Source organism: Papaver somniferum, chromosome 1 (assembly GCF_003573695.1).
Source record: "Papaver somniferum cultivar HN1 chromosome 1, ASM357369v1, whole genome shotgun sequence".
NCBI lineage: Eukaryota > Viridiplantae > Streptophyta > Magnoliopsida > Ranunculales > Papaveraceae > Papaver > Papaver somniferum.
Genome location: NC_039358.1, coordinates 164,170,454 through 164,242,542, shown reverse-complemented (window position 1 = coordinate 164,242,542; position 72,089 = coordinate 164,170,454). Strand labels below are relative to the sequence as shown.

The 72,089-nt window shown below is 37.3% G+C and overlaps 4 protein-coding genes and 1 pseudogene across 4 annotated transcripts; 4 read left to right on the top strand and 1 right to left on the bottom strand.

The window, feature by feature from the left end:
* The first annotated feature begins 25,918 nt into the window (after positions 1 to 25,918).
* On the top strand, positions 25,919 to 34,475 carry LOC113353317. Its single transcript, XM_026596963.1, has 5 exons — positions 25,919 to 25,944; positions 26,078 to 26,199; positions 32,412 to 32,471; positions 32,625 to 33,518; positions 34,036 to 34,475. Exons 1-5 carry the CDS (start codon positions 25,919 to 25,921, stop codon positions 34,473 to 34,475), a joined length of 1,542 nt encoding a protein of 513 aa, XP_026452748.1.
* Positions 34,476 to 55,270: 20,795 nt separating this feature from the next.
* Positions 55,271 to 58,075, top strand: LOC113306562 (expansin-B3-like). The gene is made up of 4 exons (XM_026555493.1): positions 55,271 to 55,597; positions 55,771 to 56,071; positions 56,963 to 57,092; positions 57,198 to 58,075. Exons 1-4 carry the CDS (start codon positions 55,435 to 55,437, stop codon positions 57,408 to 57,410), a joined length of 807 nt encoding a protein of 268 aa, XP_026411278.1. The 5' UTR covers positions 55,271 to 55,434; the 3' UTR covers positions 57,411 to 58,075.
* A 2,075-nt stretch (positions 58,076 to 60,150) lies between these two features.
* LOC113306536 lies at positions 60,151 to 63,260 on the top strand. Its single transcript, XM_026555465.1, has 3 exons — positions 60,151 to 62,349; positions 62,499 to 62,589; positions 62,815 to 63,260. The coding sequence occupies exons 1-3, from the start codon at positions 60,268 to 60,270 to the stop codon at positions 63,003 to 63,005; spliced, it is 2,364 nt and encodes a 787-aa protein (XP_026411250.1). The 5' UTR covers positions 60,151 to 60,267; the 3' UTR covers positions 63,006 to 63,260.
* Positions 63,261 to 63,480: 220 nt separating this feature from the next.
* On the top strand, positions 63,481 to 67,836 carry LOC113306547 (annotated as a pseudogene).
* Positions 67,837 to 69,063, bottom strand: LOC113306554 (general transcription factor 3C polypeptide 6-like). Its single transcript, XM_026555480.1, has 5 exons — positions 68,925 to 69,063; positions 68,520 to 68,642; positions 68,366 to 68,416; positions 68,205 to 68,256; positions 67,837 to 68,139 (listed from the first exon to the last, which is right to left on the bottom strand). Exons 2-5 carry the CDS (start codon positions 68,637 to 68,639, stop codon positions 67,958 to 67,960), a joined length of 405 nt encoding a protein of 134 aa, XP_026411265.1. The 5' UTR covers positions 68,640 to 68,642; positions 68,925 to 69,063; the 3' UTR covers positions 67,837 to 67,957.
* Between the last annotated feature and the right edge of the window lie 3,026 nt (positions 69,064 to 72,089).

Here is a 72,089-nt window from a genome sequence, read left to right as displayed (position 1 = left end):
TACTCTCACGTTATAGTCAGGTTTACAGAATCATTTCTGTTCAATCTAGAGAAATAGATAAAATAATTTAATATTGTTCATTGATTGAGTCTCATTAAGTTGTAACTTTCGGAATATTTTTAATGCTTAGTCCATACAGGTTTCCGAACGAAAAACTTGGCGTGGTTGTTGTACCTCCGGTTTTTCAGTAATCTTTCTTTCAATATATCAATTCTCAAAAACAAATTTTGTGGGTTCCATACAATCTTTTAAGCTCAAAACTGTTTAATTTATTTAACGTACTACTAATGATATTTTTATTATAAAGACAAATAACATAATGCACAAAATAAATAGCACAAGACATCATAAATTTTGTTAATGAGGAAAACTGCAATGTGCAGAAAAATATCGGGACCTAGTCCAGAACTTAAACACCGAATTGTATTAAGTAGATACAGTCACCAGATTACTATCAAACTTCATCCTACAATGTAGTTGAGACCGAAACGACCATACGAGTAATTCCGCTTCAGTTGTGCTCCTTTATGTCCTTTGGATCTCACAAGATCCCGCGTACACGATTCCTCTAGCTGACGTTCTTTACAGGCCTCGGAGTTGCTTCAACCTACGCGAAGAATTTTTGACTATATTGCCTCTTACAAAAATCCATTTGATTTCCTTTCTGAAAGATATTCAATCAAGGTATAAAATTATATGCTTATGAGGGATCTTCAAGAGAAGAAAATATCAAGCAACCCAACGATTATGATGGCTTACTTTATTCAATAGAGATGCCTGATCAATTATACCTCACAAGAGCAATCTATTTCCATCTTGTGAAATTACAAAATCTGAGACGAAGAGTACTTTGTGATTTCTATCTATCTTATTCCTGATCTACATTTAGGAAACTGTAATGATCAATAAGAACAAGATCCGGATAACAAGAATTCTCAAGTAAAAGATAGTCTAACCGAGCTTCATGAATCCCTTAGTGGAGTCTTTCAAAGTCATAACCTAATACAATTTCACTATAGGGAACTTAGGTTTTTAAAGGACGACTCAAGCCGCTACTAGGACACATAAGCGCCAATGTGCATGGAGTTCTCTATTTATATTGATGAATAAAGCTTGGTAACTTGCAAACAAATACATGTTCATGAATTAGTTTCCATGTTTACTAATTGCTTTTTCACCAAGAAGGCTAAACTTCTCCAAATAGATTGTGCATGTGAGAAGTTTGCTTTGAATCCAAAAGAAGATATGTGCAATCGAAAGTATACGTTATGCACCAAGTGGTTTTCTAAGAAAAATGATTAAGTAGTTTTGAAACCTACAAGCTTAAATTAGAGTTTAGTCATCAAGACCAAATCAGTTAGTGAACTGTCAAAGCAGTTTGTGAACTAAAAGTCATCTCGTAATTCAGGATCCTTTTGAAATTGACAAGCTTCGCGAACTTTCCATTACAATTTGTGTACTTTAAAACAGAAGTTTTACATGAAATATTCAAAAATAACCAGTTCGTGACCTGCATAAATCATTTCGTATCCAGGATTATCTCAAAATCGATTAGTTTGCGAACTGAGAAAATCAGTTCGTGTACGCGAGTTAATTGAGATTTGTTAATCAAGTCTTTACTTTTATAAGTTCAAGTTCGTGAACTGAGTGAACAATTTGTGATCTTTAAGATCTAACTTGATGAGTTCTTATTGATTGAATGATTCTTTGCAATGTTCATCATAATATTAAAGTCATACGACATGTCTCAGTAGATAGAATGGTAGATAATATGAGTAAATAGGATAGTCAACCTTCACATACCTTTGTTGATGAAGTTTCTGTTGATTTCGTCGTTCTTCAGTCTTCAATCTTCAAGGTCGATTAGTGAACTCTGATACTCAGCTACCATGCTATATTCCTAGTCTGACCTCAGTGGACTATAAATCAAGACATGTTTCTGACAATAAAAAGCTTGACATACAAATTAAACTTGTGAGTTTGACTGGCGATGCTCTAACACATTGCATTTTTCAAACTGGACTAAGTCCCGGAGGTTTTCTACAATATTGCATGTAACACTTGGTGTTTTTAGCATGGCACATGCTCAAAGATGCGCCATGGCCTGAGATAAAGCTTCATCCAAAGCTTTTGTTGCGTAATAAGATGCATATTGGCCAAAGGCTAATATCGCGCCAAAGTAGCACATTATGTTGGGCATATTGGTCAAGGACAATATGGAACCAACAGGGTATAAGATGCAAGCTACACTGTCCTAGATCCAACCATGGTGCATTAGAGTAAGCTATATTGTCCAAAGACTAATCTCGCATCAAATGGTGCATTAGGCCAGTTGGGTAGATGACCTTGAGCAAAGTTAATGCTAATATAACACATTAACATGCCATTGGCCTAAGGCCAATATCGCATCACTGCGTTGCATCGGGATATATCAGGTTGACTTAGGAAATGTTCAGCCATTACAGACGAACATTGGAATTGGTTTATGATCCAGAACTGAATGTAAAACCATCATGGTCGGTTATTCAGAAATATATGGTAACATCCATGAATAGTGAAACAATCACCTCAAAAGTAGGACTTGGTGAACATCACTTTCCTCCCCAACTTTAAGTTATCAAAATGTCTTTAAAACATATATAGGGAGGGTAGTTGGTTGAAGGTGCATATGCGGACCATGCACCAAGTAAGCTTCATAACTTAGCCGAAAGAGCATAAACTGTGCTTATGCCTCATTTATAGCTGTGTAGCCTTGCCATTAGAGCATATTATGCACGGGCATTACTATGCCATGCTGCGTAATATTTGTGCATTTTGATGGAATGGCCTATACGGACTAGGCCATTATTATTTGTGCATTTTGACGGAACGACCTATACGGACTAGGCCATTAATATTATTGCTTGGTCATGGCCTTACAACGCGAGTTGGCTTAAGTTTCTGTCCCTTCGTGGATGAACTACGGTCAGTTCGTGATCCATTTACAGAAGGGAAGGGTGCGTAGATAACTGCAATGAGTTGCAGCATTTTCGGTCCAGCACATTGTCGTTGATATCATCTAATTACAAGATGATTGCGGCATATTGGCCTCTCATATCATATGGCTCGGTATTGGATGTAAGAGATGATTGTGGCCAAACTTGATGAGGCATGTTACATTCTATTCCTTGGATGCTCATACTTCCTATCAAGGCGTTCGACGTAGGCATGCACCAATGGTGCAATGGGCATGGCCAGGAAAGTAAGCACTAGATCAATATGCAAGTTAGTGGAGCTTGCATAAACTTAAAGAAAATACTACATGATCCTGATTGATGCACCCTTGGCACGAGAAAGACTAGTGCATGATTTCAACGATGCCTAATCTAAGTAAAGGGATGGAATTAGGCCTCCAATGGCCTATTCGTAAGTTCAAGGCATGCTCTATGCCTAGAATGGATTCGAAATCCAGTTATGCATGATAATGCATCGACACTAGCCCTAATGGCTTTGAACCCTTCGCATAACAAGGGTAAGTTGGAACGGTGTGGAAGCTAAGTTACTTGCATCATGCTCGTTGAGCATGCATGTAAGGGCAAATAAACATGCATTTTCCTAGTTTAAAGGCGCGGTTAGTAGCATTTGAGTGTCGAATAGATCGGGGAAGTTATGGCCTGCGCACCCTAGTACGCTAGGCGTAATTTTCAGATCCGTCACATTGCAGTTTCCTCGTTAATAAAATTTCATATGCCGTGCGTTATTTTATTGTATAACACAAGTAGTATGTTAATCATCTTAGAAATTTTTTAAACTTAATCATAAAACAACCTACAGGCTTGTTCTTATGAATTCATGTCTTGAAAATATATATTTTAAGACTTGTGCTTGTTGGAATTCGGTTCGTACACAGTTAGGGTACATACTATGTTGTTCTTTGATATTAAGTTTTGAGATCGTCCAAGCAACTTGTTTTACAATCAGGTACAAGGATATTTTTTTTTAATCTTTACTTATTCAACAAAAAAAAATGTACTTGGCACCCTCTGTTTTTCACAATCATGTTATTTTCAATGAATAAGACTATGAAGTTGATTGACAGGCAACATCCGTTCAATAATTAGTTATTAACCTCGGTTGAAGTATGATGTCTTCGCTTATTATTCAATATGTATTCAAGTCTTCAGGGCGTAAGTAGAGTTTTGTCTCAACATTTCTATAACCTGAGTATAAATTAAGGAAGTTGATTTTAGTAAACAATTCAAGCAGTCAGCTTTGTGACTAAACTAGTTAACCAAACGTGACATACCAATGCTTGGTAGGTTCAACCGAACAGTGCTTTAGCGCTGGTATTTAGAAAGGTCTAAATGAGTTGGGATTTCAAACATAAAAGTTAAGACTTTATTAGCAATGGGGTTTATGGTTTCTAGGTTACCAAGAGCAACTACAATAATTGGAGAAAATCTTAATTTTAATATCCAAATAAGATTTAGAACCCAATATGTTAGAGCATTACTCAGTTGAACCCGCCAAGCATTGGTATGTCAAGGTTGGTTGTCATATTTTAATATCAAAACTCAAAAGTCGCATGATTAGATTACTAGAGTCAACTTTGTTAGGTTAGACTAGGAAGTCTAGAAATATTGAGACATACAAATATTACTCTGAAGACCTGAAGAATACGAAGACGTATCGACATCAACGAAGACACCATCCTTACACTTGAGGTTAGTAATAAAATACTTGACTTGTTTCCATTTCTATTACATTACTTTCAAGTCTGAAAACACTGAGGGTACCAAAATACACCACCAACTTTTTTCGTCGGCAATCTGTATGGACAAAGTTAACACAATTCCGAGAGTTAAAACTCAATCAAGGAAAGTGTCTAGAGTTATATCCCTATCTCTCTTGCGATTAGAACGTTTACAGAATTGAATCCGTGAACTAATCACAAAGAGAGTTCTTGGACGGTACCAAAGACCAATGTCCAAGGATCAATCAAGTCGTATCCAACAAAATAGGTCGGACGTATCTACTTTGATTGATCAATGCACAACCTGTGATATTTCAACTATAAAGATAAACAATATAATGCCGAAAAAGAAATAACACAGACAATAAAAATTTTGTTAACGAGGAACCCGCAAATGCAGAAAAACCCCGGGACCTAGTCCAGATTGAACACCAAACTGTATTAAGCCGCTACAGACACTAGCCTACTACCATTTAACTTTGGTGTGGAATGTTGTTGAGCCCGAACTCGGTCTCCCACTGATTCAGGTACAGTCACGCTCCTTACGCCTCTTGAATCCCAGCAAGACTCCGTCCAATTGATTCCCTTAGATGACATCACACCAACTAAGAGTTGCTTCAACTCAATTGAAGACTTTAAACCAAATTTTCCTCCCACAGATTAAGCCTATATAATTGATTTCCTGATTACGATCGAAATGGATGATCAAATCAAACATAGGATCAAGGTGATGGAAATCGATAACAATTTGACAGAAGTCTAGCTATCCTCAAAATCCGGACTTGTGCAACCCGAAGTACAGGCTAGATTATTATTCACCTCACAGGTATAAAACTTTAGGAATCACAAAGTTGAGACGAAGAGAAATTTGTGATTTTTATCTACCTTGTTTAAGTGATAAATCAACAATGGAACAAGATTAGGATACTCAAGTTATCAAGATAAAAAAATAACTGGACCTGGCTTCACGAATCCCAATGAAGTCTTTGATAGTCGCTAAACCCTAAAAGGGTTTCTGGAGAGGACGACTCTAGATACAACTAGGACACACCAAAAAGTATTATCAAAATTCAAATATCCTAGTTGCCAAGAGTTCCCCTTATATAGACTTCAAAGCATAAGTTGCTTTAGGTTTAAGCTAAGATAGCTTTCGAACCAAGAAAACAATATTCACCGTTAGATGAAAGTTTTGAATCTTATTCACATAGACAAGATATACACTCTGGTTAGGTAAACCGTAACCGAACCTTGTACAAAGACTATGTTCGACATGGTTAGCCGAAACTATCCGGTTTGAACTTAAAAGCTTAACATTCATTTTCATGAACACAAAGACATTGATCTTGAGTCACAATCATGTGATCAAATAAGTCTAATGTTAATTAGAGAATTGAGCAAATGCAAATCATCTCGTGGAAATAATTTAATCGCATTTGAACACAATCGACATAGTTTGTAAATGCACAAAGTACAAATGCATGAGTCTTTCGTGAACTGGCTAACTCATGGTATACGGACCGGTTTGCAAACTTATGAGCAAAACCGAAGTTCACGTACCGGTTTGCAACCTTAAGTGCAAAACTGAGTTCCGTAGTTCACAGAACTTTTTCAGTTTGCGACCCGGTTTGGAAACCTTAAGGCTTTACCGGTTTCAGAGTTCACATAACCTTTTCAGTTTGCGCACCGGTTTGGGTACTAACATAGTTCAGGAACATAGAATTATATTGGTTCGCATACCGGTTTGGATACTTAAACCTGGTTCCCTTACCACAGTTCCAAAATGATTTGCATACAAATATGCATACCTATCCAGACACGAAACAAACAGATTTTTCCATAATGTGCATACGAATATGCGTATCGCACAAATATGTAAGTCGATATATACCCACTCCGCTACGTGTACGAGTACATATAATACGACTTCAGACATATAAGAGTTATATCAGTTTGTAAGACAGATAACACTGTCTTGTATTCCAAATATAATAGTTTTATATTTTTCTTTAAATCAATTTGAAACATTTCCGAATAACATCAATGACACATATCACTGTTCCAGGCTATTTTTGAATGATAAACTTGAATCATGATTTTGGTTCCGAACAATGAATTATTCTCCACCGAAATTGATCAAGTACGAACAAATGTTCATTAAGCTTAGTCATTATATTTCGAGTAATTCGTAAAATAAATAATTAGTTCTCGACTCAAAATTCTTGTATATGCAAGCTAGTCTAATTAGTTATGCGACAATCGTCTCAAGGATAGAAAAATGAATATAACTTGAGAAATAGGTGGTTCAGTCTTCACTTACCTTTTGTTGATGAAGTTCTCCAAAAGCTTCGGTTGATCTTCACCTTCAAACGGTAAAACGAAAATGATGACTGGTTCATTTCTCAACTACCTATATCCTAGACCAGGACTTAACTCATTATAGACTAGAAATTAAGATATAGTTTTGACGACTAAATCTGACAACAAGCTTGAGATAACAACACTTGTGAGTTCGACCGAGCAATGCTCTAACAAAGTCATTTAGATTGAAAATATAACATGCGAAGTTATATACATGAAACTCTAGGATTAGAGACTTGATCATCTTATTATGATCAAAGTACCAGGGAAGAATATATAATTTGTTTTACAATCTTGGTATATTGAATTACGAAGTATAACGCTTATCTTTTGAACCTCGTAATTGCGACATAGACATAATCTTTGTAACTTGTTACTAGATTGCTTAATGAACTTAGGATTTATTTTATGCATAGAAAACTATATTTGATTACATGAGTTTAAGGAAATAGACTTACGAACCCGTTTCATAGTTGAAAGAAATCAATAGGATTAGTGATCTGGTTTTTATTGCAGATCTAAGGCAGGACCGATCCCTTATGTTGGGAACCATGATAGTACCGATCCTTACCTATGTTGGGAATCAATGTAGTACCGATCCTTACCTATGTTAGAAGTCATGGTACTATCGATCCTTACTTATATCATGGACTAAGGTAGAACCGATTCATATCTACATTAGGAGTCATGGTAGAACCGATCCCCATATGCAAAATTGATTTCTATTATCACGCACAATTTAGGGTTTGTGTGATTTTGGAAATTGCATTTGCAAAATATGAAAGTTCAATATGTCGACATAGTGAGTAATTTGAACATGTGCACGAATCTCATATTTTATTGTTCAAAGATATTCCATGATACTCAAGATAAGATCCTAAATCGATATGTTTGAGAATATTTTTATTAAGATTTTTGAATATATATGTTTTGTTTTTCCAGTAAGCGAAGCATATCTTTGGAAGACATATTAGTTAAGTGTTAGCTAATATTGAGTTCTCCAAGAGAGATTTTAGTATTACAGTTGGATATTGGTTGGAATTAGACAAAAACGAATTTAGGTGCTTATTGCATATCTTGAGAATATTTTCGTTTATGGAAATACCTTGGTGTCCAATCCACCTTGGTCTATAAATAATGAAGTTTGTTCTTCTTAAAAACTTATTCTGAGGTAGGCACTTCATTTTTTAGTCAGTGATGTAACCGACTAATAGTATTATTCGTAACACTATCTTGAAAAGGAGAGTAACCTAATTAGGCGAAATATCTTACGCCCGCTAGTTTAAAGACTTCTTTGGGATCAATAGTGTCTACTAGTACCGTTAGTGGGAAACTAGAATTAGCATTGTTATTTTAGTTTTCCAATATGTATTTGATTGACTAACAGTTGTTAACTCTCGATTGCACCTAGTTTGATTATTTTTGAGAGCCTTCTCTTCCGACATAAGGTCACTCAAACTAGATCAAGTGATTAACAGTAGTTTAGATCTGATGTTGACTTGTGATCATCCATTGTTAATAGATTCCTTTTTGTGCGTGATCGATCATAAATTGGAATCAACTTTTGTTGTGCAGGTACAGAAGAAGACATTGAAGATTTTGAAGACAAGAAGATTTCTAATTGGTTTCTTATCTTTGTGATTTAACTTCTTGCACAAAATTGATCGACCGGGGTCTAACTATAACTCATTTATGTTTGATAGGCGATTGATCGAATAGTCGTATTAGATCAGCAAGTTATCATTTGGTGATATTCTTCAGTATCCGAATTTGATAGTTTGTAAATCAAGATTTGATTATTTCGGTAATCTAGATCTTGATTGATCTTATCGGACAGAGGATTTTATTGAATTAAACATAAGAACCTTTGTCATAGTCAACATATTCTTTGATTTACTTCTTGAGGTTTAAGAGCGGTCACCGGATAGACCGGTCTTTTACTGCTTCAGAAGACGATCCAAATGAGTTGAGTGCTTGAAGTCTCCATAACGGTTGAAGCAACTTAAGATAGTGGACTCTATCTTAGGGTTCACGTGTTTTGGCCAGATTTCTTGTAAACGCAGGTATACTGAGGAAACTGGGTAACTAGGGGTAGTTTACTTGGTCTCAACTATACGAAGTTGGTAGTTATCTTTTATAGCGGCTTAATTCTAAGAGTATTCAAAACTGGATTAAGTCCTGGGGTTTTCTCATGCATTCGCGGTTGCCTCGTTCACAAAATCTTATTGTGTGCTTTTACTTTACTTTGTGCACTATAATTGTTTAAGCTATAATTAAAGTAATTGCATTTGTACATTAATCCAAAAAACACTTGGTGGATCCCAATACTTAGGTTCTGTTACGGACTTACATTATATACCAAGTGTATACTTTGTGGTTGCAATCTTCTTGACAGTTCCTGTCTATATTAGACCACCCCAAGTATCAAATTTATAGGTGGATATCGAAAATATTGGGGTGTACTTGATACCCTCGTCATTTTACAATATTCTTACAATTTCATCTCCAATAACATGGATTAAAAAACTTCTTAGTGAAGGTCTCGGACCTCCAATAAATTTCAAATCCTCCTCATTATATACCAACTTAAATGATAAATATTTGTTAGCTACCAAAGTTAACACCGGATCCAACTAAATATCACATTACCACCATTCAAAATTAAAGACTTACCTATTTCCTAATAAGAATTTTGTATGGTTTAGGAGCCGGTCTTGGAAAATCCATCATAAAATTTAAAGGAGTATCAAAGAACGGAAACCACTGTAAAATAAGAGTTTATATTAATAATACTTTTGTTTACTTCCCATTAACATAAAAACTACCGTTATATAGGTTTCAGAGTATTCTCCAAAAATTCTACGTGGATGTCTTCATAATACCTACATTTGTCAAGGTGTTAATATATGGAAATAATATGACATTTTGACATGAAATTCATCTCCAATAGTTGGAGTGTTAAATTGTTTAAGATTTTATACAATGCAGAATTAATGGCATAAGACATCCATTGAAAAGAAGAAAAAAAATCTTGATAAATTGTAAAATACACGGCCAAAAAACCACGATTGGTAAAGGAGTATCAGTTTTGCTCGGATTAGTACCACCAATCCATATACAACAATACAAACCTAATCATTAGATTTCTGGATTGATATCTACCATAACGATATTGATACCTGCATTTAGCAATTATGCATACCCGCTTTCAACAATCGAGCGAAATACCGAGAAATATAAAAAAAAATTGTTAACTAAGCCAAGATATACTTTTTTTTTTGTAGTTTTATGTGGTGTCTTTTAAAAGGACAAAAGAAAACGCTTATGATGTATTGCTATCCCGCTAGAAGTAAAACTCCGTAGCCCCATCAGGAAAAAAAATTGTTTTAAAATGGAGCACGCACCCTGATTTCTCTCGAGATTATCGATAATAATCCCACGATAAATCTATCATTTATAAGAAAAAATAATGAGTCTACAAACAAGTGGGATTATCAAAAACCAAATACATATTGAGCGGATCCTACTCCATCTAAGCTAAAGGTGGGGTGGAACCTGCTCCATGTATGTGTGCAGTTTTGGATAATCTCGTCCCAAGGTGGCTAAATTGGGGCCTATACCACTTAATTGGGGCCTATCAAATTTTTCTTCCCACACCACCAAATTACTATAGGCACCCAAACTTCTAAAAAATACTAATTTACCCCCACATTAATTCCTAAAATTCTCTCGTATAAATTCTAATCTTTCTATTTTCAGTAAATCCAAAAACAAAAAAAAACTAAACCTAAAAAAACTTTCTATTTCCATCCTAATCTTTCCAAATTCTCAAAACCCTAATTTTCATATTCTTCTCCAACGAATCTTCGATCCACACTAGAAAAAGGTAAATCTCCATCAACCTAATCTATGATTCTTCATATCTTGTTGATTTACATGTTTAAATCTTCGTTTTTGACAAATCAAAATTCTGATTACACCCAGAATCGGTTTTTATTGACCTATCGAATAAACTGATTCTGGGTTTTGTTTTCTGCCATCAAGAGCATGCACAGTAATCGGTTTACATGATGATTAACATAACCCGATTCTGGGATAGAAATGAAATATGAAAATACATCACCAGAATCGGTTTATATATGCAATATGTATAATCCGATTAGTGTAGTCTCTTCATCTTCCTTTCCACAATCGGGTTTTATACATGTACCACATAAACCGATTCTTTTAGTCTCTTCAGAATCGGATTACTTATGTTTCTATATGTACAGATTTCTTACTTGTTTTTTTGTTTTTGTTTTTTTGTGTAAAATGGACTTCACACACCTAGCATTTTACAATCGAGAGCTAACCTTGGAGGATGTTCTGAGAAAACCACAAAGAGTGCCAGAGAGAAGCCTATATAAGTTTGCTTTCGGAGCTGAGACCCGTCTTGAACAAGCCCTCGCATTGATTGATATGGTTGCACTGGAAGAGCTTGTTGAGGTCATGAGGTTCGCTAGGATTAGGAGAAACATTATTTCAGCTGAGAGGGATCGCCACCATGAGTTGGAAGGTATGTTTGAAGAAATGGCTGAATGTATAGCCATGGATGATGCAGGAGCTGCTGCTCTTGATGATGCTGCTGGTGGTGGTGATGCTGCTCTTGATGTTGTTGCTGCTGCAAATGCTCCTGATGCTCCTTAAATTTTTAAGTTTAACTTTTAAATACTACAACTTTAAGTTTACAAGACTTGTGGTTGTTTTAAGTCTTTTGGGATGGTTGATGTTTGTATTTTGGATGATATTTGTGTGGTTGATGTTTTTATTTTGGATGATCTTGTGTTGAACTTAATGCACTTAATGTTTAAACTGATTCTAGCTTGACATACCAACAATCGGTTTACTCGATATGTCAACATAAACCGATTGTGCAAGCCATTCTTCCTGGATGTTTTTACGCCAAGCTAGAATCGGTTCACATATGAATATATATAAACCGATTAGTGTAGGTGAATTAAAATGTTTTTAACCGGTTTACGTTGGTCGCAAGAAAGTCTGATTCCTTGTGGCATACAAACACAATCGGGGTTTACAGTTCTTCTAAAAGACCGATTATTTCAAATTATTTCACGTTTTTTGAAGAAAAAAATATCCGTTTGGGACTTTCTCTATAAATAGAGACCTCACCCTTGGACCCCATTTGCCACAAGATTGATCATTTTATTCCCCCTCACTCCATATACTCCACAACTACTCATTTCATACATATACATACAAGAAATGGCATCATTTGACTCCGCGGAAGATTTGGCAATCACCAAACCTTGGTATGCGGAAAAACGACTTAGACGTCAATCCTCCGAAAGGGTGGATTCCACAACCTTTTGGGCTAGGGTACACAACAAATTTAGCCAAGATTTTGGGAATCCTAATGCAAGAAGTGTTCAACAAGTCCATGAGAGGCACCTAGTTATCGAAAACGCGATACTTGCTTTTTTAGCTCTCCAACCTCGGATTTTTAACACTCACCCCTTCACCTTGTCCATTGCACAATTTGTAAGTAATTTTGTGGTCATTTTACGTAACCCATGTTGTTTTATCTTCCAATGAAACATCACTAACAAATGTAAGTTTGTTTTTGTGTTTTTGTAGCATGAAGTCGTGAAAGCGCGCTACTTGGAGGAAAAATGGGAAGCATTCGCATTCGATGCAAGCTATCACTTCTTGGCAGAAAGAATCCCGGAGGATAACCCGGACTACTTGGATGTTGTATCGTCTTCCTCGGAGGAAGATTGATGGCTTTAGAAGTTTTTGTATAGGTTTTGTGGGTAGACCTCTATGTAAACCCTCACGAGACTATAACTCATCCACTAGGGTCGCCTAGGAGTTTAAAGGCTCGATGCATGTGCTAAATGCATCCTACAATAATAATGCAATGAATGAAAATTGGTAATGAAAGGAAACAATCGGTTTATATGTGTCATAAGTAAAATCCGATTTCCAGAATCGGGTTATAAACATGTCAAAGTTATCCGATTATAGATGTCCTCTGTTAATTCGTAAACACCAATCCAGAATCGGTTTACAAGTGAATGAACGTAAGCCGATTTTGGGTATTGCTTACGAAAAAAATCAAAATGTTTGATGTTTTGATGAACTCTCCAACATTAGTTAATCTCACATCCAAAACAAAATTAACCCGTAATACGATTAATTAGTGCTAATTAATCAGGGGTAAAATAGGTAGTTAGGTAATTATTTTGATAAGGGGCGGTGTGTAGGTGATTTCTAATGACTTTTTTTTGTCATCTAGCTATAGACCCCAATTAAGTGGTATAGGCTCCGATTTAGCCAGGTTTGTAAATTGTAAATAATTTTTGTTAAAATGAAAAACACTGATGACGGGCGCAAATTTGTCCAGCTAGGAATATAGGATACTTACTTACAGTCTTTGGCAGGAAATAGCTTATTATTGTATATAAATTATTGTCTCCGTTGACCCATAAATCTCGGCCCTATATTTGGCAGGAAATAGCTTCACATGCTATAAACTACAGTCTTTTGCATAATGTAGCCAATGTAGTCATCTAATCCCAAAAAAACGAAAACTAGGGTTTCACGAGAAGGAGCTCCGGTTTTCTCTCCTTCCCTTTCTTTCTTTGCGATCTTTAACTCCTTATGATTTTGCGCTTCAATGGCGCAAAATCAAGACAATAATCCGCCTGTTTTAGGCAATCATCAAGATAATCAACCTAAAAGGATATGGAATCAATCTCGAACAAAGAGCATCTATATCCCAAGGAATAACGCTGCAAACCCTAATGCTATGAACCCTAATTCGACCGAGTTTGGAAAGCAGCACGAAGATGGCAATCCTAACGCGTTTAGGAATCTGCATGAAAATGGCAATCCTAACGCGTTTAGGAATATGCATGAAGATGAAAATCAAGGCGCACATAAGGAAGGATCTTATGCGGCTATATTAAAGAAGAGAACACATGTTTTGTCAAGGATTGATGCTAAAACGCTCTCTCACCCTCCAATTCGTTCTACAACAAACAATGATGTTTTGATTAAAATTCCGCGAGAGACTCATGCTAGAATTAAGGTTGTGTGGAGATTTAGTTTGGTTGGGCGTTTGATATTTTTCAAAACCCTAAAATTCGAGGATGTCAAAAAAGATTTATTGAATCAATGGAAGCTATCAGGTTCGGTTCAATTTATTCCATGGAAAAAGGGATATTTTGTTATTAAGCTAGACAATGAAGATGATCGAAAACGAGTAAGCTATGATGGTCCGTGGAGGATTAAATCTGAAACAGGATTCCAACAGCTTAAAATTCATCCATGGACGCCTATGTTTGATCCTGGGAAGGATAAGATTACTAGAGATGCAGTTTGGGTTCGTTTCACGGCTTTGCCATCTTGGTAAACCGGTTTCTGTTGATCCGCGTACTCTGCGTCATGAATATGGTTACTTTGCTGCTGCTTTGATCGACATAGATTTCTCTCAACCTTTAGGAAGGATTTTGATTGATGGTGAAGAGAAAGAAGAAATTTTTGTTCAAGATTATGAAATTTTAACTAGGCCAAGTTTTTGTGATTATTGCAAATCTATTGGCCATAAAAAATCTGATTGTAGAACAAAAAAGTATGATGATTTGAAAGACAAGGCTGATGAAGAAACTGATCCTGTGATCAAAAAATCAGTTGAAGCTGATATGGATGATCTTAAGAATTTCTGGCAAAAAGAAAGAATTCCCTAAAGGTAAGAAGAACGTGCCAGAAGATCTTCCAATCATGGAGAACGATCAAACTAACACGCCTGGAGATGATCCAAAAACAATGAAGAATTCAATTCTTGAGATGGCTACTGGAAAACATACAATTTTCCCCGAGCATAGTGCTAGTTCTGGTGAAAAATTGGGTGAAGATGGTAATGAATCAGAGATGCACAATGTGGTGAGCCATTGTCCGTGCCGCACAATGATGGTGCGTCATTATCTGGGGTTCGCAATGAAGGTGTTGTCCACTCTGTGCAGCACAATGATGGTGTTGTTCATTCCGTACAACGCAGAGATGATGACAACGATGGTGGTGGGACTCAGCCTGTGATGCACATTGATGGTGAAGAATATGTTTTGCGCAATGATGGTGCTGAATCAGTTTTGGGCAATGATGGTGCAGAACTTGCGTAAACTGTGCAAGATAATTTGTGCAAGGAGGATGATACTAATATGGAGATGCAAGAGATGGAAGCTTATAAGACTTATGAGGCCATGAAAGAGACAGCCCGACAACGTGAGGTTGATGCTGAAGTTGCTAGAATTCAACAAGAGGTGGCTAAGACAAGGCTAGAGAATTTGAGGAAGAAGGTTTTAGATTTGCAACATGCCGCAACCCAGCCAAGTTTGGTTAATGTTATTGACAATGAACATGATGATACTATGGTAGAAGCTTGTTCCCCAGCTGCTAGTCAGACTCCTATGGATTATCATGATGAAGCTAGTTTTAGTGACGCCACTAAAACTTCAAGAAGATCTACTCCGGCTAAATCTTTATAGAACTTAACGCTTTCTAATAGATTTGAAACTGGGACCGAAGAAATTGATGAGGTAGTTATTGAAACTGATGACGAAGTTGCAGATGCGGTGGACACGGTAGCAACAAATACTTCCAAGGTAGTTGAAGAGGATGCAAGAAATTTGGAGTTACTTGCTAACAAAGAACTGGATGAGCGTGAGAAGAAGGAATTGGTTGACAAAAAGAAAAAACCAAAAGTTACTAAAAAGAAGACTATTACTGTGGCAAATGTTAGTCAAGTTCAAACACGAGGCGGTAAATCTTCCAGACAGGGTTCGGCAAGGCCTTCGAAGAACAGAGTTAATTAATGCGTGTCTTTTATTGGAATGCTCAAGGCTTGGATAAAGATGGTGCAAGGGCCAACTTGAGTGAGCTTTATCGCTTGCACAATCCTGATGTTATTTGTATTGCGGAGCCGCAGGTTCGTTGCACTACACGTTTTGTTAGGAATTTAAATTTGCTTGATTTTTTTGAAGATGTTATCACTAATGAGGTGAATGGTGAGAGAGGTAACATTTGGGTCTTTTGGAGGAATTCTCTGGGAAGGCCGAATGTTCTATCTTCTTCAAAATAAGCTATCACTTTGGATTTCTCTGGTAATTATATCAAGACTGTGCATGCTTCTTCTGATGCGGTGGCAAGGAGGTCTCTTTGGCGTCAACTGGGGTTGGGATTTATTTCTATTCCGTGGTTGGTGTTGGGTGATTTTAATTGTGTTTTGCATTTAGATGAAAAGAAGGGTGGAAGGACGATCAAAGAAATATATATGAATGAATTTCGAAGTTGGATCTCTGACAATGGTTTGGTGGAAGCAGATGATATTGGGAAGAAATATACTTGGTCTAATTGTCGGAGTGGCATTCATAGAATCGTTTCTAAACATGATAGGGTTGTTATTAATGATGCTTGGAATGATAAGTATGCTAATTGGAGGTGCAAAGCGATGCCAAGAATTTACTCTGATCATTACCCTCTTTTTGGTTTTGCTTTTGATAGTCCAAGGCCAAATAGGGCTCCTTTTAGAATTCAGAAAATGTGGCTTTCTCACCCATCTTTTTTGGATTTTGTAAAGGAAAATTGGAGTGTCAGTCTGGATGGTGCGCCTCCTTTTGTTTTCACGTCTAAGTTGAAGAGACTGAAGGATGCATTGAAGATTTGGAATAGAACTGTGTTTGGGGATGTTCAGTTTCGCTTAAAACAAGCGGAATTGAATCTTGATAAGGAGAATGATATTCTGGATCAAAATGTTAGGTGTGAGCTGCAATTTTTGAAGGTTGCCGATGCCAGGAAAGCTGTTGATGAGGTGCAAACTGAATTGGCAGTTATGCTTAAGCAAAAATCGAGAACTAGTTGGTTAGAAGATGGTGATCAAAATACTCGATTTTTCCACAACACCATTCGAATGAGGAGAAGCCAAAACACAATCTCTGAATTGAAGATTTCTACTAACTCTACTTTGTTTTTGCAAGATGAAATAAAAGATTACATTGATCACTACCGTGCAAAATTCAATGGTGGAGATGTGCATATTGATCCAAAGTTGTTTGAATATGAGCATGAAAGCATCTCAGCTGCTGAAAGTGCTTTTATGGATGCTATTCCGTCTTTGGATGAAGTTAAGGAAGTTGTTTTTGATCTGGGCGCGGATTCTGCACCTGGCCCTGATGGATTTACAGGTTCTTTCTTTAGAGTCTGTTGGAACATTATTTCTAGAGATATTTTTAATGCTATTGCAAACTGTTGGGCGATGCGGAAAATTCCTAATGGAATTAACTCTAGTTTTATTGTTCTAATCCCAAAAAATAATAAATCTGATGCTATTAAGGACTATAGGCCAATTGGTTTAAGCAACTTCTTCTTCAAAATCATTACAAAGATTATGGCTACCAGACTTGGTACAGTGCTGAATAAATTGATTTTTGAGGAGCAGGTGGCGTTTATGAAGTGAAGAAACATTCATGAAAACATAGCTTTGGCGTCGGAACTGATCAATGAGATTAGTGTGGAAAGGAAGCATGGTAATGTTGGCCTCAAACTGGATATAGCCCAAGCTTTTGACACGGTTAGTTGGGAATTTGTTGTTGAGGTTTTTCGTCAATATGTTTTTTCTGATGCATGGTGTTCATGGCTGCTTGATATTTTTAACTCTGCTCGTATTTCTATTTTGATTAATGGTAGCCCTGAAGGTTTTTTCAGTATCACTAGAGGTCTGCGTCAAGGTGATCCTCTTTCACCTTTGATTTTTGTTCTTATTGAAGATGTCTTGAGCCACAATCTCTCAAATTTGTTTGCAGCGAAAAGTATGCACTATATGGTGAGCAAGAAAGGTGTGGCGCCAACTCATTTACTCTTTGTGGATGATATTCTTATTTTCTGTAAAGGTAATCTTCACAGTTTGCAGCATTTGAAGGATATGCTTGGTATGTATCAACTTGCTTCTGGTCAATACGTTAGTTATGCCAAAAGCAAGTTCTATTATGGTGGCGACAGACATTCTCGTGTTGTTGCTATTGCAAATTTTATGGGCATGGAAAGGGCGTTATTCCCAGATAAATATTTGGGAATCCAATTAATACCTGGTATTGTGCATCATATTCATGTTCGACAAGTAATGGAGAAGATTATGGATAAATTGGCAGGTTGGAAGGGTAAGCTCTTGTCTTTTCAGGATCGGCTAATTTTGATTAAATCAGTGATTTCTAGTTATTTGCTTCACTCCATGGTTGTGTATAAATGGCCATGCACGGCTATCAAGTCAGTTGAAAGGGCCATTCGAAATTTCTTGTGGTATGGAGATGCTGAGAAGCGTAAATACTTTACGGTTCTTTATGATGATTTATGTCGTTCTAGGCGTGAAGGTGGGTTTGGACTTAAGAAATTGATTGATGTTAATAGGGCCATGCTTATGAAGTTGTGGGTTTCGATCCGTGACTCTGATAAGACTTGGGCCAGATTCTTGAAGGCGAAGTATTTCAAGATAAATGACAACTTGATCGATTATAAGTTAGGTTCTTCGGTTTTTCCAGGAATCAGATTGGTGCATAATTTTGTGCAAAGGCATACGCGCTAAATTATAGGTAATGGTGCTAATACTTCCTTATTTTTTGATAATTGGTGTGTTGATCTTTCAATTGCACAAATACTTGGCATCACTAAAAAGGGTCCTAATGATTTTAAGGCCAAAGTTAGTGATATTATTGTTGATGGTTCTTGGGTTATTCCTCCAAAGACTAAGGAATTGATGTTACGATGCAATATTGATGTTGAAAAATTTGCCTCTTATTGGTGGTGGAGATGATTACAAAATTTGGGACTTGGACAACAAGGGCGTGTTCTCTGTCAAGTCGGATAAGGCTGCCATCAGGGCACCTATAGAAATTTCACAAACTGCAGCTCTATTCTCGAGAAGTGTTGTGCATCCTACTTTAAGTGTTCAGTACTGAAAGTTATTTAATAAGCAATGTTGCGCTACTGATGATAATATCATAAAGAAGACAGGTAGGGAGATGCCTTCTATGTGCCGCTTGTGCAGGGAGGATTGTATAGATGTCAGCCATATTACTTGGCATTGCAAAATTGCTAAGAAGATTTGGAATTGGGCAGCTGATATTTTTAATCTGAAACCGAATGAAGATCTTGTGGCCTCTTACAAGGTTGCAAAAGGACGGAGTAGGATGATAAAGGATCTGTGGCTTGTTGCAAATCTTGCAATAGTTACGGAATTATGGAAGTTGTGCAATAAGGCTTATTATGAGAACATGCGAGTTCGATGGCTTGAATTTAAGGGACGGGTTCATCAGGTAATTCGTGATAACTCAATTAGAATGAAGGGCCACATGTATAATGCCTTAGATGATTTGCGAATTTTGAATTTCTTTAGAGTGAAGCATAGATCTTGCAAACACTCTGTTCCAATTGAAGTTACTTGGACGCCGCCTAATCCAGGTGAGCTTATGATCTGTTGTGATGGTGCATCACTTGGCAACCCGGGCCAAGCTGGTTCTGGTGTAGTTTTTCGTGATTCTAACTCGACAGTTTTGGGAGTTTTGTGCGTTGGACAGGGCTGGCAGACCAACTTCTATGCTGAAGTTTGTGCGGTTATATATGGTGCAGTTGTTGCTCAAAGATGGAATGTCAAAAATCTATGCGTCAGATCGGATTCGATGAGTTGCATTTTTGCTCTCCAAAAAGGAGAGTTGTCGTGGCAGCTAATGCAGAAGTGGAGAATGGCGAAGAGTTTTTACAACAATATTAGTTATGTTCATAGCTACAGAGAGGCTAATTTTTCAGCTGATGCCTCGGCTAAACAAGCTTGTTTGTTCGCTGAGGAAAATTATGAGTTTTATGAGGGTAGGCCAGGTTTTATTCATTCTGTTGAATGGTCTGGAGAGGTTTATTTTCGTTTTAAATAGGTTTTATTGGCGTGCAGCCTTTTGGCTTAGCGCTAATATAGCCTAGTCCCTGTACAATTTCGCTTTTTTATTCTATTTTTGTTGACCGAGTAAAAAAAAAAGTAGTCATCTAATCTCATGGCTGTAAACAGAGCTGGCAAACAAGCTAAAACCCGCGAGTTAACCCGTGCCCGGCCCGTGAAAACTCGAACCCGGCTCGGCTGGTTCCAAAACAAGCCGGGTTCGGGTTGGAGAAATGTCGGCTTGTGAGTAAACGGGTTAACCCGTCCCGGCCCGTGAACCCGCGGGTACAACCCGTAAACCCGTCTATATTGCTTATAATAAGTTATATTTAATCATAACCGTCGGATTATCTAGGGCTAATCATATCCTTACGTTTAAGGTATAAAAAGGAAAGGCTAAACCTAAAACATCATTCTCTTTTTTTCTTCTGCCTCTTCTGCTCGTTCTCTTCTTCTGTGTTCTTCGGCTGGTGGAGAATTAGAAATGATAGTGAGAGATTGAGACCGAGAGTTGAGGGGAAAGGTTTCGTTGGTGTTAATAATAGTGTTACTGATGTTAATTAAGTAAAAAGAAGATGATGAAGAAGTTGTGAATTAAAAAGGAAAAAAGTTGGGTTTTCTCCGTGGTTAAGATTGAGTTTGAAATTGAGGAAATATAGATCGAAGTATGGTTGTTGGTAGTGTTGTTGAGTCGAGAAATTGATTCCAACTCAAAAGGGGGAAGTAATTTAGAGAAGATAAATTAGGGTTATGTGAGTTGAGGATTGATTATCAAATTCCAGATGGGATTTAAGATCGTGAGATGTAGAAGAAAATAATTATTCTTATTTGAAGATTGATTTACAGAAAAAGAAAAAAAGAAGATAATTATTGTAAACTCAGTATGAATTTAGAGTTAGGGTTTTATTATAAGAATCATTATGAATCTTTTCTTTGATTGCATGTTGTTCAACTGTGGTTGTTTTATCTAGTAGATTTATTAATAGTTTCTTATGCATTGAGATTGAGTTGAAATTCTTTACATACTTCTGCAGGCCAAAGAAGGTGATGGATCCGCAACACTTTCAATGGTCAGTAGATCATCCTTCCCGTTTGCATTCCTTTTTTATTTAATTTTTTCCGCCTTAATTATGACCTACGACAAATTGCAAAAATATGAGTTACTGGTGTGATCGAATTACTAGTAGTATTGTTGAATGAGGTATGCCTTTGTTTGTTGATAATTCTAATTGAAGTATATATGGTCCTGTGGATGTAATTGCAGTTGTTGATGATAATTCTAATTGAAGTATATATTCTAATTGAAATTGATTTTCATCTCTGTTTTTATTTCTTTAAAGAGTGGAAGATGATTTGGTTAAATGGGATTGTTCTTGTTTGGAAAAAGGAGAGAAATAGAGAGCTATTGATGGCAGTAAGAGTTGGTGACTAAAATGGCAAGGTTCGTGCTTGGAGGGTGGTTGAAAAATTGTCTCAACAAAATCCCTTGTGATTTGAAGGAGCTAATGCACAGATTCTTCTGCAACATTTTTGTAGTATGTTTTAACTGGCAGTACTCAGTTCTAGCCATCACGGGGGTTGAACATCTAAAATGGTATTGCACTCTGAATTTTATTATCTAGCTTTGTGACTAAATGGTGTCATTTCTTGTAAAGTTATCTACTAATTCTAAAAGGGGTTGGTGACTGATTCTTTTATGTTTCCCGACTAACTAATTTTTTTTATTTTGTATACAAGTTGGCTCAACTGAGGGAAGAGTTGGTGTCCATCATTTGGATTTGGATGATTCTCAGCAAGAGAAAAACTTCACCTTCAAATGTATAGAATTCTTGCTACGATTGAAGCAACGATGGGTTGAGCTGAAAATGGACTGATTAGATGTATGTTAGGTGTTATAGGGAAGGATTTGGAAGGATTTGTGTTTGCTTATTGTAATACTTGTGTTTGATCTTTGTAATTTGTCCTAAATTAACTTAATTAAAATTTGATTTGATTTTTAATCTAACAAGCCGGGTAACCCGTGAACCCGCAAGCTTTACCCGTTACGGGCACGGGTTGAAGAAATGACTATCCGTGAAGAATATCAACCCGCGGGTTTTGGCCCGTATTGACCCGAACCCGTGTAACCCCTAACAAGCCAGCCCCGGCCCGCCCGTTTACCAGCTCTAGCTGTAAACGTATGTGTGTGTGTTGGAATTGCTGTTAGATATGAGTCCAATCATTCAAAAGGAACGGGAATAAGAATCCTCTTTTCCCATCGAATCCTTGAATATCCAAAATATGATAGGCTCACGATAAAATGCAAGCTCTAGCTCGTTTTTCTGATTTCATCGATCTATATTCTCAACCCCAGCCCTAACTCTCAATCTTTAATGCTAGCTGACTGACACAATTGTGCATGACCAGTTAAAGTAGATATCTATTTAACTAATTTTTGAAATAAGAAACAGTTGTCACAAATTCAATCCCTTAAATAATAAAAGTAGGATGTTTCCACGAGTCACTCCTTTTGCCTCCTTAAATAACTTACTCACGTATCACGCTTCTTAAATAACTTCTTTAATCAGGAACGGATCCAGAAAGGATAAATTTCCTTTTAAGATCCGGGTTAGAAGTCTTGGTCGAGCAGATTTTTTTTTTTTTTTAAACTGTGGACTGGGAAGGCTACCCGGACTAAAACTCCTTTTAGCCCAACTGTAGGTCCCTCAGTGTCTTTAACTTCCCTAGAAAATCAATTTTCACTTTCTTGTTTATATCCCTAGAAAACCGTCAATATATCAAGATTTATGCAAACTTCGTTTTTTAAAAATAATAATTGTCACGCAAGATTGGTGAAAATCCCAATTTTTTAGTGAAAATTTCAATATTCACAATGACGTTATGGGTGAAAATCATTTTTTTTTTGTGAAAAGTGGAAAATTTCAATTTTCACAGTGACGTCATGGATGAAAATTTCAGTTTTCAGCGGTAATTATTAAGTGACGTCATTCGCGAAAATCACATTTTTCGGTGAAAAATTCAGTTTACACCAATAATACGTCAGTTGTTATCAATTTTAATCGCCATTTTCCCCTTTGTAAAAATCCCAAAATAACAACTGACATATTATTGGTGTAAACTGAATTTTTCACCGGAAAATGTGATTTTCACGAATGACGAAATAAATCTTAGAAATAAAATTTGGTGAAAATTCCAATTTTTTTACTGAAAATCTCAATTTTCACAATGACATCATGGGTGAATTTTTTTTTTTCTTTTTTGAATAATGGAAAATTTCAATTTTCACAGAGACCGTCGTGGATGAAAATTTCAGTTTACACGGTAATTATGTGATGTTATTGGTGAAAATCACATTTTCTAGTGAAAATTCAAGTTTCCGCGTATAAAATACATTACCCGTGATCAGTTTTAATCATCATTTCTCATTTGTGAAAATCCCAAAATAAATCATAGAAATCAAAAAAAGAAAAAAGTTCTAAAAAGAGCAAGAGAAACAAGTGAAAAATCAAATATGAGGACTGCATTCTGCATACTTGATAATCAATTGAAACTATTCAGATATAAAAAGAAACAAACAAAAAGTTGACCAAACCTCATCTGTTACCCGATTGAAGAAGAGAAAAGCATAAGAAAATAACCCGGAAGAGGGTTTACTTAGTAGGATACGCATTTGGAGATTCTATAGTCAAAATCTAGAGGATTAGATAGAGGTTAGTACCATGAACAACCCATTGTAAAATTGGATACCTAAATCGCAAATTAGATCCCTTAGAGCGTACACAGTGGTACGATTATAATCAAAGATCAAAGACCAAAACAAACGATCAAATTTGAGTTTAGTCTGGTGTGTGACGTTACGGGTGGAAGACTAAATTTGATCGAGCGTACACCATATATTCGCCTGATTGGGGAGATTCTGAAAAAAAAAAAGAAAAAAAGAAGTGGGGCGGAGGTATAAAGCCCGCCCCACTAAAATTGTTTTGGAAAACAAAGAATGGGACGGGGGTATAATGCCCGCCCCATACAAAATTAAAAAAAAAATGGGACGTAGACTTTGCATACGCTCCATGTGGAGCGTAGACTTTACGTACGCCTGGTGTGGTGCGGGGACTTTACGTACGCCTGGTGTGGGTCGTAGATTATATAACCGCCTGGTGGTGGGGCGTGAACTATACGACCGCTCGATTATATTTGGGTTTGGTCTTGATCGCCGACCAAATTTGGTCTGGGTTTTACTCTTTGATCAAATTTTGATCGACGGTCCGTCCCACTACACCAGCCCACTCGACTAAAAATTTGGGTTTAGTCGTCCACTGCGGTTGCTCTTAGTCTTACCATTATTTAGGTGATGACATGTGAGGCCAGGCGGTCAAGTTACGTGTCAACTTATAAACGTTACCAAGTATATGGAAGAAGTTTTTAATTTGGAAGAAATCTTTATAACGGCCCACAAACAACGCCCTAAAAGAGCGCCCACTAATTGACCATCCAATTGAAATCAAAGAAAATGTGTCCGCGATTTATAACCCCATAGGTGTCACCATCTTTCCACAAAAAACCCATCAAAACAAAAATAACAGAAAAATCCCATCAAAACAAAATACACAAAAATCTCAAATTTAAATGTTTACGATGGAACCAACATTTAAATTTGAGATTTTTAAAAATTTGGAGTTTTTGTATCAATTTTGTTTATGATGGAGTTTTAATGGATACCAACATTTAATTTAGTCCACCAAAAAGTATGAAATTATAAATCTAATCTACAACTACTATTTTTAGCGGTAGATTTGATAATTTGGATACACATATAATATTATTTTAATGGTGGATTTTCGGAAGAGAGATATCAAATTTGGGTTCGTTAAGAAGTTCCACTTACATTAATTAGGATCAAAACTGCAGCCGACGGAAATTTATAGTTTTTGGTCTTCCAGGATAAAGTCAGAATTATCAGCTAGAGTCTCTTTCACACATATAACGTATGTGTTTAGACACGTCTACCCTATTAAGATGTGGAAACTGTTTGGTGGAATGGTGGGGCGAAAATTTTGTACCGTCAGATATTAATTATTTAAACGGTGAAGGTCGAAGCTCGGCCTTATGTGATGGAGTTGAGTATTAATTATTGTGAAAATACTGTAACCCCTATTATATGGGTTCAACATGTAGAATTAGAAACCCAACAAAATGGATCCTTCATTGTCAACTCCATACTTTAAGAAGATGCTATTATTAGGCCCCAAAAAATCAAATTTTCTTCAGATCTGGCCCATAATTAATTATTACGAATTTTAATAATGACAGCACTACCCTTTAGTATTTATACAAGAGGAATAGCAGAAGATTTTTTTCATTTCTCTATTATGTTTCTCTCTCATCTCTCTCTCTCTCGGTTCATCTCTCTCTCAGCTGCAGAGAAAAAAAATTCTAGAGTTTGTTTGTTTTTCATCTCTCTCTCAGTTTGTTTGATGCAATTACAACTAGAAAAGATCAACTGCATCTGAAGATCAGAGCTCTGACGATTTTTGTTTGTGTTTCTTCTTCTGATTCTATTGGTTTTGTGGATCTGAATCGATTTGATTCAATTTTATGTTCTCAGTTGATTCGAAGATGCACCAGGTTAGCTTTTCTTCATTCTTACTTTTCTTAGATCGATTAGTTTTTGATTTGATTGATCTATTCAAATCTAAGAAGATGAACAACCTGATTTTTTCTGAATCAATCGAAGATCTTCAATGTCCGATGTTGAAGATTTTGAATCGAATCTAAGTTTCAGTTGATTCGATTATCAAACTAATACTATTCAGATATTCGTAAAGGATCTATGGTTCAAAATCATTGATTACATGTGTAATACTATTCAGAACCAGAAGTAAGTTTCTCTGAATTCCAATCTAATTTTAGGTTTGATTTCAATTTTTTGGTGTTACGAATCTTTGAAATGATTCTCAGTGAAAGTGTTTTTTGTTGAATGATTTTATGATTGTGTTTTGTGTTGGATGTAGAATTGTTGCAGGGAAGGTGATACAGAGAGGCTCAGAAATTACTGGAAAAGTTGTTTCTCCATTAACTGGAAGGAGAAGTAAAAGTAGAACTAAAAACCAAACAAAATCAATTGAAGGGGATTGTAAGAAAAAATTGGATAAACCATTCCATTTCTGTTGCTGATTTGCTGATCATTTGTTTTTGGATTCTAATTTTCTATGAACTGCTTTATTGGTTTGTTTAGTTTGTTTGGTGTTTTGATTTTATTACTATTCAAGTGCCTATAAATGAACCAACATAAAACACTCTTGAATTACAAAGGAGTTTGATTCCTCAATTGTTGTATTTTCCTGAAAAATTAGAGAGCTCTGATTCATTCTTATCACCAGGTTCATCTGTGTTGACATATATGAAAGAAACCAAAGTAGAAAAATAGAAGCCAACAGATGAAGATGATTATAGATGCTTCAGCTCAGATGCCATGCTACCAATGTTTTGCTCTTGAAGTTAAATATCTTGGTTGTTTCACACTGGCTATATCTGAATTATTTTTTTATAGTTAGGTACTTCATTTCCGATGTCATGCTGCAAATGTTTTGGTTACTCTGTAAATGTTGGAATTTCTGAATTTGTTGCAGTAATAGCTGAAAAGCTATAGTTAGGTACTGGCTATATCCAACTTAACATGTTCATCTTTATAGTTAGGTACTGGCGATATCCGAGTTATTTGTTTATAGTTGCAGTAACAACTGCATTTCAGCTGATTAAGTGACATTTGATATATTTATTAAGTATACTTCACAGTTTAAGAATCACAAGTATCATTATGTGATGTCCCTGTTTCTAGTGGTAATGAAGATAACACATATGCTTTGGGTAAACAAGCCATATGCATGTGTAACTACAGGTTACACAAGTCCTATGTATTTCTAACTGCCGGTTACACAATCCATATGCACGTATACCTACTAAGAATCCATAAACATTGTTTATATGTGGAAGTACGACATTCTTTTCTTGTATAGTGATTGAAGGAATTTCTTGGGACATTTCGGGTTTATTTTCGAAGTGCAGGATGATGGCTTAATTTCTTGGAGGAAACTGAAGAAGCACTATTTTGTTTTGAGTAATTCTGGAAAGCCAATATACTCCAGGACAGTGTCATTGCTAAAATGGGGAATTCAGAGATCAGTTTGTCTATTTTTTTAATGAAATTTGATACTATTGTTGGGTTTTTTGCTGTTCGTAACTTTTTGACTGTGGTTACCATACTATACTTGAAGGTACAGAGATAAGCATAAGATTGCAGGGTTTTTGGATACTTGCCTTCCTCTTACTTAGCCTACAAGGCAGCTGCATGAACTATATAACAAGATGTTGCTGAATCAGGTGTTCTTTTTGCGATATTGATATGCTAGCACAAGGTTCGTATCTATGCCCTGTCGAATCAGGTGTTCTTTGATTATCTTCTCAATTCTCAACATTTTTGTCTGCATTTGTAAATCTTAGTTACATTGTTTTGATTAGTTAAATTGTGTTACATGACCCAATATGCATCATACTCCAGAAATAAAATTCCATTCAGTTTATTAGGAAATATATCTCGATATACATCGTGTTTTAAATATGTTATCCAGCTATAAGCTCAGCTTCTATCTACTCTGGGAAGGATATTCTGTGATTTCTGTAACCATATCCTTGCTTATCAATTTGCATCCATGTGTACTATGGATGTGTAACTAGTAGTTACACATGCTAATTAAATGTGTAACTTATAGTTACACAATCTAAACGGATGTGTATCGACAAGTTACACATGCTATTTAGATGTGTAACTTATAGTTACACATGCGAATTTGATAGGATATGCATACGCAGTTCTTAGAGGCATGCCTGCTGATCTAATTGAAACTCGTCTTGTTTTGTGTTGTTTTGTGCAGGGAAACACATGCAGAAGTTGGTTAAAGATGGATTCATCAACTGTAAACCAACCTAGATTCAATCTCGATATCATGCACGAAGAATGACAAAAGCCATGTGTTAGTTTACGCCTTCATAAGAACAACTTGGATTGGCTGCAAAAATGTCTGAGAACCTTTCAGACTATTGGTAAATTGCTTACTCTTAACCTTTTAAGACTATTGATACATTTTCTAGATGTTGCATATATTGTTATGAGATTCAAACCTGATCCATGTGTCTTTCATATTGTTATGTACAGTTCTAGATTTCATAAGTAACGAATAGTAGAAGATGTCTGCACAGTTCTAGATTTCACAGTTTTGATTTAGTTTTTGTGATATACACATGTGTAACTTCTCCTTACACAACTCAATTGCATTATATGCATGTGTAACTTTTACTTACGGTTTGGTATGGATGCTAGAGCTGTGTTAGACACTGTAAGTTGGATCTACTTTACATTATGCTTGTCTTAGTGGTGGTGTTTTGGTATGGATGTGTAATTTTTAGTTACACAAGCTAAATAGATGTGTAATTTCGAGTTACACATGTTATTTATATGTGTAACTTCTAGTTACACAAACTAAATAGATGTGTAATTTCGAGTTACACATGCTAATTAGATGTGTAACTTTTAGTTACACATACTGATTTTGGGTACACATACCAATATGAATGTGTAACTCATAATTACACATGTTATATGCATGTGTAACTCTCAGTTACACAATTTAGCTACACTAGTCAGATGCTTGTGAAATTGAATATACATTGTTGTATGTACTATTCATTTTAATCTTATAAACACTGATTGCTTGTTATATTTCAGGTTTCAGATAACTTCATAAAAGCTAATTTGCTTAAACGTGGTAATGATCTCGCTGGAACTGGAGTTGACGCTGAATACACAAGTCAGATGCATGTGTAACTCTCAATTACACTAGATAGACACATATGTAACTCTCAATTATAATAAACAAATGTGTGTGTAACTTCTAGTTACACATGCTAAGAAATTGTTGTAAATGAATATTAAATAAATTCCCATATTGTATTTTTTTTGTGTTTTCTTTTTGACATCTATTTTTTTGCATATATATACAAGTGTAACTTTGCATTACACATATCATAAGGATATGTAACTTCTGGTTACACATGCCATATGCATGTGTAACTTCTGTTTACACATGCCATATGCATGTGTAACTTCTGTTTACACATTCGCACTGTACTTTAATAATTTCGGGCCTAAATTTAATAATTCTGGGCCTACATTTAAATTTTATTTAATTATGGGCTTGACAATATGCATAAGGGTATCAAGGTCTTTTAATAATTTGGGGCTTAGATTTATACTTCTTTTAATTAAGGCCCTCATATTATGGGTTATCCATGGGTGGGGCCTGAGCATAATTTTTTCTTAATTATTTTGTACCACGATAACGTGTGTTTAAATATTTTAGCGGGGAGAATGTGGAACTTTGGACGTGAATATCTATGGGTAGAAACCTACTAGGACAGTTATGAACAGACTGCTCCTACTGAAACGCCTATACTCACCTCTCCCACAGTTCCTGCGCTAGTCATTTAGACAATTTTAATCTGAAAGATCTGAATTTAACAAAACTTCTAAATTACCTAGGTTCTGTAAATGAGATCGAGCATGATTTCAACCCAAAATGATGCATGATATTGGAGACAGCTATGCAGGTCCATTATGTAACACGTGGGGGTTCTACCCTCCGATAGAATGCTCGTTTTCCTATTAAAAGAAAAAAATAAATAATTTTCCGATAAATTAAATCGGAAAAATACATTTTTATATGAAGACATTGGTTGAGCATTAGGCTGTGAGAGTGTTGGTTTAAAATGAACCTACATTTGGGGACATCTCTATGATGAAATGTCAATAATGCCCTTTAAAAAAAGAAAAAAGAGAAAAAAAAACTAATTTATTTGGTACCTCCCTTTAATCTCATACTTTTTCTTTTCTTCTTCGATAACTTCTTCATTTCATCGTCAACTAATCGACGATTCCAAAAATTTCTTCATAATTCCTTTTATAAAAGTAAAACCTAAAAGGGAATAATGTCTTAGGCAATGATTTCCAACAGATGGCTCTGGTGAGAAATCGAGTGATTTCCATTAATTTTCGTAGTATTATGATTGAGTTTTTAGGTTTAGTTCAAAAATTATGCCAAATTAAGGTTACAACGTAGTCGGTATTGGTCAATATTTGAATGTAATATCGATTGTTATTGTCGGCATTGTTTTGTGGATGGATGCAATGCCGACAATTTTGGTCTGTATTGTTAGTTGGTTGAATTCAATGCCAAATGAAATTAAGTTAGATGGGTTTTTTATGCATGTTAAGAGCTGGCATAGTCGATACAAATAAAATCAATGCCGATTGTTGGTTACCTATGCCGGTTCTTTTTGCACCAATATGCATGTTAAGAGTCGGCATAATCGATTCAAATTATACTAATGCCGATTGTTGGTTACCTATGTCGATTATGTTTGGACCAGCACATACTGTTTACTATGAAATTATGTCAAAATTGCATCTCTCTGTTATGAGATTGACCACGATCGGCATTATCGAGTAACACTTTTCAACGCCGACATAGCAACAAGCAATGCCGACCGTATGTTTAGTTCAATGAAGCAACAAGTAATGCCGATTGTTAGTGTTTAGTTTATTGTAGGAATTTTACATTAAATTTGAGTATGTAATCGACAATGTCTGCTATTGCTGCTCTAAAACCATCACATAATTTGCTTGTTTGGCGATCAATGATTTGTTCATTCACCTAATTTTTTCACGATAATGTTTTGATCCTAAAACAATGAAGTATATGAATAATATTGGTTCGAAAATTAACAAACCTAGCTTAGAACTAGATCAATCAAAAATTAATAGTGATGGTTTGACTTTATAACAATGAAGTATATGAAAATTAACAAACCTTTCTTAGAACTAGATCAATCGAAGGGGTTCACTCCAATTCTATTATCTAAATTGAGCTTAACAAACTAATCTAATCAACACTAATAAATCAAGGGTAATTTAGCTTTATCAAAAATTATTTGCAGAAGAGGTTCTTCATTTTTTTTTATTTTTTTTTAGTATCCTCCAATTTGTGAGAGTATCCCCCGAATGTTGTTTTTTTAAAAGTAAGAAATACCATATAGTCATAGGAATAATATACTAGAGAGAGTTTAGTCCAACTGACCTAATCAATTGTTTGTTTGGTCCTTTTTGTAAATATAAATTATAGTTTGGTCATAAAAATTATAGTTTGGTCATAGGGTTTTGTCCACCCACACGAAATATTCTTTTTCTATTACCAAAAATACCCCTGCACGTGCAAAATTTATCAGTTGGTCCTAAATTTTCTTTTTCGGTCCTTTTCCCGACATATATAAACAAAAAACAACAATAATCAGTTTCAGTTTCAGATTATTTTCTCTCTCATATTCCGACCTCGATTTTCTTCTTTTGCTGCAGATTTTGTTTTTCTAGGGTTTACGAAATCTTCCTCGTTTTCATTTTTTTATACCAAGATCGATTCGATTTACAACAGATTAACTTGGTTATCAAGATTGATTTGATTACAGAGGTGATTGATTACGGATTTTGATTTGGAATTACATATCTTTTGAAGATTCGAGGCTTTTTGAAGACTGATTTGAGGCTTTTTAGAGATTTGATTCAAGGATTTTTGAAGATTTATTCGGTTGGAGTTGATTTTTTGGAGTTACAGATTCGGAGATTGGTGTTTTTTTGGAGTTTGATTTGAATTCTTCTTGTTGCTGGTAAGTTTTCACGCTAATCCTTTCCTTGGTTTGAAGTAATTCTATAGATCAACTATGTTTTTCTTTGATTAGTTTCTTTTTTGAATTTTAAGAGCAAAGAATGAAGTCATTCTGTTAAGGCTTCATTCCAAGAAGCTATTAATAGCGTTACGACTTCATTCCAAGAATGAACTCCTCTTTTGTTCCTTCTTGTTGCTGCTTGGTTTATCTGTTTAGGATGTTAATGAATGAAGTCATTATGTTAGGGCTTCATTCTTGGAATGAACTCTTTATTTTCTTAAGGAAGAAGGTATTAGTGCTATTCTGTTACGGCTTCATTCTGAGAATGAACTATTCTTTTGTCATGGAAGAAGTATTGTTGCTGCTTTTGTTTATTTGTTTAGGATGTTAATGAATGAAGTCATTCTGTTAAGGCTTCATTCTTGGAATGAACTCTTTATTTTGTTAAGGAAGCAGTAGCGTTGATGCTTTGTTTTATCTGTTTAGGATGTTAATGAACTATTTGTGTGTGTGTTTATCTATTTTGTTTCAGCTTCATTCCAATAATGAACTATTTTGTGTGTGTGTGTTCAGTTTTCAGTTTCAGTATGGCCCTTTCTAAGTGTTATGCAATTGTGTATAACAAAGGGGATGGTATTCCATTGGAAGTTTCTTTAGATACTATGATGCGTGACCTCAAAATATATGCTTGTGATTATTGGAGAAACTTGACTCCTCGGAGCAGAAGTTTTAGGCATGGCCAAGGTTGTAATAAAGGTGTCATCAACTGTGATTATTCTCTTTAAGGTCTAATTGTTGTTACCTGTTCAAAGGAATTGGAAAGTTTTGATTTGTTTGTTGAGGAGGTTTCTAATGGTTGTGCTTCCAGCTCTTCATCTGGTATTTCCACGCAGTCGCTCAGTGACGATGAATTATGTAGTGGGTTCATTGAGACTTCAAAGATTAAATACCTGAAGGAAAGTCATGAGCAATTAAAACCTCTTTTATCTGACGGTTGGGAGGACATTTTTAAAGGTGTTGGTCAAGTTTTTCATGGTGGTGTTGAAGAGGTTCGGTTAGCTGTCAACAAATATTGCAGCAAGTCTGGTTATTCAGTTACAAAGGTTAAGAATGACAGACTTAGGTTCACAGTAAAGTGTGGTAGGAATGCAGAATGTCCTTGGTATCTGCAATGTATTCCAATTGATACCGCGAAAAATGTCTTTGCTATCAAGGAATTCAATGGGGAGCATAAATGTAGTGGTGCTTATAAGCTGAAGGATCCTCCTGTGAAGAAGAAATTGATTAAACATATATTCAAGGATCAAATACAGTCAAATCCGTCGATAAAGCCTAATGACATGGTTGCTCAGGTGAAGAGTTGTTACGGTATAAACATAAAATACCATCATGCTTATAAAGTTAAGGAAGCATCTAAGGAAGAGATATATGGCGATGATGTAAAAAGTTATACATATCTTATTTGGTATGTTGAAGCAATAAAGGCTACCAATCCTGGCAGCTATATTAAGTTTGAGTATAATAAAGAGACTAAACGGTTTGAGAGGATTTTCATATGTTTTGCTGCATGTATCGAAGGATACAGGTTTATTCGCCATATGCTTTACTGTGATGCAACATTTCTCACTGGGAGATTCAAGGGAACATTGATGGCTGCCACTGGTGTGAATGGGAACCAAGGTACTTTTCTGGATAACTAACTGTTTTCTTTTTGATTAGTTTCTACTTTGATTAGTTTTCTATAGTCTATTATACATAAAGGACTTCATTTTTGGAATGAAGTCTAGAAAATTTATAGGTATTGATTCTACAGTTCATGTTACAGAATGGACTTCATTTTTGGAATGAAGCCTAAAAAAGTTATAGATATTGATTCTATAGTTCATGTTATAGAATGGACTTCATTTTTGGAATGAAGCCTAGAAAACTTACAGATATTTGATTTTATAGTTCATGTTATAGGATGGACTTCATTCCAAAAATGAAGCCTAGAAAAGTTATACATATATATTCTATAATTCATTGTATAAAATGAAGTATTCATGTTGCTTGATTATCTGTTAGTTTGTTATTTTGTTAAGAAGAAGGTCTTTCATTTTAAGAATGAACCCTTCATTTTTTATTAAGTTTTTGTATGCATTGATTTTCTTAATGAACTGACACTTTTTAGTTCTATTTTTTTCTTTCATTTCTGTAGGTTTCTTTCCTTTTGCGTTCGTTTTAGTTCCTTCTGAAGACATTGAAGGTTGGGAGTGGTTCATGGAAAACTTGCAGCATTGTGTCGACCCTCGTCCTATCATCTTTATCACTGATCGTCATGAAGGGCTGAAGCAAAGTATTCCTAAGTATTTTCCCAACTCTTATCATAGTTTCTGTTTTTATCATTTGAAGAATAACCTTCCAATCAAGAAAGGACATGAGAAGTATAAACAAGTTCTGGATTTGTTCCATAAAGATGCATGCTGCTACAGTGTTTCCAAATATGAGTCTGCTTTGAATGAGATGTGCACTATTGGATGTGGTTGGGTTGAAAAGTTCATCAGAAATATCGATCCCAAGCACTGGGAAAATGCTTTCTTCGTAGGATGTAGGTATGGCACTCACTCATCAAGTATTGCAGAGTCGTTCAGTAACTAGATTCATCATGAAAGGGATCTGCCCCCAGCTGCTCTTGTTGATAAGCTCGGGATAAAGATTATGAGGATGAGTTCAGAAAGGCGTGAGCTTGGTAGAACTTATCAGGATAGTTTGACTCCCATATACAAAGCTTTACTCAAGTCACATGTCGATATAGGTCGTCCATGGAATGTTACCGAGTCAGGTAATGGTATATATGAGGTTCACTCTCCCAGATCTTATGTTGTTGATCTGATGCAAATGACGTGCACTTACCAGAGATGGAAAGTGTTTGGTTTCCCCTGTGCTCACGCCAATGCTGCTATTACTATGAATGGTACTGAGATATTGAGGTTTATTCAGCCTTACTTTGGTTCAAACCACTTTCGCAATTCATATGATCCTGCAATTCGACCCATTCCCAACTATGACAGGCCAGAAGCGTATGAACCTGAAGAGAGTCCTTCCTGGTATTCCAAGGCCACCTTCAGGAAGACCACCAAAGAAGCGTATTCGCAGTGCCTATGAGAAGGAGAGTAGGCCTATGAAGTGCTCAAATTGCAAGAAGATTGGGAACGACAACAAAGCTACTTGTCGTGTATTAATGTTGCAGTAGTATGCCTGAACTTTTATTTCTAGTTTATGTTTTTTTTATGTTTTCTGAACTTCTATTACTTTTGATTATGTATTGGTTGTAGTTTTTTCAGACTTCATTATGTACTGGTTGTAGCTTTTTTTTATTATGTTTTATGAACTTCTATTCTATGGTATGAACTGTAGAACTTTTCTAGATTTCATTCCAGAAATGAAGTCCATTCTATGGCATGAACTGTACAAGTTTTTTCTAGACTTCATTCCAGAAATGAAGTCCATTCTATGGTATGGACTGTACAAGTTTTCCTAGACTTCATTCCAGAAATGGACTTCATTCTATGGTATGAACTGTAGAAGTTTTTATAGACTTCATTCCATAAATGAAGTCCATTATATGGTATGCACTGTACAAGTTTTCCTAGACTTCATTTCAGAAACGAAGTCCATTCTATGACATGGACTGTAGAAGTTTTCTAGACTTCATTCCAGAAAAGAAGTTCATTCTATGGTATGAACTGTAGAAGGTTTTATAGACTTCATTCCATAAATGAAGTCCATTCTATGACATGGACTGTAGAAGTTTTTATAGACTTCATTTCTGGAATGAAGTTCAAAAAAATATCAAAGAAGGAACATTCATGCTACAAAATTCATAAGAAAATAAGACAACAAGACAAAAGATAAGACAGAACATTGATATTATACACTACCCAAAATATTATAGATGAACATATAAAACATATTAGAGTATCAATTACATTACAAGCTAATCTACTTTCCAAAATACCATATTTTAGAAAAGTTTTCTGTTGCAGTAAGAAGTAATTTACTGTCCAAAATACTATAGTTAAAAGAGTAAACATATCAGATTATATATGACATTAGAGAAGCTAAGGTTTAATCATTTCAGTCTTTGCAACCTTCTTTAATCAGTTTATTGTTAAGATATTCTTCATTAGTTGTTTCACTCCAACTTAATCCATCTTTCTCATCATCTAGATTCTTGCACGCTATTCTGTATCTCCACCGCTGCATCTTTTTTATCATTTCATCTCTTGGAATCATATGCTCAGATTTCAGGAGCAATGGCTTGCAACTTTGCTTTATCCAATAACATGTATTGAGAAGGAAATATGGATGTGCTCCCTTCAGGTACCTGCATTTGCTCAATGTTTAAGTCAGTGCTTCTTTCTTGATCATGTTTCACCATCCATTTATCAACGTGTGGTTTACAATAGGTGGCCATTTTTCTTGCATTCTTTGAACATCTTTCTCCTTTTTTGAGTTGTAATGCTCCCACTGATAGTTTCCGATGTCGTAAACAAGCAGGTGCCAGTGTAAACCCATAGGCCCTTCTGATTTGCCTTCAGCAGGCAGGTTCATTGGAATGATTATCTTCTGAGTCTTGCTATGCATATCTGCTATGAAGTTATCAATCTCACCTGCCCTATCATCGACTTTCTTCTCATGGAAATATGTCTGCAAAGATATATATAAATTTTCAACTTCACAATACCATCAAGAAAGCAGTTTTCATCATAAAAATGGACCGCTGAATAACAATATAGAAACGATAATTTTTTGTCAGACTACTTCATATTATGAAATGAACTGACAGGTTAAAATCTTGCTAAATGAATCAACTGTTTTTCTTTAGATCACTATGTATCATCAATAGTTATAATGAAGAGTTTCCACTAAATTTCTGGAAGTAAGGACTTACAAATGCAGTAGGTGCCATCATCTCAAAGTGGATGTTTTTTTCGGTGGATCTTGGTTGTCTTCGCTATCCTTTTTTGCTCTCTCCCTTTGTGCTGCCATCTTCCTCTTATAGAAATAGTAGAAAAGAATTAGGACATCAAGGTCTTTATTAAACATTAGATCATTAACGTGTTCTCCTTAGACACCGAACTGAGCCTTGTTAGTTGCATCATCTATAACCCAAGCTGCTTGACTGCAGGAGGATGAACAAAAACTTCAACATTAATGAATAGAAGTTCATTTATAATATCAACGTATAAACAAAAACCTCAGCATAAATGAATAGAAGTTCATTTTCTGTGTTTTCTTACCTTTGCATAGCCTGTTTGTAGAAGGTACCCAACAGTTTATTTTGATCTCTGTCCAATTTGGAGAAGTATAGAGACTTTTTCAGGTCCCCCATATCTGGAACAATGGGCATGTACGCTCTCAGCTGCTTTTCTTGCTGTCTCTTTTCTGCTGGAGGATTTTCCAATTCATTTTCTCTTCTCTTCTTGCTTGCTGCAGCTTTTTGATTTTCTTTCTCGATAGCAGCAGGTACATTCTTTCTCTTCTTCTGCTCAGCATTCTTCTCCTGGTCAGCAGGTTTAGGAGGAGTCTTTGAAACAACTTTCTTGCTTGTTTGATTCTTCACTTGTGGTTCTTTCTGCTCAACTTTCTTCTGCTCAACATGCTTCACCTCATTTAGTTGTTCTTTCCTTTGCAGTCTCAATCTGAACTTCAGTTTCGATGCACTGTAATCCGATCCACTGATGTACTCTTTTCCAAGCACATTTGCTGATTTTTTACTCCTTGTAGTCATCCTGTGTTTTTCAACAACTTTAATTGGGGTTTTATCTGTGGAAGAAGAACCAAGACCATGTTTATTCAAATCTGCAACTATCTGTGATATTGTCTCAATGTTGTTTGCTGGCTCAACAACTTCTTCATCATTCAAATCTTGTGTCATCCCAATCGAGAAACTAGGAGGACTACAGTTGATTTGATTTACTGTAGTTTTGATGATGGTGTCAGCTTCTTCTTCATCATTCAATTCTTCATTCTTCTCATTCTTGTCATCAATAAGCTGGAGACTCACATGCTCTTCATTGACGAACATATCATCTTTTTCTCTTGTTGCTAAAAATAATTCAAAAAACATAAATAAAAAACAATTCAATAATGGTATTGTGCATCAAAAGTCAGAGTTCACCCCTAACTCCAAACTTTCTAGACTTCATTCCAAAAATGAAATCCATTCTGTAGACTTTATTCCAGAAATGAAGTCCAGTCTATAGACTTCATTCCAAAAATGAAGTCAAATCTGTAGACTTCATTCCAGAAATGAAGTCCATTCTATGGCATGGACTGTAGAAGTTTTTCTAGACTTCATTCCAGAAATGAAGTCCATTATATGGCATGGACTGTAGAAGTTTTTGTAGACTTACTCCAGAAATGAAGTCCATTCTATGGCATGGACTGTAGAAGTTTTTATAGACTTCATTTCTGGAATGAAGTACAACCTCTAAAGCATAAATTTTTTACAAAAGGGAGAAGAATAGTTGGAATGTTTACCTAGGTTCAAACATTGATCCATATTTAAAGGAACTCCGGCGCTGTCTGTTGGAAATGAAGGTAGCTCTTCTTAAACCATCGTATCAAGTAGCTTTTCCTGAATATTACTAGTATCAACTTCAGCAGAAGGATTCTCAACAGTAAGAAGGGGAAAATATGAGCAGGTCTTCTAACAGCTTCCATAGAAGCATCTGATACTGCTTGCGTTCCTTCATCCATAGCAGCATCTGATACTGCTTGCATTCCTTCATCCATTACAACATTTTCATTCACATTCCCTCCACAAGATTCCATGCCTTCATCCACTTGTTGATTCAGTATATTGTTTATTTCATCACTCAACAATGAATTCTTGTAATCATCAGGGAAAACAGTACGCATGTATTCACAAGCTTGTTCTGCCATGAATTTCGCCACATGCCCACCTTTAGCTAGCAATGCATCAACCTCAGGTTGCTTTGAATTCAAGTGTTCTACAAGGGATTCCATCTTCCTGTCAAAAAGTGTTTTTGAAGTTGTTGCTTCTGCAAGTGAGTGCTCAAGTTCTTGCTGCTTTAACAAAAGATTCCCCATCTCCTCTGAATGTTTTCTTGTCAACTCTTTGATCTCTCGAGTATGTTTAACGATTTTTGTTAAAGGGAGAGCAAAAAGTGATTCGAGGAGCGCAAAAATTGTAGTCGACTCGTAAACTAGGACCCATTCAATATATTTTCTAACTCGGACAAAATTATCCTTACTCAATACACTCAATGACCATAAACTCACGGCAACCTCTGGAAAACTCCCTGCCCTATCCTCTGAGGAACTCCACCACCGTCATCTCCACTGGTCCTACTCCACCACTGTCATCTCCACTGGCCCTATTTATATTTATGCTAAGAAACATGGGTGGCTCAAAGGAAAAACCTGCTTCTCGTCATTTTTTTTTCTTATACATGAAAATCATCCATCTTGTTTATATATACGAAAAGCATCCATTGTTCAATCTGGATCCCTTAAAAATCACGTTTCCTTTTCAAACTATTCGTCTAATAATCTCACATTTGGACAATCCATATTAATAATCCTATTCCAAAAACCAATAAGGTATTTTAAATTTCTGAAACTAAACCATCCATTGATGATTTTCCTCTTTGTTCTTGTATAATAACAATGACAAGTTGTCGTAGGATAAAAAGGACTTCTATAAAAAAAATATCAAATGCAATTAAATCTCAATATGAAAATGTGGTTTCTTTGAACTTCAAAAACATTTGGTTTTTTTCTTTTTTTTTTCTTTTTTGAGTATTAGGGTTTCGGTACGCCGTACGCTGTTTTTCATCATTAGGGTTTACCCAGTTATTCATTTTTACGGTTTCAATATAAAACATAATCAATAGAAACCCACATGAAAATCATAATAATTATGAAGGAATCTTCATTTTCTCAAATTTGATCTTTATGGTGTTGAAATTGCAATAGAGATTGTTGGTTTTCGGTGATGGCAGGAATGGCTTATCGGTGACGATTGTTGGTGGTGTGGTTTCGGCTTGAAGTTGCTGGTCATTTTTGGCTTTCGGAGGTGGTGCAGTTGTTCAAGGGATGGGGAAAGTTTTCTGCTGTGTTTGGGTGTATTTAGTAGGATAATTTTGTCCGAGTTAGAAAAATATATTGAATGGGTCCTAGTTTGCGAGTCGACTACGATTTTTGCACTCCTGGATCACTTTTTGCTCTCCCTTTAACAAAAATCATGTTTAACTCTCAGGTTCTCCATCTCACCAACATGTGTAGATGTCAGACTTTCTATTTGACCGGATATAATATTGAATTCTTCCTCGAGTAACTCTGCTCTTGTCTTGGATTTTTGTTGTTGCAGTAGCCTGTTTTCAGCATCAGTATATTCTTCCATGAATTTTTCTGATAGTTGCACACACAAAATTCAAATTTTCAGATAATATCAACATTTTTTTAGATTTTCAAATGAAACCCCAATTGCTTCCTCATTCATAATTTGAATTCATTAAAAGGAATGAACTACAAGTTCAGAGCAATCGACATTAACAGTCAGAGTTCATTTCGTATAATGAATTAACGATATTTTTATCTTAAAGTTGTTTATTTTCATTACAGAATTGAATGCAATATAATAGTATCATCTTAATATAGTTTTTTACCTCTCCAAAATCATCAACATTCATTTCTATGTGATTGCAAAGGTTCTCAATGTTCCACCTTGCAAACCTTGGACAGTAGACTACTCTATTATGCACCTTCCACGTGGGTCCTATTTTCCTTGAATGCTCAACAAACCATGGTTGTAAAAAGAAGAACTACACTAGTCAGTTATCAATAATTTTCAAATGAACTGCCAAAATGAAGAAATATACAAAATGAACTGCCAAAATAATTATGAAATATACAAGTATCTAACAGTTTTCATCTTACCAACAAGTAAAGGTAACATCCTTCAGAAGAACCTCTTTTCAAGCTTTCCATCAAATGCTTGTGTATGAGTGTTTATGGGTGAAAATCGTTTCTGCCGATTTTGGTAATTTCGGTAGGTGAGTGAGAAACAAATCTAAACCCTAAACAAATGTATTGCACGGGAGTACTTTAGATTCGAGAAATCAATCTGTACAACTCCGGTCTAAACCAAGAAATGGTCATTCCGGATTTGCTTCGGTCACAAAGAGGAGGAGAAGGGCTGGTTTAGGGAGGGAAGCGAAGAGAGTGTTGAGACAAGAATAGTCCTGGAAGAGTAGTACTTGACTTGTATCAGAAGGTGAAAGCTTTTGGGAAAGCTAGCAGAGTTTCCTTTCTGAGTATTATATTTCTCCTGACCAAAAACTTGTAGTCTTGGTGAAAATAGGTAATACCTATATACAAGTCTAAGTGAAACGTACTCTGGTCTCGTAAGAAAAAGAAGCGAATGAGTTAAATGGGAAGAGGTGATAACGCCTGGTATTGATGGAATTGATGTTCCATAATGAAAGAGCGTTTCACCATTACATCCTGCATTTGCTAACCGTTTTATTCTCAATACACTGTCTTGAAACATGCATTTGTGTATGCCGCACGCTGTAAACCACCAAACCAAAACCCTAAAGAGCATACCCCAGTTTGTGACATGTATTGATGTCTCGAGTGTTTTCGTGGAAAACGTGTAGCATGTCGCTGGTGTTTGATAAGTTGAGCTTGAGAGATGTGCCGGCTCAGTAGCGACCTTCGACGGTCGAGATTTTGCATCTTAAGAGAAACCGTGGCCTTTGATATAGGCGCGACATGCCAAAGTGCAAGGGTTGCACGACATGTGCCAATGGCGCGTGTGGCGGCTTGGCCCTAGGTTTGCACGGCTTGGCATGCTAGGTCGCAAGTGTCGCTTGGCATGTGCCAATGGCGTGTGTGGCGTCTTGGCCTTAGGTTTTCACGGCTTGGCATGCTAGGTCGCAAGTGTCGCTTGGTATTTGCCAATGGCGCGTGTGGCGGCTTGGCCCTAGGTTTGCACGGATTGGCATGCTACGTCGCAAGTGTCGCTTGGTATGTGCCAATGGCGCGTGTGGCGGCTTGGCCCTAGGTTTGCACGGCTTGGCATGCTAGGTCACAAGCGTCGCTTGGCATGTGCCAATGGCGCGTGTGGCGGCTTGGCCCTACGTTTGCACGGCTTGGCATGCTAGGTCGCAAGCGTCGCTTGGCATGTGCCAATGGCGCGTGTGGCGGCTTGACCCTAGATTTGCACGACTTGGCATGCTAGGCCGCAAGCGTCGCTTGGCATGTGCCAATGGCGCGTGTGGCGGCTTGGCCCTAGGTTTGCACGGCTTGGCATTCTAGGTCACAAGCGTCGCTTGGCATGTGTCAATGGCGCGTGTGGCAGCTTGGCCCTAGGTTTGCACGGCTTGGCATGCTAGGTCTCAAGCGTCGCTTAGCATGTGCCAATGGCGCGTGTGGCGGCTTGGCCCTAGGTTTGCACGGCTTGGCATGCTAGGTCGCAAGCATCGCTTGGCATGTGTCAATGGCACGTGTGGCGCAATGATTGTGCAACTCGAATTTGGCACGGTTGCCGTGAAGCGCAATGATTGTGCAGCTTGGTTTTGGCATGGTTGCCATGATGCGCAGCGATTGTGCGGCTTTGGTTTTGGCATAGTTGCCATGATGCGCAGCGATTGTGCGGCTTTGGTTTTGGCATAGTTGCCATGATGCCGATTGTGCGGCTTTGGTTTTGGCATAGTTGCCATGATGCGCAGCGATTGTGCGGCTTTGGTTTTGGCATAGTTTCCATGATGCGCAGCGATTGTGCGGCTTTGGTTTTGGCATAGTTGCCGTGATGCGTAGCGATTGTGCGGCTTAGGGTTTTGTGTGTCGAAACCCTAGTTTAGCATTTGAAAAAAGATACCCTGGTAATTTGTTACATAAGTGCATTAAATGTTCTAATAAATGTGTTTAGCGTCACCGGTGACGTCATGCTATGCATAAGGTTTTACGATTTTACCCCTTGTCTAAAAACAACCATCAACATTAAGTCCCCTGCTTAGCTTGGAACAGGGGCCTTGTTGCAAGGTAAGCATAAGATGGTGACAGACGAGGATAGAACTGAGACAGTAAGTCGTGAAAAATGGCTAAGGAGACTTGTCTGACCTTTTTCGAGATGTAAGTAGAATTCGCAATCCTTGCATCTGGTAGCTTTGTATAAATCCCAGTCGTTTATATGTCGTTGTGGTCAGGCTTTGGAGCGCGAGGCGGAGTTGCTAGCATAGATTGGGTGTGAAAGGTACTTGTCAGTATTAATGAGCCTGGAATGGGCGTGGGACGTTTGGCAGAGCATGGTGTGGCGCGAATTGGAAGCTGGCGCGGGTTGGGAAGCTGGCGCGGATTGGGAAGCTGACGCGGATTTGGGAAGCTGGCGCGGAATGGGAAGCCAGCGCGGATGGAGTGCTTGGTGGGACCGGTATTAGCAAGGAGGGTGCGTGCGTTTTTGGAAGTGACCAAGCTTGATATTGCGGGCCCGTTTGCTTTTCTCCACGTACGGCTTTGAAAAGGGAATCCTTTCCCTATTCGAAGTCCCCTCAATTATCATGCCTATATATATAAGAAGGGTGTTCTCCTTTTATCTTGCACCTTTTTTCTTCCATACCTTCACGTTAGCGGCAAAGTGACAAGGAAAGTCAGCATTCCAGGTATGTCTTCCGATGCTTCTTATTTAACTCTTTATATATTTTTGTATGCTAGTACGAAAACTCTTAGCTGTATATATGTTTCGTATGAACCCATAGAAAACACCGTTCTTCCATGTCTTCGTAGAATCGAGTCATAAGTGTGATTCTTATGAACCCATAGACTTTTCTTCATGAATACTGCGGCAGTATGTTTATGAAAACCTAGTTGCTTAGGGTTTCCTTTGGCTATGTGTGGGTGATAATTTCTTCTCGTCTTCCCCTTTTGGGGCAGATATCTTGTTACCAAAGCACCATAAGAAACTCCAACAAGATGTGACCTGAACAAAGTCTTGCTTCACCAAAAAACGTTGGTAACTCCAAACCAAACACGGATGATGACTTCTTCACAAAGCCCCTTGCCGCAGCCCGGAAAAATCATCCAAATTTCGTGCCAATTCTCTTGACCGGTTCAGAGGATGAAAGGAGGACCCGTTCAGTCCGACCAGAGAGCATAATACGGTTTTGTCTTCACAAAGGGGTATACTCTGCTTCCCATATTGATTTCAGAATGTGTCAAAGCCCGTTGCGCTTCTTTGATAAATGGATTGAGTTTATGGTGAGCCAGGAACATATAAGTGCTAATTTGACTCGAGCACAGATCATTGACGCTGTCAGGGCTTCCGCAAATCTTCAAATTAGGAAGGACATCCCTGGTTTAGTTGTTTTTATCTCCAGATGGTGCCCGAATACTCACACAGTCGTATGCAGGTGGGGTGAAATGACCTTCTCCCTAGAAAGCGTGGCCCTTCTGCTAAATCTTTCCGCAACAGTAAACCTTAATATCCAATTGTCAGAAGATGAAGAAAAGATGCGAGCTGATCTTGTTGCGAAGTCGAAAGATTTTGTTCGGAAAGAGAACGAAAAGTGTTTCTACGGCTGGTGGGTGTCCCAATGGTTCCCGGATGAGCTGTGACCGAGTCCAAACAGTAGTACACTTCATGTTGCGGTATTCTTGGCTCTATGGTTGTCTAGGGACATTTTCGATGACGGTTCCGGTAAGAAAGAGATAAGACAAGAGCTTCTGGCGATTGTCGTAAGGTTAGCGAGAGCTGAAGTTCTTCCCATTGGAAGCCTGTTCCTTGGTTCTCTGTATACGCATATGGATCACTTGGTTGCGGATATGGGCGTTTCGAACGGTTTTATGAAAGTGGACTCGTATGTCCATGTTGCTTTCCTTCAAGCGTGGTTACGGGAGCATTTCGAGAAGTATGCTCCGAAACCATTACCTTTGATTCCCGCGAGCTGGGGTGGCTCCATAATACTCTGATGGGTGAACAGGCGCCCAAGAGATGGCTTGAACTTGGTTGGGATCCTTGATAAGTTGCATGAAGTCGGTTTTCTTCCGTGGGCCCCGGTGCATGCGTCCGTAGTTCAGGTTAACACCTTTGCTTCCGCTCCGAATATGGCTTTGCTTTCCAAAGATAACCTGAGTGCTGGTGAAGATTTGTTTATACGGAGTTGCATGCCTAGTTACATGCCGTCTTTCTTTAGGGATTCGTTCTAAGTAGATTCTTATTATATTGATCGTGATGCTCATCACATGGGTTTCGACCAAGGGGTCCCTCTTGCTCGTCAGCCGGTTGTTCCTAAAAATTCGTTGCTTGTTGCTCTTAATGCCAGCGTTCTTGAACCGGGTACGCTTCTACCCTTCTTTCCTTCGGAAAGAGTTCCTTCGACGACTTTCAAGTATAGTAAGTTCTGGCAAGATGATTTCCTTACTATTCGTGGTTTTGTGAACCATATGGTGGCGAATGCCCGTTGTAGACCCACTCCTGAGGTTTTGGCAAAGCATCCCATGTTGAGAAATCCTCCGGCAACTAAGCGAAAATCGCATGGAAATGTGGAAGTCCCCAGGTGAAGGAACGGAGGACAAAGAACCGCGTTGGTGGATTCCGGTCGGTTTTGACAGACCCGACGACTCCCGTGTCTTTCAACTCCTCCAATATTCAGGTAGGTGTTTCCTCTTTGCTGGTTCAACTAAAACGTGTAGATTTTTATTTCGTTTCTGAATATTTGCATCTTGTTTCCACCAGGGTTTCAGTAGTGTTAACGCCTTTACTGCACTTGCTCGTCGTCAGGAGACAACAACTCTTTCAAAAGAGGTCAGCAGTGTTGAGCCCTCTTGTGATAGGGAAGAATCAGAGACACAGAAGATTTCAGAAGATGAAGGCAGTTCTTCTGACAGCGGCACTGGCTCTTCTTCGTGAAGTGGTTCGGTAAGTCTTGCACACGTTTTCTTTTCCTTTCTCTTCTTTTTTTTTCGAAGAAAAATGTCTAACTCAAGATTGCAGGAAGGATCTGAGGAAGGGTCTGATTCTGGAGATGATCCTGAGATAGAGGTTCGTGAAGATTTGCCTCAACCTGTGACTGCTACTGGTGCCTTGGAGATGGAAGTGGATCAAATGAAGAGCATGGATACGACTCGAACTGCGGAGGATGTTCCGATGACCGTTAATGCAAACGTGAAAGAGAACCCTTTGCCAGTCGTGGGTCTGGTTGCAGGTGCCCCTTTCGATCCCACGAACTTGGTTCCTTACCCAGGTCATGTGCTGGTCAGCGGATTCAGTGTGCTAGATAAGTACGAGGTGTTGTACACCAATATCTGGGAAAGACATGGACACATTTCCACGCCCAAGAAGATCACCAGTCGATTCTCACTGGTCAAACGTGTGGAAGAAATCCTGTCTTCAGTCGAGGACATGTGCGAGGTGACTGGCCATACTGTTTCTGAGGACGTCATCACCAGTTGGAAGTATCAATATGATATGTGTGTAGAGAACGAGTTCAACGTTCCATAGTTCGTTAAGGGCTTCGCTGAGATCTAGAAATTGAAAACCGCAGTAGTCGAAAGTCTTTCTGCGGATGAAATTGCACAGCAGGAGGCAGAAATCGAAGAACTTTCCAAGACGTTGACTCTGAAAAGAGCGGCTCTCGAAGATGCAAGGGTGGCTTTCTCTATGAAGAGAAGACCCCTGTTAGAAAACTTTCCCTGAATGTTTATCTGTCCTTTTCAAACTTTTGCTTAGGTTTTTTTTGAAAGGCACACAGGGTGTCTGGTTTGAAGTTTGAATGATTTTTCATAGACGGTTGGTTTTTTTGAGAATACCGGATTTTTTTTGAAATGAATGGTTTTAATAGTATTACTCTGATTATGACTTGTGAATAGGATATCGTATCTATGAAAGTGTGTATCGGTAATTGTCCCAAGATAAGCACAGTATGACGGTTTTCGTCGAGAATCCTAAAAGAATGAATTGTATATTTCTCCCAATCTAGACTTACTCAGTTTTATGGGTCTCCTGATCAAAGAGGGATCCTCCGTGTGCAAGATCGAGTTTTGTGGGGAAGCACCACGACGATTGTGGAAAGTCCCCTGTCGTTTTGAGTCACTTGATGACTGGATCGTTTGCTTTCGGTTTCTGTGAAGTCCCCAGTCGTCTCTTGCGGCTTGCAACTGGTAACCAGGTTGTCTGGTAGTCGAGTTATGGATCCCTGAACAGATCGCTTGCTTCTGCTGTCCTGATGCCTGGATCGAAATATGAGATCGAGAATTGAAAACTGACATTGTAACCGAAAGATCAACCCTCCCACTGTGGTCACCAATTGTTTATGGGTGAAAATCATTTCTGCCGATTTTGGTAATTTCGGTAGGTGAGTGAGAAACAAATCTAAACCCTAAACAAATGTACTGCACGGGAGTACTTTAGATTCGAGAGATCAATATGTACAATTCCGGCCTAAACCAAGAAATGGCCGTTCCGGATTTGCTTCGGTCACAAAGAGGAGGAGAAGGTCTGGTTTATGGAGGGAAGCGAAGAGAGTGTTGAGACCAGAACAGTTCTGGAAGAGTAGTACTTGACTTGTATCAGAAGGTGAAAGCTTTTGGAAAAGCTAGCATAGTTGCCTTTCTGAGTATTATATTTCTCCTGACCAAAAACTTGTGGTCTTGGTGCAAATAGGTAAGACCTATTTATACAAGTCTAAGTGAAACGTACTCTGGCCTCGTAAGAAAAAGAAACGGATGAGTTAAATGGGAAGAGGTGGTAACGCCTGGTATTGATGGAATTTGATGGAATTGATGTTCCATAATGAAAGAGCGTTTCACCATTACTTCCTGCATTTACTAACCGTTTTGTTCTTAATACACTGTCTTGAAACGGGCATTTGTGTATGCCGCACGCTGTAAACCGCCAAACCAAAACCCTAAAGAGCATCCCCCAGTTTGTGACATGTATTGATGTCTCGAGTGTTTTCGTGGAAAACGTGTAGCATGTCGCTGGTGCTTGATAAGTTGAGCTTGAGAGATGTGCCGGCTGAATGGCGACATTCGACGGTCGAGATTTTGCATCTTAAGAGAAATCGTGGCCTTTGATGTATGCGCGGCATGCCAAAGTGCAAGGGTTGCACGACATGTGCCAATGGCTTGTGCAGAATACCTTGGATGTAGGTTGCACAGATCGGGTGCAAGTGGTAATGCCAAAATGCAAGTGTTGCATGGCATGTGCCAATGGCGCGCGTAGCGGATTTGGCCCTAGGTTTGCACGACTTGGCATGCTAGGTTGCAGACGTCGCTTGGCATGTGCCAATGGCGCGTGTGGCGGCTTGGCCCTAGGTTTGCACTAGGGCTGTCAATGGGTACCCATTACCCGGATCCGGAACCGGACCCGGTATATTAGGGTCCGGTTCCGGGTCCTAAAGTTGGACCCATTAGCTACTTAGGATCCGGCGGGTAATTACCCGATTGGACCCGAATTTAAACGGGTCCAAACGGGTAATACCCATTGGGTACCCGCGGGTATCGGGTACCCGTTTATTCATTCTTTTATTCATGTTTTTAGCAAAATTATAAGTATCTTTTCTAGTTTTAGCTTTGATATTTTACTCATTTAAATTTTTTCTCTTACATTTAATCATTATTTAGTACATTCATAAGAAATAATAATAATTTTTTATAAAAATTACTTAAATCCAAGCTAAAAAGAGAAATATATTAAGTTTTTGAGATTTTTTAAATAGTTTTCTTTAGACCCAATGGGTACCCGGAACCGACGGGTACCCGAATATTTAAACGGGTCCGGTTCTGGGTCCACAAATTTAGGAACCGGACCCGGAACCGTTAGGAACCGGACCCGACCTTTATAAGTAGGGTCCGGGTCTAGTGATACCCGGGAGGACCCGGACCCGTTGACACCCCTAGTTTGCACGGCTTGGCATGCTAGGTCGCAAGCGTCGCTTGGCATGTGCCAATGATGCGTGTGGCGGCTTGGCATGCTAGGTCGCAAGAGTAGCTTGGCATGTGCCAATGACGCGTGTGGCGGCTTGGTCCTAGGTTTGCACGGCTTGGCATGCTAGGTCGCAAGCGTCGCTTGGCATGTTCCAATGGCGTGTGTGGCAGCTTGGCCCTAGGTTTGCACGGCTTGGCATGCTAGGTCGCAAGCGTCGCTTGGCATGTGCCAATGGCGCGTGTGGAGTCTTGGCCCTAGGTTTGTACGGCTTGGCATGCTAGGTCGCAAGCGTCGCTTGGCATGTGCCAATGGCGCGTGTGGCGGCTTGGCCCTAGGTTTGCACGGCTTGGCATGCTAGGTCGCAAGTGTCGGTTGGTATGTGCCAATGGCACGTGTGGCGGATTGGCCCTAGGTTTGCACGGCTTGGCATGCTAGGTCGCAAACGTCGCTTGGCATGTGCCAATGGCGCGTGTGGCGCAATGATTGTGCAGCTCGAATTTGGCACGGTTGACGTGAAGCGCAATGATTGTGCGACTTGGTTTTGGCATGGTTTCCATGATGCGCAACGATTGTGCGGCTTTGGTTTTGGCATAGTTTCCATGATGCGCAGCGATTGTGCGGCTTTGGTTTTGGCATAGTTGTCATGATGCGCAGCGATTGTGCGTCTTTGGTTTTGGCATAGTTGCCATGATGCGCAGCGATTGTGCGGCTTTGGTTTTGGCATAGTTGCCGTGATGCGCATCGATTGTGCGGCTTAGGGTTTTGTGTGTCGAAACCCTAGTTTAGCATTTGAAAAAAGATACCCTGGTAATTTTTTACATAAGTGCATTAAATGTTCTAATAAATGTGTTTAGCGTCACCGGTGACGTCATGCTATGTGTATGGTTTTACGATTTTACCCCTTGTCTAAAAACCACCATCAACAATGAGATGCGGCAAAGAAACTCTACCTACTGACTCTAGGCAAGCTAGGTACTTGGAGTGTATGGAACCTCCGTCACCAGTAGTAAAAAAAATGGTAGACAAGAGAAAAAGTTCAAACATGGTTACAAGATCTTCAATAGGTCCTCTATTCTTAATCAACTCAATGATTTTATCTTTCAGTTCTGTATTCTTTATATCAAAAGGTTTATTTTTTCGTGGATCAAATTTGTATGTTTCCCAGAACCTTCCACAAGTGTAGTCTGTCTGGTTTTTTGAGTCCAAGAAAGCTTCTTCTATTCCACCTCCAGGGATGCATGGTATTCCAAATATTAATGACAACTCTTCAGGTGAGGATCTTAGCACATATGTTTATTCCCCTACTTTGAAAATGAACACATGATCATTTGTTTCAGGAATGAATTGATGTGTGTTGCATATAATTTGGACGACAGGTAGTGACTTATTCTATGTAGTAGCAACAATGGTCTCTTCCAGAAACACTTTGGCTACATTACCCAATGGACTACTATAAAAAGCACTTCTCTGTTCTGCATTCAAAGCCTCTTCATCCTTTAGTGCTTTAATCTTTTTAACAAGTTCAATTACTCCAGCATGGCTACACCTTATCTTCTTATCTACATTTTTTAAAAGAAAAACAAAAAAACATTAATGGTCCATTCTACAGTTCTTTAAATATTAGATGATATAAAGAAGATAAAGTGTAGCTTGAAGGACCAATACTACAGTTCATTCTACAAAATGAAGTTCATTCTATGACATGGACTGTAGAACTTTTCTAGATTTCATTGCAGAAATGAAGTCCATTATATGGCATGGAATGTAGAAGTTTTTATAGACTTCATTCCAGAAATGAAGTCCATTTTATGGCATGGACTGTACAAGTTTTTCTATACTTCATTCCAGAAATGAAGTCCATTCTATGGCATGGACTGTACAAGTTTTCCTAGACTTCATTCCAGAAATGAAGTCCATTCTATGGCATGGACTGTTGAAGTTTTTATAGACTTCATTCCTGGAATGAAGTCCATTCTATGGCATGGAGTGTTGAAGTTTTTATAGACTTCATTCCAGGAATGAAGTCCATTCTATGGCATGGACTGTTGAAGTTTTTCTAGAATTAATTCCAAGAATAAAGTTCATACTATGACATGGAATGTAGAAGTTTTTATATACTTCATTCCAGAAATGAAGTCCAGCAAAACATCAAATATATCTACAATTTTATTTTCTAAAAAGATTCATGCGATTTTAGAACTTCATTTCTGAAAAGATTCAGTCCGACAAGAGCATTCATGCCTAACTAAATCGAAAATTGACGAATATTCATTTGAAGAATAAACTTCAGAAGAACAATAAACATCGAAAATGGACTTCTAGTACTTCGATCTAGGGTTTTTTTTGTACTTTTCGCTGGTTTCTTTGCTTTGGATTTCTTTGAAACTAGTTCTTCTTCAACTTGATTTACTCCTTCAAACCCAACTAATTGGTTGTTTCTTTCTTCATCTTGTTTAACTTCATCGTCAAAAGATAATTCTACTACTTGTTTGCCTTCGATCTCCTCATTTTAGGGTTTTGATTTCTAATTTTTCTAGGGTTTTTGATTTTAGGGGTTTGTTCTACTGATTTTTGAAGATTGATTCGATTTCGACTGTGATAATTGAAATGATTTTACTGTCTTTTGTACTTTTTTCAGTTGATTTTTGTTTTTTTCCTGGATCTTGAAGAAAAAAAGACGAAGCAGTTTATCTGAAAATGGAAACGAACAGTTTCTTCTCTGAAAATGGAAACACGAAAGAGAGAGAAGGTTAACGCGTTCTTAGGTAGACGTGTGTGTATGGCGGGCGGTTACAAGTAGGTAAGGGGTATTATTGTCTGTTCTGTATTTTTTTTTTAATATGGACCAAATGGAAAATGTTTTTTCTAAAAGGACCAAACTGATGTGGGCCCAGACATAAAAGGACCAAATGATATTTTTCCCTTTTTAAAATTGAATCTAATAATACACATGGGTAGAAATTTTGAAAGTACATGATTATTACGTTATATGCACATTTATACTCATAATTTCAGAGAACACTAGACAAGCTATCGGTCAAATATCAAAATCATGTAATCTTCCTGTAAACAGATGATTTTTTATTTTATTTATTTATATTATTTTTTCTTCCTTTTGATACGAAATAAAGCTTTCATTGATTAAGGGGTGCTGGATAACAAGAAATCACAAATAAAAAAAAGGATAACTTCGCATCCAAGTTGCAGAAACACCTTATTTGAGACCATGCTTTGTAAGAGTATCTGCACATTTATTAGCTAGTCTATTTGTGAATGTACATTTCCATGTACTAAATGAATTCAAAATAAAGATAATGTTGAATCTCTCCCCTGCACAACCTTGATTAGATCCTGATAGTTTGTTTCCATGAGTATTTCTTGTATCACAATGATTTGGACCAATTGATTGCTTCTAGGACTGTGAGGAATGTTCAGGGATGATAATTCCCTCGATACTATAACATCGAGATCCTAAATGTTGACTTGCACAATTAAGAATGATCATACCATATCCCCTAAGCAAAATACTATAGCAATATGAAGCATCCCAACTTATTTTAACAAAATTTCTATTAAGTGGACTCCATTTTGGAGTTGTATAATAGAACTAGCAGAACTAGACTTAACAGAGGTTATTCTAGAGTTTTAATGAAAGCTTTTATGTTATGACAAAGTTGAGAAAGGTTATTCTTGTTTTTGAAAACCAATGAGCATCGTTCCTTCCATAAAAACCAAGCTATAATAGACGTTTGAATCACAATAACAGCTTCAAACTGATCAAACCAACTATCAATCCATTCATAAACATTGTTCAAACTTTGTGGATCAGCTCTATAACATATAACAGAGAACCATGTTACTCTTGCAAAAGGGCATTCAAGGAGGACATGTTTAATAGTTTCACATCCATGCTTGCATCTATCACAAGTCAAGTTAGACTGGCTTAAATCTTTGTGTATTATTTCCTTTGAGGATAGAATGTCTCTAGCGCATTTCTATATAAACACCTTTTATTCTTGGGATTGTGTCTATATCCCAGATTTTTTATATACATGAATACCAACAATTTGAGGATGATCCATATTATGATATTTTAAATTGAAGAAAAGTCAAAACATAATACTATTTTACCTTATGCATCATGTGAATGACCCTCTCTCCCTAGGATTTCTCTTTTTTTTTACCTATCTTCCCCTTCTCAATGCCCCAGTCAAATTCACCACCTCATAGATCATGTAATTAATTGGAATTTTTCAGGTGAATCAGTGTTTCTTGATTGTACTTCTCAGAATAATTATAAGCTTCAAATTTCGATAATCCATTCAAGACCGGAACGAAAGACTTGAAAATCTTAAATTAATTATATAATCAACATTGTATACAGTAATTGTAAGGTGATAGTGGATCTCATTTCCTTGTCCATATGGTTTGAGTAAATGGTTTACATGGAAATTATGTAGCATGACTACTTGGGTAGTGCTTATATACCGATGAATTATATGTAGATGAAAAAGTATAACATCAGCTGAACAACTGAAAATCGTAAGGTCCTAGAGCTGAGTGCTAAGATAGAGCATAAGTTAAGAAGTAGAACGACTTTTTCAGTTCGAGCGCGACCTCAAATTATAACACAATCACGTATCAGACACGATGACTAATACCTTGACACATTCGAGTCATGGTCTTTGGAGTAAGAAGACACAATCACGTATGAGAACATGTGAGCATCCATTGCTTAAATCATATTTCGATATGTTTAACAAGACAAACTTGACATAGTCTCTTTCTAGAAGTCATACGACATAGTCTTTGCAATATTATATTTACTAGAAGTCATACGACATAGTCTCGTATAGACAGAATGGTAATTCATGTAGAATGGTCCAGTCTTCATATACCTTTTTGTTGATCTTCCGTCTTCAATCTTCGAGGAATATTCAATAAAATAATGTCTGATACTTAACTACCGTAATTTAATCTTAATCGGAGACTTGAATTTAGTAGATTAGAAATCAAGATATAGTTTTGTGCTTCTAACATTGACAACAAGCTTGATATAGCAAACTTGCGAGTTCGATCGAGCAACGCTCTAACAAAAAGAAAAGATTCCTTCCCACCTGGGTTGCACTGATGCTGACACGATGTGACACGACCATGCGACACGTAACTTCTCAATATACTAGGAGATGGACACGCTATGAAATCAGTAATATTTCTGGCTAATATATATATATATATATATATATATATATATATATCATGCATGAATTTTTAAACAATGTTAATAAATTGTTGATAAATAACAAATTTGTGAACGAATAATCATATATATCAATATAATAACTTATATGCCAAGAATATAAGCACTATTAGTATAATTTCATGTTAAAATAGTATACGACATATGCATATAGTGTCACTAATGTGTCTTGCGCGAAGAATGGTAAGTCCGAACTCGGATGCGCATATGACACAAATAAGTGACCATTTTTGGAGCGTCCATGCAATCCAGTTTCTCACAACCCCACTTCAATCCTACTATATTTCTTCCGAGGAACAAATAGGCCTTATTTCACCTTTGAAATTTTTATAATGTCAGAAGTAAATAGTTTTCCAAAGAAGCTATTTGACCAGGCATCAACCACGGCGTCAGCAACTTCCGAAGTAACAAGAGCTTTCCCAGGTAAACACTTGGAACCTGTTTGGAAAGCACATCAGAAAAAACTTTTTGGTTTCTTGAAGCCGAAATGTTAAAAGTCAGTTTAGATGTTAAATTTCAAAACGACTTTTAGAAGCCGAAAAGTTAACTTTTTATGAAGCAAAATAGTTTTGCTTTTGATTTCTACTACTTATTTATATTTCTGTAAAATCAGAAACAGATTTGTATCCAAACTCCCTGTTGCTTCCTAAATCTTCCAAGAATCGTGCACCGTAAGATCTAAACACTAATTTCATCAGTTGGCCATGCCCGACTTTCATGATTTGATCTTTAAATTAAAAAAGAAAAGGTACTCTAATAAATAGTAAATTCATTTCTTTGACTATCCCATTAAACTAAATAAACCTGAAAACAGGTAAAGCGTGCAAAGAAATGTCAGTAATAAAATGTGGTAAATCATTAATTAGTTAAAATCCTTCCATAGATCTCCACTATCTTTCATGTATTGACACTATTAAATTTTACTGTCTCTTCATCTTCATTACTAACACGACAACTTAACCAATCTGAACAGTAGAACAGAAGAACAGAAGAAACACCATTAATAAATTAGTGTAAGTGGGAACCTGGAAGATATTTACGCAGTATGACAAAATAATCCCTAAATCATCACAATCACACCTAACTAATCTCGACCGTTAGCCGGGTTCACCGCAATAACCGTCGAGTGGGTCCCAGTGAATGGCATTTCAGTAATATAACACAAAACCCATGTCTGTTTTGCTTTTCCTCTTCCCTCAAAACTTTCTTTATTTATGCTCTCTTCTACCGATCTGAACTGAAGAGCAAAACAAAACAGAGAGAAAGAGAGAGAGATAGAAACTCTGGTCCCTGGCGAGAGTGAAAGAAACTGTCGGCAGTTTTTTTCCAAGCTTTTCTTCTTCTTTTTCTCTAGAACTCTCCGTCAACCGGAAATCTGACGTCCCACATTCAACAAAATGTTTAACTCCCGCCAATTTTTCAGCTCCTACATTACTGTTCTTTTTGTGTTTTTCTCTCTTCTTCTTCTTCAAACTCATTCTCTTAAACCTATTACTGACGCACATTGGCGTTCTGCCTCTGCTACCTGGTACGGCAGCCCTATGGGCGACGGAAGTACCGGTGAGTAACTTACCTAACAGTCAAAAAATCACTTATTTTAAGCTAAATTAACATAGTTTTTGAGAATGCATGTGACGAGTTCAGTAAGGTACTTGATTAACTTTTTCTAATTATGATTAATAATGTTTACGGTGAGGTAATTAATTGTTGTTTTTTGTTTTGGGTTAAAACAGGTGGGGCATGCGGATATGGGTCATTAGTAGATGTGAAACCGTTTAGGACAAGAGTAGGAGCAGTGAGTGATGTATTATTTAACAATGGAGAAGGGTGTGGAGCATGTTATAAAGTGAAGTGTTTAGATAAAAGTATATGTTCAAGAAGAGCTGTTACTGTAATTATAACAGATGAATGTCCGGGCTGTAGAGCTAATCATACCCATTTCGATTTAAGTGGTGCTGCTTTTAGTCGTATGGCCATTGCTGGTAATAGTGCTCAGCTCAGGAACCGAGGTGAACTCACAGTCGTTTTCAGAAGGTATGAAACACCACCGACTTTCCTCCCTAAAACCATCTGCTTTGTGTTTTCTTTCTTCTAATTCACACTCACTCTCTCTCCATAACGGTCTTTTTCTGTTTTGTACTTTTTGTTTGATTCTCTTTTACAAGTGTGTTTTTATTTTCTCAGTGGTGACAGATGAAATTCGGTGTATGTTTTTCACTTACACTTTCCGTTTAGTATTTTCTACTACTAATTTCTAGCAGAGTAGTAACTTCACCTACCGTTTTATCAGTGGAAAAGTAAACGTTTACTGGTAGTTCTTCAGTGTTTCTTGTTTACCCACGTTTTATCCACTTCCTTATTTTCTACCAATCAACTTCCTTAAATCAGTGGAATGTTCTTTCTTTTTAAAAGATTTTTAGCTTGAATTTCAATGGCTTTCTTTTTTCTTTAATTTTTTAATGTAATTAACCTAGTTTTCGAGGTTATTTTTGACGAAAAGTAGTTTAAGAAAACTGAAGTGAGTTGCTACTAGTTTTGAGAATGTTAATGGGAACTTGAGGATGAGAGCCCAAAGACAAGAAAGTAAAATTTACAACTGATTAATTTCCTGATTTTCATCGAATTGTACTGTTTCACTGTGTGTCTTTTTTTTTCTTACCGGTAAAGTGTCGATTAAATTCTTTCCTTAATGGGTCCAACCATTAATGACTATTAGGTCAACAGGACATCTTTTCTTGCCATAAAGTAGTACAAACTCTCTGGTGTTCAACATGGGTGGGACCATTTTGCACCCCCTAAAAGTAGGGGTCTCACCAATTTGGTTCCAATCTATTACCTGAGCAATCCACTATTACTGGAACCAAATTTCATTGATTATATTACTATCTTTGGATCCAAGTCATAATTTTCGATTCAATTTTGCAGGACTCCATGCAAATACAGAGGTAGGAACATTGCATTCCATGTTAATGAAGGATCAACCCAGTTCTGGTTATCCATTCTAGTTGAATACGAGGACGGGGATGGTGATATCGGATCGATGCACATAAAAACGGTATATATCCACACCCATTCCAATCGCAATTACCCTATTTTAGTAGTTTAGATCAGTAGAATTTGGTTATGATTGTGAGTTGAGTTATTTTGCTCTAAATTGCAGGTAGACTCACCTAACTGGTTAAAGATGAAACATTTATGGGGCGCAAATTGGATTATAAACACAGGGGCAAAGTTGAACGGACCATTTTCGCTGCAATTAACATCACTTTCTAGCAAAAGAACTCTCTCCGCTAGACAAGTCATCCCTAGGAACTGGTCACCTAAAGCCACTTATACCTCACGCCTTAACTTCTCTAAGAAAATCAGAGGTTAACAACCAAATTACCCAAGTAATTGTCCCCTTCATCTTCTACCACTATTACTACGAAGTAATTACATACATATGAAGTACTGTCGTGTAGATTTTACTATATAGATGTGGAAATTGGAATGTTGGCGTGTGAGTCGTATAGTTAACCCCCTAGCTTTTCAAGGTATCAAAGCAAAAGCAACTACCATCTTTATATTAGAGGAAGAAGTAGAGTTGTTTTTTGGTTTACTTTTTGTTTTGTTTTTTTGAGAAGATAAAAGCGTATAGCCGATGGGTAAAGGCCCAATATCGGGTTTTCTTCTTCTTTTTGTTCAAGTTTTGTGTATTTTGATTTTTGATGTTGTCAGAGTGTAAGTAAAAGTTTGTAGCCATCTCCTGAAAGGAGAGAGAGCGGTGCTTACTATTTGGGGTGTGGGTGTATGGTCCCATTCTATGTTTGTGGTTTTGTTTGTATTGAGTTTGATTGATGAATGAATGCACGTTCTGTTGGTAGTTTTCTAGAGATAATGCTTGTGTGGTAGGTATGTGTGGAATGTGAAGTAGGGTTTTTGTTTTTGTTGATGCAAGTTATGATGTAGCCTCTCTCTTTTCTTGTCTTCAATTGGAAAGGAGTAGTCATTGTCCCTGTAACAACAAAGCCTTATCAATGAAGTTCAATCTTTATTTCCCTTGTTGGTGGCAACTTTTCTCTCTTCTCTGTGGATCGGTTTTGAACTCAGTTTGATTACTTCTCGCTGATGGTTACAAGTTTGGCTCTCAAGATCTCTTATGTTCGGCTCACATTTAATTTCACGCATAGGTTAAAAATCTAAAGTCAGTGGTGTAAGCTTGTGCTGGTATGATGGGCCTTGGATTTGTAGGGTACTTTGTTTGCAGTGAATTTTCATGAAAGTGAGGCTTGGAAGTTGAAATTAGGGGTGAGCATTTGCCCGCGAATTTAATCGGACCAACCGTTCATTTACGGATGGATGTCCGGACCATTCGTTAATGAGTTGGATGCGGATGGAATTTTTGAAATCCAACAGATAACGGATTGGGACCCGGATGCAATCTTGAAAATCCGTTGGACATCCATATCCGTTAAATTAAGGCATTTATATAGTTCTTGAAAATACTATGGATCATTTAGGAATTTTTAAGATGTTTACCTGGGGTGTTGCACATGACATTTTTACATTTGTATACATATATAGGATATGTGGGTTTTATAAGGAGTCATTTGTGTTAGCTTTATTTTCTTTACTATAAATTTTACAAAACTAGTCATAAAAACTCAAGGTGACCAAACTTGTGGTACAAAAACCCCACTCAAATGCTGGGATTCATTAAAATTCCATCTTAAACTAAATTGATACAAAAACCCCAAATTTTAAAAAATTGATACAAAAACCCCAAATTTCAAAATTGGTTTCATCAATATTTTGTTTTTTGGGGTTTTTGTGTTACTTTTGTTTTGGCGGGTTTTTTGTGAATGGATAGTGACACCTTTGGGGTTTTAACTCGCGGACCATAAATTTTAACTAAAAAAAATCCATTGGATTATCCGCATCCAATCCGTCCATCCGTGTATCCATTGGATATGGATTGGATGCGAATGCCAAATTTGAAATCCGTAGTGTAATGGATTGGATGCGGATGAGACGAAAACCGATCCACACCGGCCCATGCTCACCCCTAATTGAAATCAAATCTAAAGTTTTCAAAAGGGAAGGAATATTATATATGTGGAAAGAGCAGGGCAAAGGAAAGATTTAATCCACGCCTACACCTAAGGCTTAGTCCTATGGGCTAGATATCTAGCTGCTAGATTGGCCATCCACGTCAACATGGGCAACCTCCTAAGTCCTATGGGATGGCTAATCTAGCAGCTAGATTAGCAGCGGGAACACCATATAACGCCGAACCGTTCGGCGTTTTAAATCTCAACCGTTAGATTAGAAAATTTTCTCCCAACTCTGAATGGTTCAGCGTTTCAATCTCGCTGATAGTTGGACTGCGAGCACCTGGTAGGAGAGAGAACTATCAACTATCACTGTTAACTTTTTTCCAACACTTATTTTTTGATTTGCAACACTTTTTGGCCAATCTAGCACTCCAATTTAGCCCACAGGAGTTAACCTAAGGATTCCATTAAAAAAAAGTTCTCCACAGCTTCGGTCTTCAGTCCAAGGTTAAATCGCTTCTAAAAATAAAAAAAGAAAACAGAAAAGAAAAAGTTGTAGACACCCCAAAATTCACCACGTTATACGTGAGCGTGACCTAGACCTCATGTCATGTGAATGAATAAGTTCATCAAAGACAACGGCACCTAAGCCCAACAGGTCCATTAGCTCATGTTCACATTTCAAATTTTCAAGAACTCTTCAAAGCTTCAAGCACCCTCTCTCATTGCTATAGCCCACAAATGAGGAAGTTACCAAGTGTTTCAGAGCAGCACCAATGGAGAATTACTAATCCTCCATTGTTTTTAGTGTTTTGATTCTTTTTCGAGTAAAATTTGAGATTATGAAATTGTACTGTTTTACTTTTAGGGAGTTACCGAGAGAATTGGTGAATAAAAACGAACCGTAGTTTGAGTGCATTGGCGAGAATTTAGTTATATATTGGCGTTGATTTACCATAATACGGTAGGATGAGATCCCATACGAGTCTTGTAGCTCTTTCTTACCTCTGGTAAGTTTTAAATCTACGGTTACGATACGAATTACATATTCTTACAAATCGATCTCGTAAACATTGACCAAAATACCCTCGTCAATGACAGTCACAGAAGTTCGTCATCTCTGCCTGTGGATGCAGATTACAACAATTACACTCTAGTCGTGTTAATCATTTCCTGCCTCTGCAATTAGAAACTCTAATGGAAGCCCTAATTTCCAAAAAATTTACACTCAACACCCGTAATATTCTCTTATCACCATTTCTTCCTCGACTCAAATCCAAATCATTTCCTTCCAAACAACGTTTATTTCTTCAATTTTTCAATCACAGACGGAATTTGAATTCAAGAAAACCTAATTTTTGCTCAATTTCCAACCCCCCTGCTTCAATTTCCTCCAACTATGGTGGATGGGATGATCTTAAGCTTATTGAATATCCAAGTCAATCTGGTAGGTTGAAGAATTTTCTTGTTTCCGTAGGAATTGATGATAGTAAGCATGTTCTCATGTTTATTATAGGTTTGATTTCAGCTTTAGCAATTTCAAGGGTTAAGGTTTCTACAATTTTAGTGTTTCCAGCTTCAGTTTTGGTTTTTGCAATTGGATTTTCATTTGGGTTTATTCGTGGAGGTGGTGTTGGTTTTACAATTAAGGAATTGCGTAGTAGATTTGGTGTTGGTAATAACAAAGGAATTAAAGAAGAGAATCCTCCTAGGTTTTATGCTGAGAAATTGAGGAATTCAGTAGAATTTTTTAATGAGTTGAATGATAGGATAGCTAATCTGGAAAAGGAAATGAAAGGAGCTATGAATTCTAATTTTGTACAAGTGGGTGAATTAGAGAGTTACCATAATATACTGAAAAACATAAGCTTGGACATTGTGAGAGAGAAAAATGTAATGGAAGCATCGACAAATGATATAGGTAAACCTGATTGTGTGAGTGAGTCTGTTAGAGAATCAGTTGATAGTGGAGAAGTTGAGAAAAAATTGAATCAGAAGCTGTCGAGTAAGAGAAAAAGGGATGTAGGCGGAACTTTTTTGAATATTTTTCAGTTCTTTGGTGGCATGTTTCAAGTGAATTCCGTTGATTCTAAAGCTAACATATCAAAAAATATCAGTAAAAGAGAAGGGATGGAGCAGCTGAATTCAAATATGGTGAATGATCAAATTCATGAAAGTAAAATAGCTGATGGAATTGGAGATGATGATGATAGTTTAAATCGAGTGTCCATGAATAGCGTAGGAAACATGAAAATAGGTACTTCTGTACACGAGGACTCTAGAAACCCAGGTTATGATCAGCTTGGAGATGAAATATTAGGCGGTGATTCTAGAAATGTGGAAGAACCACGAATGGGCAATGAGAAATGTGTAGAGCCAATGAGAGATATTAGGAAACTACTTGAAAACGAGGAGTATTATAATCAGAGCAATACACCCAAGTTCATGAACAAGATGGGATATGGGTCCAGAAAGAAAGTGCAGGCACCTATAGAGAGTTTCCGTGATCAATTGGATGTTGGGTTCAATGTCAGACCGGGGAAGGTTGAGGCCAGGGCATCTGATATGGAAGATAAAACTTACTTGGAAGAAGAAAAAAAGTTCACAAGGTCCAATGCTGCTGACACAAGCAACAAAAATAACGTTGAGAATGAGATGCACAGGTTTGATTTGAGAGAAACACCGGAGAATTTGGAAAATGGTTTCGAATTAGGGAACCGTCAATCTAGATGCAATATGGAAGAGGGTTCTGCGCCATCTTCAACATCTGCAATGATATCAGAAGATGTAGAGTTTGACCGACATCTGATGGATGCTACTAACCTCCTCAAACAAGCTAGGGAATGCTTAAAGGGTAAAGTTGATGAAGAAAGGGCTGAGGTTCTACTGTACAAGTCGGCTAGATTACTCTCGAAAGCCTTATCTACGAAACCCATGAGCTTACTAGCTGTGGGTCAATTAGGGAACACTTTCCTTCTTCATGGTGAGCTCAAATTAAAGATTAGTCGTGAGCTGAGAACTCTCCTATCAACAGGTGATTCCTTCTCTAGGGAGAAAATGTATAGGGTAGAACCCGAGGGACATGATAATCAAGTCATGAGCCGGGATAAGATTACCTCTACTCTAATTGATGTGTGTGAAGAGTGTGAAGAACTCCTTGTTGAAGCAGGGAGAAAGTACAAGATGGCCTTATCCATCGACGGGAATGATGTGAGGGCACTTTATAACTGGGGTCTCGCTCTCTCTTATCGTGCTCAGTTGATTTCAGATATCGGGCCGGTAAGGACCCCTTTTTGGTGCTAGTACTTGTTTATATTGTCGCAGCACTTTAGCAGTACTATAGAAAACTTAGATATCTGGGTCAACTAAAGTTAGTAACAAAAGTTCCGTCTGCTTCTGTGTAAGTTATTGCTTTCTACTCTTTGCAGGAAGCGGCTTATGATGCTGACAAGGTGTATCTGGCCGCAATCGATAAATTTGATGCTATGATATCCAAGAGCAATGCATATGCGTCTGATGGTACGATTCAGAATATTCTTTTGATTAGCTTATAGAACATCCCGGAAGGAGATTGAATTTGAATATTTAGCAGTTACGATATGTTATCTACTCACACACGCTCCTTCCTTTGTTGTAATTTGAATGATTTGTCATATATGCTAGATTCTCATTGAGATAATATGCTTTTTTAACATTTCACTTATCAAAGACAATTCGGCTAAATGATCTTTTTGTGAATTGCAGCTCTGTTCCGATGGGGTATGGTATTGCGCCAAAGATCTCAACTTCGGCCAAGATATAGCAAGGAAAAGCTAAAGCTGTTGCACCAGGCAAGAAGACTCTTTGAAGATGCTCTCTCTATGGACTCTGATAATCGTCAAGTAAAAGAAGCATTATCATCTTGTATATCTGATCTCAGCTTTAGAAACTTATAAGCCATTTGAACCCACAAACGGGTTAAGCTAGTCAAAGAAATGTTGAAGTTGCTACATTAAGTTGCTGCATTAAAAGTGAAAGGTAACTCCATTTCTAGCTTGTTTAACCTCTCAAAACAACAAATAAACATAGAGACAGTGATATACGGAAGAATCTCAGATGCATGTTTAATAAAACAAGTGTGAGTTGACATGCATAAATGTTGTAATAGCAGAAATCAAAATGTGCCAGGTAAAGTATGTCTTGTTGAAAAACCTTTACGGGCTATGCAGTAGAAATTTATCTGTAAAATTTTGCAATAAACTTTGGGTCTGCATCTGTGAAAATTTACATTGATAGCATGGCCGATGTGATTTTCTCCATCCATATGCATAGCAGCAAACGGCTCCACAAATTCGCTCCACCCCACGACCATAGGACGTTTCCCCGAGTCTCTTGTAAACTGCAGTTTGCAAGCAGGAAAAAGAAAACAGAAGGAGCTGAAGCGCATGTTAGCAAGACCAGGCGAGAAACATCTAAATTGTACACCTGCTCATAATTAAACAATTTAAAAAGAGAAAATTGAAAACAAGGAACGGCAGAAGTGGTTTTTTTTTCGCGGGCAATAATTGAAGTGATGGTTGGGTCTTTTTATGGTCTGAACTCTGATGATGTAACTACTGACAGTGAGAAAATGATTATCTTCACTTCCACCTTCTCTGTAAACCCTATCCCTATCTTCTTCATTATTATTATTCCAAATCTTTCCGAAATCGGAAACGTTTTAACGCGCACATACATTAAATGCTCACTTCAAAGCTCTCTCTTTCTCTATCATCACGGATGCTCCGTTAAAACATTTCCTTGTTGGTGGTTTTTTATGCTGATGTTTTTCTTCCTTCGGTCCAGAAACGAAGGAAAACTCAGAGATCTAATACAGGTCTGTTACTGCTTTACGACTTCAATGACATATGCATATTGTTTTTATCTGCATGTAGGTATAATTCTTTGAAAATTTAGCCATTTCAGTTTCAGAAAAGATTAGGTTTTGTTTTTGTAATTTATATTCTGTTTTTTTTAGATCTCTTTTTTCCGGTAATAATTGTTTACATTTGGTTCACAAAATGACCCAACCTTTCTATTCATATTTATTGAGACTTTGCCTGACACAGTGGTTGATGTGAGGATTCAATGCGTCGTATAATATTTGAAGCATCAGCTGCATTAGTTGCAGTAAAATTGGGTCTGAACGAGGGGAATTTGTTTGCCAAAGATAGATCCGAGGTTAAGCAGAACATTCTATCGAGGGATGGAATTGTTCCAAGTAGAAAAGAGCAGGAAGAAAAGATGTCTGGAAGCAATTCCAAAAGTCCTTTTGATGTTCTGGTGATTGGAGGTGGTGCTACTGGATCAGGTATTGCACTTGATGCTGCTAGCCGAGGATTACGTGTTGCGCTTGTGGAGAGAGAAGATTTTTCCTCCGGTACATCTTCAAGGTCGACTAAGCTTCTTCATGGAGGTAAAATAGTGTGCTCTCTCTCATTATGAGACTCTATCTTTCCTTATTTATTTCTGTTTTTGCAATTTGTTTCCTCTTGATATGCTTATGAAAAGAGTTCCTTTATGGTGTTCCCCTCTTGTTAAGCAAGACATCCTATATATTGTGTATAAATCAGGAGTTCGCTATCTGGAGAAAGCATTTTTCAATCTAGATTATGGCCAGCTGAAATTAGTTTTCCATGCACTTGAAGAGCGCAATCGTGTCATTCAAAATGCTCCACACATTTGTCGTGCCCTTCCTACTATGACCCCATGTTATAGCTGGTTTGAAGTAGTATACTATTGGGCCGGATTGAAGGTGTATGATCTTGTTGCTGGTTCTGGAACCTTGCGACTGTCACGATATTACCCTGCACAAAAGGCTGTCACTGTATTTCCAACTCTTGCAAAAGAATGTAATGGTCGAAAATTGAGAGGTGCAGTTGTTTATTGTGACGGGCAGATGGATGATTCACGTCTCAATATTGGACTAGCTTGCACTGCTGCCTTGGCTGGTGCGGCAGTGCTTAACCATGTGGAAATAGTTTCTCTCCTTAAGGATGAAGTCTCTGGTCGTGTAATTGGTACCCGAGTTCGAGACAACCTAACAGGTATGGTAGTATGATCTGATTGGGTGTTTATTTTATTTATTGTTAGTATTTACTTTGAAGGAATTGTAAATTGATGAATCAATTGTACCTGTAGCCAGCAACAAATAGTTTGTAGGTTTCTGTCTCAATTTTCATGGTTGTCCATCATCCATTCTTGTGAGTGATCTGTAATTTTTCTGCAGGAAAGGAGTTTGATGTGTATGCCAAGGTTATCATAAATGCTGCTGGACCTTTTTGTGATTTTCTAAGGAAGATGGCTGACAGCGGTGCAGCAAACATTATCAGTCCAAGTAGTGGTGCCCATGTGGTGCTTATTATTTCACTCCAGAGGACATGGGATTACTAATTCCTAAAACCAAAGATGGTCGTCTAGTGTTTATGCTACCTTGGAGAGGTAAAACTCTGGCTGGAACTACAGACTCTAGTACTACTATAACTGATCTCCCCCAGCCACAATCAGAGGAAATAGATTTTATCCTCCATGCCATTGAGGATTACTTAAGCATCAAGGTACACACTAAATGAACTGGGATTATGATTTAGTTTATATTGTGTTATTACTTATTTTTCCCCATCTTTAGGCGATCTAAACAAAATTTTACAAAATTTGAGAACTGGATAATTTCTCACTTCCTCAGTTGCATAAAAAATATGATCTGGAACCTCAATGTTACATCATATATTTTCCTCGGTGCCAATCAAAATGAATTTGGAAAACAGTCTCTTATCATCACAGTAGTATAAGTGTTATACACCTGTTGGGTTTATGATGGATAACTTGCCGAGGCCTTTCTCTGAATCTGCAACGCCTCAGATGTTGGCCCTGTAGGATGATTAATGTTGCAGTGAAGTAGGTCAAGAAATTCAGGCATCTTTTATCAGATTTAAAAATTTGAATCTTCTGATCAGTTTAAATTACAATAGCTGAGCTTTTGCAGTTGAAGTATCAAACCCCTCTTTTTTTAGATGTTCCTCTTTCTCTTTTCATCATTTTTTTTCTTCTGCAGGAAGTTCGGTGTACTTGTTAGTTGTTACAGTCATTCTCAAGCGACTTAAATTGAACCCTGAATGCATGAGGTGGTTGCTAATATTCAGTTAAATTTCAGGTTAGGAATTCAGATATTCTCTCCACATGGAGTGGTATACGTCCGCTGGCTATTGATCCTTCAGCTAAGGATACAGCAAGCATTTCCAGGGATCATCTTGTACACGTTGATTGTCCTGGCTTGATAACTATTTCTGGTGGAAAATGGACTACTTATCAAAGGTACTTCATTTAGTCACACAAAATCTTGAGGAATCCAGAAACTCTCATGAAACCTGCCTCTCTTCGTAGGGCCTAGGTTTTGGTAAAACAAAAGAAGATACGTTATTTACTTTCTGCATATCAATTTTTAGCTGTTTAAAACAAAATTGGGAAGCTATGAATCAGAAACAAAGTAATAACCCTAACAAATAAATTGCTCTATATTAGGTATTCTATCTCCGCAAAATGGTCAATCTGATGTGTTGTATACGTTTTTGGTGTCAGAGCTGAAATGCTGAAGTTTCTTCATTAGCTTCATGTCTTAGGAGACAGTAATTTTGAATGTATCTAAATTTTCAGTATGGCGGAAGATGCAGTTGATGCTGCCATCAAGCATGGAGACCTGAATCCTTTAAGGCCATGTGCCACAGCTGACCTAGCCATTGTAGGTGCAGAAGGGTGGAAACCTTCAGCTTTTGTGGAGTTGGCTCAATCTGTTGTACGCAGGAAGCAGACAAGGGAGGGGAAAGTGGTGCCAGGAGCATTAGACACATCAATTGCCAAGCACCTCTCTTGTGCATATGGAAGCATGGCCACGCAAGTGGCCTCTATTGCACAGGTTGGAATTTAGAATATTAATAGCCATTTTCTCACTGTTGTTTGTCACTTATGAAAGGACGCCATCATTTCAAGACTGGGACGTAAGCCATCCCTTGAATGGTGATGTTTTTATTCACTTACTCATGTGGTAGTAAGCATTACAGTATAAGCATAGTCCACTTATGTTTTTTTTGTCAAGGAGCCATTCTTTGAACTCCTTAATCCCACAATTGTTTCATGACGCTGCTCCCCAACTATGCACATTTAGCTTGCTTCAAAAAAAAAAAAACACACATTTAGCTTGTGTGCATGTATGAACCAGCCGTCGTATTGCAGCGTCTTTTGTTACTTGTATTCATGGATGACACTATTTTTCCGCGCTCTCATTGAATGCAGGAGGAAGATCTTGGGAAAAGGCTTGCCCATGGTTACCCTTATCTAGAGGCTGAAGTCGCCTACTGTGCCAGGAATGAGTACTGCGAGACTGCCATCGATTTCATTGCCAGAAGAATGAGGCTGGCCTTTCTGGATGTTAATGCTGCCACACATGCTCTGCCACGAGTCATTGAGATACTTGCTATTGAGCATGGATGGGACAAAGGAAGGCAGAAGGTAGAACATCAGACTGCTGAAGTCTTTCTCCGCACTTTCAGACCTGGAGTGACAGATCTAGTGTCACAAAAGCAGACTAAATAGTCCATAATCAACTCGCCGGCAGAATTAGGAGGACGATTCAGTGATTGTTGCTGTATTTTAACTACATGTACGATTACTTTTAAGATTCATACACCCTAAATGGGTGCTTGGGAAAATGAAATTAAAGTGAAATTGAGAAGAAAATGCAATAAATGTTTAGCAAGGAAAAGTTCAGTAATTCCTTTAACCAGCGTGTTTCAGTTTTTTTTTTCAATAATACTTAGAAACTAGATTTCCCAGTGTGGAAAATTTATTCATACATCACAATAAAAGGTAGATATCATTTAACTGCAGGGTCATGAATATCAACTTCAGATGCCAATCTAAACTTGAGAATTTTCTGGAGTCTGGTAATAGGTTTTACTTGCTTGGCTGAAGTTTGATTCGGATCAACAATGCACATCCCTTTGAAAAGGTTTTGATCTGATGGGCCCGTCTCCTCGTGCACCAAAGGACCACCATCTGCCAAGGCAAAATTTAGTTTAACCCTGCAGAAATCAGCTATTCCTCGCATTATCGAGACTCACCTTTTTCCGAGAAAATGAGGCATGTACCAATTGTCTCCTCGTACGTTCCTATCTGTGACAACAATTCAGTGAAGTGATAAACCACATTACTCTGCCAGTCTAAATAAACCATAAAAACATTGCCACTTAAAAGGTAAGTATTTTGCAGTCCAAAAGCTTACCAACTTCAAATTGTCGCCTACGATCAAAACTGGATTCAAAGTATCCAAACCCTACCAAATCGAAGAGATTACATTACTGAACAAATTATACTTCACAAGTTAGAATATAAACATGAGTAGGAATCACATTATTCGTTTGGAAGGAGATACATACAGATAGAACGTAGGGCGCATTTGGTGGGATGTGCAATTGTTTATAAACAGCTTCAAGATCAAGTAATACGTATTCCTCTTCTTCCACCTCATTCTCAATTTGCTCGGAAATTTCCTCCATATCCTACACATGACCAGTGAAGAAACTATCAATGCCTCATGCCAAGGAGCCAGACTTGTATATGTTTGTTTGTTTTTTTTTGACTTCATCATGAACTTCAAATGTATCAAAATCATTTCAAGTTTCAATTATGAGGGACAGAATAAAAAGATAAAATATTTCTCTGAGACAATTTATCATAAGCTTAAAGTGCAACTTTGGAGTCGGACGGTTTTAAGGAATTTTTTTATCCGTAAATCTTGAAGAAAAAAACGGAACACGGAAGATGGATTTCGGGAACGTTACCTGAAAGATTTCGAAGCAGTAAAGGTTGCTACAAGGGGAATTCGGTAACGGTAACTAACCCCTGGAGCACCTTTGCTAATTTATGCGAAAATAAAAATAAAATAAACAGGTAAAGAGAAAAATAAGCAGCACCACAGGTTTTATAGATTTTGACCTCCGAAGTAAATACTTTCTGAGTTGATCTACCCATGAGGTAGACTGCATTGTTTTGGATTGAAGGTTATTATTGGGACGTCACATTTCATTAGAGAGCGTCACCTAATAGGACAAAAACGGGTCACTCATAAGCAATATCAAAAACTCATTATCTCAAATAATTTTGTAATGACTAAACAACCCTTATTTAGTTAATTTTAATTTAATTTAATTAGATAAAAATTAAATTAATGAATTTTGTTATATACTTGGTGAATTCTGAGACAAAGTTTTTGCGGGAAGAAAAATTGGCCGTAAAATAAAATTCTACGGTTGGAAATAATCCAAATCTAGACGTAAAATCACTTATACAGATGGAAATATTCCAAACTTGGACGTAAAATCACTTCTACAGTTGGAATTAAAAGGAACCTGGACGTAAATGAGCTTCTACGGTTGGAACTAATTCAAACCTGGGCAAATAAAATTCTACCATTGGAATTAATCCAAACCCGGACGTAAAATCACTTCTACGGTTGGAAATAATCCAAACCTGGACGTAAAATCACTTCTACGGTTGGAATTAAAAGAAAATTGGATGTAAAATCGGATTCTACGGTTGGAATTAAAAGAAACCTGAACGTAAAATGAGCTTCTATGGTTGGAACTAATCCGAACCTGGACGTACAATTACATGCAAATAAGATTCTACGGTTGGAATTAATTCAAACCTGGATGTAAAATCACTTCTAATTAAAGGATAATCTAGATATTTTGTATATGTGTTAGGATATCTCATAACCATTTTTTTGGATATTAAGAATCCAAGTGAAGCCCCAATAATAGCCTTCTTTGGATTACCAAGTATACTGTGTGGCACGAGAAAATTTTAGTTCACATTAAACTCCTGTGATTTTGCGTGACGGTGTAGGAGTAACTTTTAAGGTCATTTTATAAATTTTCGGTCACATAATAGATTTTCAGTTACGATACAATCACGAAACAAATTTTGAGCAGTTTGGATTATTGAGCAGATGTTGAGTCACGTGGTTCATTTCCAGTGAGCAGGTGAATTCATGCCATCCGGCAATTTTGAATCAAAATGCTGATTTTTGGTTCAAAATATTAAATCGTGTAATAATTTTTTAGGTTTTTATTTTGTTCCAAGATCAGCTAACAATGTAGCGGACTTAATGGCCAAAGAAGCTAGGAGCTTTAGCGCAACTTGTAAATGGAGAAAAGAAACTCCAGAATGTATTAGAACAGCTATAGAAGTAGGCATATCAAATGCTAAGGCGGTTTTGCTAAACCCAGCATTAGATAACTCTACTCATCATGGTATACGGATTTCTAACTCCTAAGTTAGACTTTTTTTGCTTAATTAACTCACAAAAAAAAGGCTTAGTCCTATGGGCTAGATATTTAGCTGCTAGATTGACCATCCACGTCAGCATGTGCAACCTCCTAACCCCTATGGGATGGCCAATCTAGCAGCGAAACGCCTAACAATTCGGCGTTAAACGCCTAACAGTAAAGTGTTTGAGAAACGCTGAACCAAGCGACTTTTGACCATAGTCAGCTAAGTTGACGCGCCGCTCTGTTCGGCGTGGAGAAGAGTCGATACATTCACAGAAACTCTACATTTCCTCCATTCTCAGTTCTTCTCACAAAAATGTCCCCTTTCTCCACCGCAAATGATTCTCAAAGATCTTGAGTTCTAGAAGTTGGTTTACGAATTCCTCCCGTGGGTTTGTGCATCACAAAATTTGTGACTGATTGAAGGTGGTTTGGTGCGATTCCATTCACGAAATTTTTAAGTGATTTTTATTTTATGGAGTGTTATTTGTGTTTTTATTTATTTATTTTTATGGCGTGTTTTAAGTTTTTTTGCGTCATGGGGTGTTATAAAGCTTTATGTTTTCGTTGTGTTAGGTGCATTATGCAAGGAGCTTTGAGAAGAATTTTGTTTGGCCTTCCGGATGATGAAGATGATATTGAGACGAATGTTTTAGCGGTTACTACACTTTTGGAGACTCAGAGGAGGCAGGGAATACATCAACCCGTCCCGAATGAAGTCAAGACCCTTCAGACGGTGCACAGAAAATGTGTAGATGCGGATGCTCGTATGATGCGTCAATACTTCAAACATGGTTATGGATGATGCCTTGCCGGAAGTTGATGAAGGTACAACCGACGTGGACACCGACGAAGACCAATACGACCTTCAAGGAGATGGTGCATTTTATGAGAATAGAGAATAAATTTCATATTTTAAGTAGACATTTTATGAGAATGGAACCACAATATCCCTTAATTTTAATCAAGCACACTTTCATTAATAAGTAGACATTTTAATTAGTCTCGTAAACTCCATAATACTTTTTTTTATCACTTAAGTACGTTTACAATTACATTACATATTTAACTAGGACTTCATATGCACGCTTTCTTCATAATACTTCTTTGGTGAAAAATGGACAAACTCATCGAACTTCTTGAAAACGCACAAGCACAAAGAGAAGAAAAATATGAAAAAGAGGAAGAGTATCTAAACAAGAACATAGAAAACACTTCAATCTTGGCACAAACACAACAAAGAGAATCAGACATGAAGATCCTACAACAACCCTTGGATGAATTACAAGAATATGAGAGACCCGTCTACAAATTATGGAAGAACGAGATTTTAGCTCGTTATGGATTGGATCCTATCCCCTAAACTAAAGTGATAATGTTTTAAGTTATTTAGAAGTAGGATTTCAATTTCAATGTATTTTTTTTATGTTTTAAGTTATTTAGAAGTAGGATTTCAATTTCAATGTAGCTTTTTATGTTTTAAGTTATTTTAATTTAATATATTTTTTAAATTTCTTCTAAAACATTGTAACTTCGTTTTGCAATGTAATGGAAGATTACAAATTCTCAAACGGCTACATTTACTTTGATAAATTTTCAAATTTTTAAACAAACTACGATTGAAAGAAATTGAAAAACATGTAGAAATAGAATTCTGGGAAAAATAGTCGTTGG

Coding starts and splice junctions, on each gene's coding strand:
- LOC113306536 (XM_026555465.1), top strand. CDS start 60,268: ATGGAAGCCCTAATTTCCAAAAAATTTACACTCAACACCCGTAATATT. Junction 62,350..62,498: donor TGATTTCAGATATCGGGCCG/GTAAGGACCCCT, acceptor TACTCTTTGCAG/GAAGCGGCTTATGATGCTGA. Junction 62,590..62,814: donor CAATGCATATGCGTCTGATG/GTACGATTCAGA, acceptor TGTGAATTGCAG/CTCTGTTCCGATGGGGTATG.
- LOC113353317 (XM_026596963.1), top strand. CDS start 25,919: ATGTGTAATACTATTCAGAACCAGAA. Junction 25,945..26,077: donor AATACTATTCAGAACCAGAA/GTAAGTTTCTCT, acceptor TGTTGGATGTAG/AATTGTTGCAGGGAAGGTGA. Junction 33,519..34,035: donor TGGTGTGAATGGGAACCAAG/GTACTTTTCTGG, acceptor TCATTTCTGTAG/GTTTCTTTCCTTTTGCGTTC.
- LOC113306562 (XM_026555493.1), top strand. CDS start 55,435: ATGTTTAACTCCCGCCAATTTTTCAGCTCCTACATTACTGTTCTTTTT. Junction 55,598..55,770: donor TATGGGCGACGGAAGTACCG/GTGAGTAACTTA, acceptor GGGTTAAAACAG/GTGGGGCATGCGGATATGGG. Junction 57,093..57,197: donor GATCGATGCACATAAAAACG/GTATATATCCAC, acceptor TCTAAATTGCAG/GTAGACTCACCTAACTGGTT.
- LOC113306554 (XM_026555480.1), bottom strand. CDS start 68,639: ATGGAGGAAATTTCCGAGCAAATTGAGAATGAGGTGGAAGAAGAGGAA. Junction 68,257..68,365: donor TAGGCGACAATTTGAAGTTG/GTAAGCTTTTGG, acceptor TTGTTGTCACAG/ATAGGAACGTACGAGGAGAC. Junction 68,140..68,204: donor CCTCATTTTCTCGGAAAAAG/GTGAGTCTCGAT, acceptor TTGCCTTGGCAG/ATGGTGGTCCTTTGGTGCAC.